At 41.0% G+C, this 72,089-nt stretch overlaps 3 protein-coding genes across 14 annotated transcripts in view; 2 read left to right on the plus strand and 1 right to left on the minus strand.

The window, feature by feature from the left end:
• LOC143039549 (CTD small phosphatase-like protein 2) overlaps positions 1–3,322 on the plus strand; it is a 96,052-nt gene extending 92,730 nt beyond the window's left edge. For all 9 annotated transcript variants that reach the window (XM_076209735.1, XM_076209740.1, XM_076209739.1 and 6 more), the window contains one exon: positions 2,097–3,322. In XM_076209735.1, the coding sequence (XP_076065850.1) occupies positions 2,097–2,255 (159 nt within the window). In that variant the 3' untranslated portion in view covers positions 2,256–3,322. The remainder of the gene's footprint in view (positions 1–2,096) is intronic.
• A 6,014-nt stretch (positions 3,323–9,336) lies between these two features.
• TP53INP (Tumor protein p53 inducible nuclear protein) lies at positions 9,337–45,826 on the minus strand. Of its 4 annotated transcripts, none has more exons than XM_076209745.1 (4): positions 45,008–45,826; positions 14,548–14,751; positions 13,773–13,978; positions 9,337–11,063 (listed from the first exon to the last, which is right to left on the minus strand). In XM_076209745.1, exons 1-4 carry the CDS (start codon positions 45,039–45,041, stop codon positions 10,905–10,907), a joined length of 603 nt encoding a protein of 200 aa, XP_076065860.1. In that variant the 5' UTR covers positions 45,042–45,826; the 3' UTR covers positions 9,337–10,904. The 4 variants fall into 4 exon arrangements, with proteins under 4 accessions (XP_076065860.1, XP_076065858.1, XP_076065861.1 ...); XM_076209743.1 differs by having other exon boundaries at positions 13,773–14,224; positions 45,008–45,810; XM_076209746.1 differs by having other exon boundaries at positions 13,773–13,975; positions 45,008–45,800.
• A 15,010-nt stretch (positions 45,827–60,836) lies between these two features.
• The window catches only part of LOC143039559 (UDP-glycosyltransferase UGT5-like), a 38,242-nt gene continuing 26,989 nt past the window's right edge, over positions 60,837–72,089 (plus strand). Inside the window, exon 1 of the mRNA XM_076209763.1 lies at positions 60,837–61,235. Coding sequence (XP_076065878.1) covers positions 61,101–61,235 — 135 coding nt within the window. The 5' untranslated portion in view covers positions 60,837–61,100. The remainder of the gene's footprint in view (positions 61,236–72,089) is intronic.

Genomic DNA, 72,089 nt, shown 5'->3' on the forward strand with positions numbered 1-72,089 from the left:
CATTGGCTGGAGTTGTCCTGTACACTAAGGAGGTTATTTGAAGGAACTTGGATCAAGAAGTACAGTGGCTGCAACATATTCCTGGAAATAAGGACAGATTAGTGGCAACAATTTATGACATGTTCAGGGGGATGTCTTTGCTGGTTGCCAGGGCAGAACACTTGTATGCCTTCCATCTGTCATGAGGTGGAGGCCTGTGGCGGGTGATTGTACACAGTGCAGGACATTGTGATCTGTGGAGGGGGTTCAAGAATGATGTACCTTGTTTTGGCATAGTTGTTTTATTTGCCTAAAGGTGGTGTGCAGGTATTGATTACCAACCATGGTTGTTTCCTTGAGAGATGTGCCATCTTAGTCCTTTAAGTGAGCATTCAGGTACCAAAGAGTCGTACATCATGGGCTTTGGAGTTGTGCCAGCTGGTAGGTCTTTCAGACCTCCTGGCGATTCTGTTGAATCAAGTGCCAGGCCTCTGTTAGGATTACAAAGGCGGAGCATGCCGACAGGAGACTTTTGGTCCATATCTAGGTTGGATGCGGAAAAAAAAATGATAAATGAATAAATAAAAACAATAATAATGTTTGGTCATTAACCAAAACTGCAGTGGAGTTAAAACACAGAACTATACTTTAGACTAGATCTGGGTTTCCTTTACATATAAAGAAGTGAGGGAGAAAATGGCGAGATTCCTCTCTTCTCCTGCACCTCGCTTAGCGGGGAAGAACAGCTGATCGGACAATAAATAAATAAATCGATAAAAAATTAATAATCAAACAACCTCCCAACACCCTACTACACCTGTCTACTGTGACAACCCCCATCTTCACGGGCTTAAACAAAGCCCGTGGGAGTGACATTTCACCCCCACCCCATAAAAAAAAATAAAAAAAAAAAACAACACCCCGTCCCCAAAAAGGAACCCCTACAAGGGGTCAGGAACATGTAGCAAGGCAGCTTCATTTGATCAGCAATCCCCCTCCTCCCTGCAGTCAAAACATTATTCCTTCACTCCCTCCCAGCTTACTTTTCTCATTTAAGCAGTTCACTAAGCACCTTGTCCTTTCCCTCTAGAACTTAAAAAAAAACTGACGGGCGATTTTCAGTCTTCCATGTATCCCTGCAGATTTTCTATTATGTACATGGGGCTTCATCTCCATTAGAAAGTCTCCTGCATGGGCCATGTTGGTGTTGACAGTGAAGACAGTTAGACAGTGAAGATTGTTAGTCATTAGCCTTACCAGTTTAGGTGCGGGATCTTGTGATCTCCATTGAGTGTGCAAGTGGGTCAAGGTGGGGACAGCTCTAGTGGTGTTAGGAGTAGATCACAAAATAATGCAGCATGGTACTCAGCAGTTTGATGTTGTACTGACTAGGCTGGCAGCTTCCAAGTGGACCAGGGTTGAATGTCGTATTGAGTGCTGGTACCTGTGATAGAAGAGAATGCGGCAGGGAAGTGGTGGCAGGCAGGCAGTCAGTCATGATAATGGTAGTCAGGCGGCTAGCTGTTGGCAGAGCTAGAGTTGGTGCCCCTAACATTGGGCTTGTTAGATGCTAGAAATGTAGGGGACATGGCCTGGCTGAAGGCAAACTCTGGAAAGGTTAGTTAATGTAGTTGTGCCCCCAACAGGTAAATAAACTCGCTGTGGCCGTGAGAGGATTGGGAGGTGGCCAAAGATAGTTACCTTTGTTCCCTAGGCCGTCTGTCCTTCATGACCCCTCACTACAGGATCAGGTCATGAACCTCAACTGTCCTTTGGGAAATGCACAGCACAGCTGGGGGCTGCAGATGTTCCAGGAGACTTGCCAGTGAGGGAACTGTCCCACAATATGCAGGGGCAGAGATGACCATCCTGAAGGATTTAAGAAAAATGGGTGAAGGATGTGTGCATGCCTTAGTTGGCTACATTCCTTACAAGGGGTTTGATGCTATTTGGTATATAGACCGAAAAATTTCCAAAAGTCGCACAGATGTTAGGGGATTATCTAGGTTTTGTGTATGAAGTGCATTTAGACTTGTGCCCTCCTCCCATAGTGGACAGAGCAGAGGGTCTGTTGTACATGTATATACAAATTAATTTGTCTTTCATTTCATTCACAGTTGAATAATGGCATCCCCATTGAGAGTTGGTTTGTTGATAAGGATGACTGCGAGTTGATGAAACTTCTACCCTTCCTGGAGGCCCTCATTAAGCAAGAGGACGTCAGACCCTTCATCAGGGACAAGTACAAACTCCACTCTTACCTTCCACCAGATTAAGGAGCAGCCACAAGAGGGAACTGCATCTACTGAACCATGGGCATGTGAGGAGAATCAGGGTGGGGAGGGAATGGGGTAAACGGGGTTTTAGTGTAGAGAAAATAAACAAGTCCTTGGGTTTTGTAGATGTGAGGTGTTGTTGGGAGGATTGGAGTTGAATGTGAATAGTAGTTAGCTTAGATTTTTTCCAGTACAACTTGTTCACAGAAGATCCCTTGACGGTTCTTGGCTTTACTGGGAGGAATAATTGAACATTGGATCAGGTTTCCATGACATTTTAATTTTTACCTTTAGGATAAGCTGTTATTTCTGTTGTGATTTTTATAATCAAAATTTTGGAAGATTTTTATTAATTGTAATATGGTGATATAGAAGCTGTTGAGTCCTAATTTCTTTGCCAAAAACAAGTTAAAAGATTATTATATTAAGACAGTTAAAGTAGGACCAAAATAAATTAATGCTGTAATATATTTCATCTTGAGTAATGAAATAGGAACGGTGATATGTTGTAGGTGGTGAGCAGAAATTGCAGCCTTAATCACCTTAAAAAAGAAAAAACGAAAAAAAAAAACAGGAATACAAGAGAATTTTAATGCTAGCATTAGTTATCTCTCTAGTAAGTAAGTCTAGATGAATTGTATTCTAATTGTACAGTACTTGTGAAGAAAACCTTAGTCTTATGCATTGAGTTGACTTTTCCACATAACTACTTGCTTGTATGACTTGTTCTGTATACAAAGCAAGAACCGTGCAGGCCTTGTGAGATTTTTATTGCACCTGGCCTGAGCAACCCATCCACTCCAGATAACCAACCCTGCCTGTACATAGTGCAACCATATCATGGCTTGTATGCACCTTATAACTCATTTGTCTCCATCGTCTGTTTCTCCTTTTTATTTCAAAGATTCCAACAGTATTGGTATACCATAATCAGCTAATATTACATCTATTCTAAATGACCCATCTCATGGGTAAATGGATTTGTGCTAATTCTCGATAAACCTGCTCTGCACAATCTTTCTAGTAATTCTACTCCATGTAACCTTTGTAATAAATGCACTCCGTACAACCTAAACTTTTCAACCAGACCAAATTAAATACATTTTAACTGTGAATCTTGGCCTTTTTATGCAGTTAAGTTAACGAGAAGCATTCCACCCATTTTTTTCTAAAGGATACAAATGATTTTATCCCTTTCATCTTCATGCACAACAATAAGTTTACCTGTGTACAGGACTTAAATCCATAGTATTGAAGCCATTCTATGGATCAGGGCCAGTATACACAGACACGTAGTGCTAAGGTGAAATCTTAATGTACAAATCTCTCCCTTCAACTGTCTCCAGTAAATTGATGCAACATGAATAAAATTTGTGAAAAACTTACCCTCACCATCTTGCCACATGAATTTGTATTTCCAGTGGAAAAATATCTAAACATCAAGGATCATTTAGCTACTTTATACATACTTATCCCAAAAGGTAGGTGAAACTAAGGCATGCACCTACCCTTCACGCATTGTCTTTATCTTTGCTCCATGTGAACAAAGGACCATGTCTGTCCCCTGCCCAGTGCCTAGGTCAGAAGCAATGGAACAAGAAACGGCACCTCCGCAGTAAAGCCCGACAGCCAAAGCTGGATTGACCGCAGTACTTTTATATGGCACCCTTCCTACCTCGTCCACACACAAGTCTGAAAAAAATCCTATTAGGACATTATCATCCATTCACAACCACTCCACTTACACTCATCTCTTGCCCTCCCCTCTGCTTAGATATTCCCCTTTTACCCAAGACCACTTTACCCCATCCATTCATCCTATTCTTGGTTTTCCCATCAAGTTTACTCCAACCTCATCCCTCCACACACTTTTTACTAGTCTTTCTTCACCTTTCCTTCCCATATGCCCAAACCATGCCAGAATTCTTTGGTTACCCCTCTCTGCCAATACAAAGGATTACAAAGGTGGAGCATGCTGACAGGACACCTTTTGGTCACAAACAGGTAAATAGTAAATAATAATGAATTGACATAACTAATAATAAATTAAAATAAAAAACAAATGATAAAACAAAAACAAACATGAAATTATAATCATTACAGCATCTTGCTTAGGTGTTTATCTAAATGATTTTTAAAGCCTCGAACTGAACTACATTGCACTACCTGTGCAGGAAGTTTATTCCATTCATTTACTACACAGTTGGCAAAGTTGTTTCTACCTACTTCCAAATTGAATCTATTTCCGGACAGTTTGAGACCATTGTTTCTTGTCTAATTCTCATTCAATGTGAAAATTGTCACTTTTGATGTTGTCAATTCCCTTTAGAATTTTAAAGACCTGTATCAAGTCACCTCTGAGTCTATGCTCTTTTAGGGAAAACAGATTCATATGTTTTAGTCGATTTTCGTATGATTTATTTTTGATATTTGGAATCAGTTTTGTGGCTCGCCATTGTACTTTTACCAGTCTGTCAATGTCTTTAATGAGATTCGGTGACCATACAGAAACAGCATATTCCAAATGTGGACGAACTAACGTTTTATATAGCTTGTTAACGAGTGATGGACTTTTGAAATCAAAAGATTGTACAATCAGTCCTAGAATCTTATTTGCTTTCTCAGAAGTTGAAGCTTAAACCAGCTCACTGTGAATGTACACAAAAGGAGTTTGAGTCACTCACTACTCATTCTCCTGTGTATCTGTGGTCAGTTCTGGAACAGTGGTCATTGTCTACTCAGGTGTAGGAATCTCAAAATAAAAACATTTGGATCAACAGACAGATGCATATGAAACATGTTGAATGAAGGTATGTTAAACAGTGGGTCAAGTGAAGTATAATACACCATGAATTTAAAACTGATCTAGAAAAAGAATTGCCAGTGTTCAATTTCACCACAGAAAACCTTGTTCTCTATCTTATCTCGTTTTTCATTATCCATCCTTATGTAACCCCTACCATACTTCAACATTTCATCTTTGTCACACTGAAATTCATCCTTTCTGACAACTTTAAATTTCAAGGCTGCCCCATAGTGTGTCATGGGTGCAATCCTTTCTTTTTGCCCAAAAACTTGCATAGCCTTGTTTCATAAATATGATCCACACATCCTTTACCTTGCCTAAAACCATGTTCCTTCCTAATCACTCCCTGTTCCACTTGTAATCCTTTTAACCCTCCCATATGCCTTGCCAACTACACTCCAGAGACTGATCCCTCTGAAGCCTCTTTCAATTTTGTTTTGTAATCTTAGTAGATGGGACTGCTTCAGGGATGTTATGTTGCTATGGCTGTTCATTGTGTGCATGGATGGGGTGGTATGGGTAATGGGTAGGGGACTGGAGATCGTTAGAGAGAAAAGTGGGAGGCGAGCCAGTTGTTTCCTGATGACAATGCTTGTGGTTGGGTCAGAGGGGGGATTAAGGGAGTTTGGAAAGGCAAGCAACAGGAGAAAGTTGAAGGTAAGTGTGGGTTAAAGCAAGGCAATGTACAAGGGAAGGGGATGGCAGAAAGTTGGAAGTAAGGAGAGAGGCTGGAAGAATTGGATACCTTTAGGTATTTGGGGTCACTTGTTGCAGGAAAGGGAAGAGTGAAGGTATAGGTAAATTATAGATCGAGAGAAGCAAGTAAATGCCTGGGGAGGTGGGGGGTTAAAAATTGGGATCTGCGAATGGATGCAAAGAGGAGATTGAAAGGGTGAATGTGATGACTGCTTTATATGAGGCATACATGGTATCGAGAGGAAAAGTTCAAGCATTCAAGATGAAATATCTGAAGTATGGTAGGAGTTACTTGGTTGGATAGTGTTAGAAATGAGGTGGTGAGGAACAGGAGTGGAAGACAAAAGTATTGGGATGGTTTGGACATGTAAAAAATTAGTGAAGAAAAATTAGTAAAGTTGTGAAAGAAGTAATTTTTAGGGGATGACCGAGGAAGTGGATTAATTGGGGTGAAGGGGGAAAGGTAAGTGACGGGATAAGCAGAGTGGCTGCTGTGCTAAGGGATGTACTTATGTGAAAGATAATTTGACAGCTGAAAGGTATTTCTGTCTTGTTCTGCACAGGAGGAAGGGGGGTGGGGTCGCCGACCAAGTGAAACTGCCATGCTGTGGATGCAGTACTTCTTGCTACATTGCTTTTGACCCAAAGCAGTGGGCGGGATAAAGGGAGTACCCTTACGTCAGAGCTTTTTATACCCTAGGACTACTAATTTTGCTGAATGCAAATATTTTAACTTTCTCTGGCCTACGAGGATTCTGCCTCGTTTAATTTTGTGTGGACAGTTCCTACTGTATAGCGTTATGAATATTAGGGTAAGGGTAATCAAACTATTGAGGAATTTTAAAGCAGTCACTAATATAAATCAATGTGATCTTACGAGTAATTATTTCAAGTTGAGTGCTTAGGATAATCTCAAGTGGGGCCAACTAATACCCAAATTTTTAAAAGTACCTACACGATAATCGATATTGTAGAAAAGTTTAGGCAATTTTTTATAAGTGCACATGTACGCGATATTGCAATAGAAAGTTGATTTTGTAAATAATACATCAACGTACGTTGTTAATCTTAGAGGTAAGATTTTAGCTGTGCACACCTGCGCGATATAGCAATAGGAAATTGTCCATTTTATAAATTATAATAGATCAACGTAGAGATTATCTTGGCGGAAATCAATAAAAATGTTGCTAAAACCTATTGTCTAACGAACGAAGTTGCGGCGGTTGAATGATACGCCATGTTTTATGGATAGGTGCCGAGGTCGGAAAAATTAAATGGTAAATTTCTATTATAACCTAACCAATATTTATTAAATAGGTACCTCAAATTCTAAAGATCATCCGGGTTGCCGTCGTTGTCGTCACGGATGCTGACTGCCCGATTATTATTTTACCTTGGGCAATTAACAGACGACGACAAAACCTCCGTGTTCTCTCAAAGTCCAAGGAATCCCTATTGTCTTTGTAACGGCGCATATTGACATCACATGGAGTTGGAGAAAACCCGGTCCAAAACGTGAATGCCGTCGTCTGATAGTGACTGGATTGTAGCAAGGTTGTTTTTTAATTCCGCCGAGAAAATCACTACGTTCATGCATTATAATTTACAAAATTAATATTTAATTTGGTATTTTAGTTGTGCACACCTACGCGATATAGCATTAGAAAATTAAACATCAATTCTATAAATTATAATACATGAACGTGAGATTTTCTTGGCTTTTTTTTTTTTTTTCTTTTCTTTCTTTCTACAAACAAACTTACTAACGAACAAAGCCGCTAGGACATGGTACGGACGCCATGCCAGTCCATTCACTATCAGACGACGGTTTTCACGTTGTGGACCGGGTTTTCTCCAACTCCAGGTGACTAATAAGCGCTGTTACAAAGACAATAGGGCTTCCTTGGACTTTGTGAGAGAACACTGGGTTCTGCCGTCTGTAAATTGCCCAAGGTACAACAATAAGGCCGTCAGTATCCGTGACGACGACGACCCGGATGATCCTTGGAATTTGATGTGCCGAATTACTTAACATTGCCTGGGTTAGGTTAGAACAGACTAATTTATCACCCTTTCGATTCTTCGACCTCGGCACCTATAAAAACAAATATAGCGTATCATTCAATCGCCGCGACTTCGTTAGAAAATAGGTTTTAGCAGCTTTTGTTATGAATTTCCGCCAAGAAAATCGCACATTACTTTTATCTATTGTAATTTAGAAAATTAAAAAATTTCTATTGCTTTATCATGAAGTGTGCACAACTAGAATTTTACCTAATTTACAAAATTAACATTTATTCTAGTGCCATACCGCGTAGGTGTGCATTAATTTTGTAGAATATAACACTAGCAAGTTTTATTTGCGGAAATCAATAACAAAATTGCTAAAGATAAATGAACGTTGCCACTAACACTGGAGACTTTCAGTAGATGCGAGGTCGAAGAAACTACGATAAATTAATCTAATCTAGCAAAGTTCTCAATTGTTGATTTCCCCCAAGAAAAACGTACACTACGCTGATGTATTATAATTTACAAGATTAATATTTTATCTTCTAACGCTATATCGTGTAGGTCACCTAAAAAAATTATCGGGCAAATTCTGCCCCTAAGGCATTTGAATTTAACAATCACAGAATGATTCCAACTTGTCAGAAAACTCATTTTGTTGCATATTTAGTTATTTGGTCATGCACTCTGGCAGATACTAATTTGTAAGAGTACGCTTCACAGGCTTATCCAGCCGCGAGTACTTGCCATACCTTAATTTAGTACCGGCGATACCACTGGAGGGGAGTCGGGTATTCAAGCGTAAGGCCGACGGATGAGGTGAAGCAATTGGTCCACATTGCGTTTCTTCGTTCTTGCTTTCGAGTAGTACAAGGCAGCCGTCCCTACTCTCTCCGCTGGCCGACGTTAGCACTCCACGCTCATTCAGACTATTAGATGAGGAACGAACTCATGGTGTTGTTAGTGTAGTGATATTGCCGGTTAGGAAGCGTTCCAGCTCCTACAATCTGTTTCTTTTCAGCTAAGTGTATCGACTGACCCGTGTTTCCTCCTCCTCCTTGCGCTTCGAAGTTTCGGAGTTTCAAGCTTCAGTTTCGAGATTCAAAAATCCATAAGTCGACAATACTTCCCCAATGTACGGAGTTCATCTAACAGTAATTATTAATTGTGTGTATATATATATATTTATATATATATAGTTCCACTGTAATGTCTACTGCCTCACAAATTGAGTAGTCTCAAACTGACTTGTGAAGCAGTCATCCATGAGGAGCTAAGATGAGACAGGAGTAGATATGTGCCTATGACTTGACTAACTCCCTTTGGGCAAGAAAACTCGGCATATAGACAGTACCAAAATCTACAAATGCTCCTCCCTTCATGAAACTCCGCATGATACCCATCTCATCTGATGGGAAGATATGAATTATTATTTATGAATCCAGATTTAAATTTTTTTAAAAGTTGCCTGCTCCTCCACAAATTTCAAGTTGTGCTATTGGACTATTCAGGTTTACCTTATATAGAAATCCTTTTCCTTGGTGCTATAGGTTCAAATGAAATAACAAACACTTTTCCTATTTTTATGATGATTCATCATATTTTTCAAAATCATGAGATGCACATGAACATGAAACAAATTTGTGTTATTAAGTTTAAACACAAAAATAAATAAGACATAATCATGTGGAGAAACTATACATTATTTACAAGGAGTACTAGAGCATAACACCTTGCTTCCATGCATACAAGCTAAGTACTACTTACTAAGGAAAATGTGCTTCAAATATTTTATCATTACTATCTATTTTTGAGTCATGTTTTTTAGTGAGCCAGGCTGTTCATTTCATTTGCATGTATTAATGGCAACAGTGATCTGGATAGCATCACCTGACCTTTTGTTGAAAGTCAGTCTAACCAGGACACTTGATAGTTGGCTCATGGAAGTTATTCCTCTGTGTCCGAAGAGTAATGCGGTCAAACCACAGGTATGGAAAGTAATGGGGATTGGGGTTGGCAGTACTCCATATAACACCTACACTTTTGTTTCCTTGATTACAACACAACTTGCTCCATGATGGATTGGGTTGTCTACTGCACACAAACTTTGGTGGTCCTGATGTGTGAGCAAGCTACACCATCAACGCACGTAACACAACACATCATTCTCTACTCCCTGAGGTGTCTTCATAATCCATTACAACAAACAACAGCTTCCACAAAGCTTACACACTTGATTGGTCAAGCAACTAATCAATCGATACACCTCCCTTTATCATGATAACTATAGCTAACCTAAACACTATGAGCTGGATAATCACACATGTATAGGTATCTGGAAATGATTGTTAAGGGGCCTTGGATACCAGGGTTTGTACTTTAAGCTCCTATAACTTTCTGTGAAGCTTCCAAACCCTGTGAAAGCACACGATATCTAATATAAGATCACCGTTATCAGCAGGCTCATTTTATCAAATAAAACACAGAAAATTCAAACTATAAATCACTTTTTTTTTGTCTTTTTTTCTTTGTCTTTTTTCTATTATCTAACAGTGTTTGTGTATGAGAAAGCCATATACGGCATAGTTTCCTGTCAAAGTCTTTAACTGGCAGTGGACCCCAGCATATATCTATGAATTACATCTTGGAACTATGGTGACTCTAGGTGCTTACACTATAAGAAGACATCAACAATCTTTAGAAATCTCAAACACCAGTTGCAGTAGAATACATCAATCATTCAAACACTCTGAAAGACTTCTTCTTTATTTACATTGTGAGTTCATGCATCACAACTAACTGTATATATAATTGGTGGTCTCTTCCTAAATTATAACAAAAATATATTTTTCCCTAGAGATTCCAGTTGCATGTGAAAAATTTACAACATTCTGAGTGGTTTAATCAACTAGACATAAAATATAATTAAATGGATCTTCAGTTGTCAGAATAATTAAAAAGGTACTTTCGAAATTAGCATACAATAAAATACTCAAGTTTCCTATCAACTTCCATATGCTTGAGTTGCATGTCTGAATGAATCTTTTGCCATTCTATTTTGCAAAGTTAAGTCAGGGTGGGGAAAAGATAACTGCTTCTCCATGGAGATGCTGCTACCTGTCACAGCCATGGTTATATTAGCACTTGCGGTTGTTGATGGCACGTGAGAACTTGCAGGGTGTCAGCATGTTTCTACGCTTGGACCGCTTATTACAAGATGAGTCAACTTCACGAGCTTTATTGGAACGATCAAGCTGTTTCCCCTTCAGCCGACGCTCCTCTCGACGACGCTGGGCCTACAATAAAAAAAAAAATCAATACAGTTATAATAATCATTCTTCCATGTCCAATATACATATTATGGAAAGACATGTACACTGTACACAAGTTTTACAAAAGCATTATAACTACAATCCCCCCAGGTTTTTTTAACTTCATTCTGAAAGATGAATAAAATGTTTCAGATGCTCTTTTCTTCCCTCCTATTTATACCATTCCATCTTTCTCCAAATGCCTTTGAGCCCATACATCCATCCAACACAGCATATCACACAACCACATCAACAAACCCACCACTGACACATTACGCATGGACTACAATCTGATCTCGGAACCAAACCTTCAATATACCCATATAGCAAAAGGGCTCTTATCCCTTAATAAGGGCAGTGGCCTAGTCAAAGCATAACCATATAAAACAATATTACATGATGAACCAAATAATTCAAACCCAGGAAAAACACCTCTAGATATGACCCCAAGAGGAAAAATTTAGACATACAAGTCATTCTAGCACATCCTATAACTGGAAAATATATTAACACAAAATCAACCTAGAAATAGGACACTCTCTTCCAACATGCACACCCCATATGTACATTTTTTTTTAATGAATTAAAACCCTTTATACCATCCCTCCCGTCTTAGCACCTAAGATGAGGGGTTGTGTCAAGGGCATGTAGCTAAACATAGATTCTCTACAGTTGGGCCTACCTCTTTGGCATATTGTCAAGGAGGAAACTGGTAAAAAAAAATATTTGAAACCCAGTTTCTATCCACAGAGCAGCTGAATAGATCATACTAACTATACAGAAGACCAGCAAAAGATGGAAGAGATACATTCAACAAGGTTACAGGAGAAAATGCAATTACTATACACTGAAGATTGTCACACACACACACAAAATAATAATAATAAAATAAATAATAATAACACACAAACTAAATAAAGACATCACAAAACATAACAAGAATAAAGATTAGGGAAAAAAAAAAGAAAAAAGCATGAAGCAGTTCAAGTGAAACTAGGAAAAATCCCAACACCAAAACTGATACCACGAACAAGCACTACTACTCCAGAAATTAGAAAATTATTGAATATATTATTTAAAACTATACAAAGATGACATCTCCCATTCACTAATAATGACAATGAAAATGCAACCAGGAAGTTAAAAAACTCCCTCATTGAGGGACAAGATATGATCTCAAAACATCCATCTAATGCATCTTGGCCCAAACGCAATAATGACCTCAAGTGACCCAAACTACTCTTGATTGTATAATTAAATTCCGATGATCTGGAAAATAGCAAAAAAAAATCCCTATTTTAATAACAACCTACTATTCACATAACCAAGCTGATGGAAAGACTACTCACAGAGACCCATGACCAATCTGCCCACCTCACCAAACCAACATGAATTCAAGGTGGACTGCTTTACTAATACATTCATCACAAAACTCACACAAGTGTTTGAATGTCTCAATGTGAAAGCTTCACCAAAACAGTCATGGTAACAATAGCCATAAGTAAGGCATTTTGTCAAAAGACACATCCTATCAAATAGATCACTCAATTGTTGCATCAAGTGTTGCTATGTGGAAAACCCACAAACCCACAGTAGCTGGCAATGGTCACTGGAACCTCCTACAGATCTTTCTGGGAAGAAACTATGGGGGGGGTTGTCCGTTTTGTATTTACCTTATTGTAGTTTACAGGAAAGTAGCAACACTCATTGGGTCCTGTCTCCTATTCTTTAATTTCCTTACATACCTAGATTCAATTTCATGTAGAGTTCTAACTTAATCTGTATCTTTGATTTCCAATATCATATTTAGATTTGAACTCATGCATTTTTTAAGCTTGGGCTACATTATCTAAGCTATTCCACATATTTATACATCTATATGGAAAACTATATTTCTTCACATCCTTTCGACATGTCTTTCTTAATTTACTTCCATGACCTCTTGAAGCCCCCCCCCATCTTTAATCAGGTCTCTTTTATTAATGCAATCTATCCTCTTTAGTGACCTGAACACTAATCATATCACTTTCTCTTCAATCTTTCAAAGTTGGTAGACCCAGTACTTTTAGTCTTCCCTCATATGGTTTATCTACCTGGCTGGGGACCAGTTTGGTTGCTGCCCTTTGTATTCTCTCAGCCTTACTTATATCCTTCACTGTGTGCTGGGATCATACTACTGATGTATATTCCAGTCTTGGCCACCTTATAAGGTAGGTAGCCATGTCAAGGCACACACCTACTCCTACCCACCACCCCTGCTTCTCCCTCATCTTAGCTCCTAATGGCCTTCAGAAGCAAGAAATATATTACCAAAACTGTTCAGGTCACCATCCAGCACTAAAATAATGCCAACACATAATAGGCCTGATCACAGAGGTGTTAGTAAAGTTCTTATCATATTGGTAGCATGAAACTTTTGCAGTCAATACCCCACATGGGAATCTCCCATCATGTCACCATCCAACAATGGCTCTGGACATTACATACTCCAAATGTACACACACTCACAATATATATATATATATATACACACACACACACACAGACACACACACATACATACATGGGATTTATGAAAAGCAAAGCCAAATTGGTTAGGGCTGCAGGTCTTCTGCAGTAGACTTGAAACAATAGATTGATTTCCCATATAGACATCGTTTATAAATTTATCACCCAGATGCATAATTTGATTACCTTCTGGGCTGGCCTAAGCACATCAATAACTTGGAGAAGTTCGGCAGTTCTCTGTGCAACTCCTGCTGCTCTGGTGTTACCCTCAGCTCCTGCTATCGCCAATGGTTGCTGTTGTTGCTGCTCATCTCTCTCTTCAAGAAGCTCAGCATCATGGTGAACTGACCTCACAGGAGAGGCCGACTGAGACAAGTCTGGTGTGGGAGCTGCTGGGAGAGGACGGGACGAGGTTGTGGTGTGTTGTCTGTACCTAAATCTAGTCCTGGTTGAAGCAGTTGAAGCAGGAATATACACAGACATGCTGGGGTGCTCGATGAGGAGGTTTTCCATGGGCGAGGTGGCAAGTGGAGGCCCCTGAGACTGTGTGAAGCAAGGAGGAGGTGTAACCAGCCAACCCGCCTCTGCTCCTCCTGCCTCCCCTGGGGTAGGTGAAGAGTTCTCGCTGCCACAACATTCTGCCAGACACCACCACCACCATTAGTGATGCTGCTGATGCACCACCACCAATACCACCACCACCACCATCACCATTACAACCACCGCCACCACAACTACAGGCAATGTTTCAGCAACTACTATGCGTGCATTATAATAATTATACTATATGCACTTTAATTTTCCAAGCACTCCTATTTATTTAGAGGTGTGTAAGATTTTCAAACATATTTTCATTTATATTTTCAGATTTCAGAATACTTCAAAACTTATTTGCTACAATTAACAAGAGTATTTCATATATTTTTGTCAATATAAACACAAACAATAAGCTTTACATTACCTTTTCTGTTTACTAGGACCCAATCATTTTCATCATCAGAGATGACAGTGACGTCAGTGATCTGGGGCTGGCTTGGGGAAATAAACGAGTCTGAATCTTCTACAGATTTTGGTACGTCAACATGGATGTCTTCCTCTACAGTCTTGCTCTGGTCTGTGCCCTCACTGCCCCAGAACAGTGACGTCAGATTGGCCAGCATCTTGTCTGAAAAGAAAATATATCCTGTTAGGTCCAGTTCACACCACCCCTCTCTACATATACATCATACATACATATCTTTTGAGTGTCAGTTTCTATTCTCTTTGCAGGGGCAATCTTTATCATTCCCACATCTACAAGGATAGCAGCTTTAGCCCCTTTTAGATGTGGAAGGCCAAAACAAACATTTTACACTAGGACTAACTACGAACTTTCCCATTTGCTATCCTCTTACTCATTGTCTAACCATATCACCTTTGTCAATTATCCTCACAAGTATATGCAGTATACATTTGTGAATTCTCAGTAACAAAATATATGCATGTATGCAGTATGTACATTTATACACCAACACATCCTAAGAACAAACATCTATAAAATTCTTTTATATATTTTCTCATTTTGGACAGTTTTCAGCTAATTTAAGCATGTTTGTTAATTCACCCAATAGCAATACATAACTGATATACATAAAAAGGAAAGTTAAATGTGCCACTAAAAACAATTGTATAAATGGGGGGGGGGGGGGCCACTGGTATACCCTCTCCAATATCCCCAACACGGCGTCACATCCTGGATGCCAATTAAGATGGCTTATCTATACCACAGAAATGTAAGATCAAGTTTATTATCAGAGAAATGGTGCTGGCTGCTGGTGAAGGGGGTACTGGGTATTTTCAGACAAGTGAAATTTGCGACAAGTTTTCATTTATTACATATTCTACCCGCGCCTGTGTATGGTGTACAGGTGAATTTCGTGTCGATTAGTACTGCCTATTCTATTCCAGATTCAGTTTTGTATTGCGTAAAGAATTATTTTTCTTTGCATCAAGTCGGGGGACGGGGCACTAGGACTGGATTCGCATATCGAACCTGCTACATAATTGTAAAAAATCTTAGTGCAGCCACTTTTTTCATTATGCTATGAAATTTGTTACAAATATTATTTTCTGTTCGTAAAAAATATATCTAACTGAAAGGTGAATCCTGATAAAAATGTATATCTGCACACTATATTGTATGTCCGTTGTTGGAGACTACATGCTACAAGATTTTATGGCATTGCACGCCATGAAAAGACCAGCGCAGGTACATTTGGGATTGTGCCTGCTACTGCATGCATGTGGCGCTCTTCCAATAACATCGCGGGTTTTCTGGCGAGTCGCAATTGAAACGACAAAGGGTGATTTTACCACCAATTCTAGGTGTTCTTATCTCAAGATATATATTTTATTGTTCTAAAATATGCAGAACATTAGCTGGACCCACGTCAAGCCAGTGTTTCTTTCCAAGAGCACCATGAAAAAAGACAATGGCAAGGTGGCTGCAGTTCGTCTTTTGCAAGCCAAACGTCCTTCACATATCGCGCAACCCGGCATTCAAATGTCAGACTGGGAAGAGCAAGATATTTCTTCACAAACGACAAGTTAAACATAGAAACTCTGTTCCTCTCCATGCCCAAGTTTCCAGACTAAGTTACATGTATGATTTTTATTTTAATTACTGAAATAATGATACTAATAAAACGTCTCTTAACATGTTTTCATTCGCTCTAAATAACTTAAAATCTATCAACCCCTCTATAATACACATCCGAGACAAATCAGGCAATGTAAAAAATATATATATAATGATAATAATGCAGTTAATCTACCCCCCACCTAACCCCTACTCTTAATCCGCTCAATAAACAGAAATAAAATCACAAATATCATTATTACTCTGCACGCTATTTAATCTAGGATGCAAATGTCAATTCAGTTGCAATTCTACTGGATAGTTCTGACTAATGCTGCCCGAGTCGTTTTCCTTGAAGAACAGTTTTGTTCCGTCCGCCGCGCTGGAAATGCCATCATGGCTGCTTTTAGACTTCCCTTGCGATGCTGATTGGCTAACGACTATTTATTATATCTAGCACGATTTAACAGTGAAGTTTCACAATTAATCACTGGAATATAATGTCCATCGATATAATTAGGTCCACAATATGCTAATATATCGGACTTGGTGATATATGGTTTATTCAGAAATTATCATTGGGAAACCTCTCGTCCCATATATTTTCGTTCACTTCCATTGCAGTGTGCATTGCAATGTGGGAAACGCTATTCAGCCGAAGCGAATACACTCATTCGGAGCACCATATCTTGACTAAGTTTTATGCGGTCAAATAAAAATTCAGTGACCCAACGGACCTTTATTTCTGGAGACTTTTTCCCGAGATGCGGATATAGTAAATAAGAAGCATACAAAGCCTGTGCACTTAATGATTGGTAAGTATACAGGATACAGCTTCAACATGTTCACAAAGTATCTGCCCACAGCTGAATAAAACCACCTGGTGTTACGCAGAACAAAATCTGCTAAGTGTGACACTAAAGCAATTTAAGACTCGATCCATTTGAAAGTGGCAGATGGTCACATCTTGATTGTTTTAACTAGATTATAGTCGTAACTTGCAGACCTTCACACTACTGTGGACAGCCCCATCTAGTGGGGGACTGGTGGGACATCCAAGGGAGGGCTGAAGTTGCCTTTTCTGCCACACTACACAGGATGCCCACCTTCACTTACATGTAGGAGTGTGCATATGGTACGGTGTTGGGTTCCTTTGTGTGTGTGTTGTCTGGACAAGGCATCAGGCGAACCTGACGTGGGTGCAAAAACATGCAATGTGTTTACATAAGCCTTACTGACAGCATGCACTTTTCATGTAAATTCTGAGGATTCGAATTCAGCACGTGAAGTGCGATTTTCCTGTCACCCGAGCCTATAACGTATTAATTATGAAATATACAGGTATAAGGATCCACTCGTATTTGCGATGAAAACTATCAGTTTTACTTCGTTATGCATGGGAAGAAACTTGACACAGGTACAATCAGATGTCGAACATACCAGTTTCCCTGGTTCTGCAAGTTCTGTGATCATATCATACTAGAGTCGATGCCGATTGTTACCGTGCATGTTGCATGTCACCCGTAAAAAGAAGAAATAAACAATACATTGTTACTGACATTGGCATGTGTCCTCCCGCGCATTCATTTTCCCAGTCATGGAGGCAGGCATTGCTGCTACTGTCCTTGGAAGAAATGACGGTATTTTTCTAACAATTGGCCATCCTGCAAGACCTACGCAGCTTCACTTGCCTGTCTTGTGTACAATTGTTGACATTTTGATCTCTTTTTTTTTAGCAACACTTATTAATAATTCATATATAATGTATGATTTGCAAATCTGAATGGAGGTGATAATATTTTATCAGGAGCGTATAAATGTCCTACGACTTTCAACGGCCGAATGAAATCGGTTACCTTTATCTTAAACAAATTGATTAAAATGCTCCTAATTCGGTACCATATTAGTTTTAGTGAGTGATAGAGGTTGCGTTCACCAAAATCGGCTGGAATTACCTCTAGATTCAAACAGCAGAACAGACTGTTCCAATCCCTTTGTATCCAACGCACAGCAGTGGTGCGCCGTTGGAGTCAAAACACTGAGCAAGGCAGCCCAAGGTCCCTTGACCACACTGCCTCCAACGTTGCCTGGCTTCCTCTGCACCAATGCACCTGTATTGCTGCTGCAAGCGGGCCCATATAGAGGTGCACACACACCTTGCAATGTGGTTAACAAACTTTGTGGCAGTGAGGATCACCTTCTAGCAACTTTGGGTGCATGCTTCCTCTATTTACATTTTTTAGAATAGGTAATCAATGGGAATTGTGAATCTCAGTTAAAATATATATTCCTTCAACATTCAACCAGCACCTCACGCAGAAGCTGCAGAGTATTGGAAACATGAGCTCAATCGAGAGATTAGGGTTTATTGGTGTTAGTGATCTTCACTCGGGTGCAACGGTGGATGACTAGCGAGGTTAACCTCTCTGAATCCTCCTTCCACTCCTCTCATCCCTCCTCCACTCCCCTCATCTGAAGGATCAGCTGAAGGCCGAAGCAGGAGAGGGTGGAGTGCGGCAAGTCTCTCACCAAGTCGCCATGGAACGATTAGATGTCTTGCAGTTACTCGCCTTCGGGCCAAGGCAATGCTGTGACTATCTCACCGCACATGCGCACTTCTGACATGATCCTACCCGTTACCCTAAAATCAAAACAACTTGCATTACCAGAGCAAGGTTTTCTTGTTTATTTTTCCCCTGTGCAAGCATCGGCTATGGGTTTATTTTACCAATAGAGACAAGAAAAAAATAGATCCCTTGTTAATTAAGATACCTACGATACCCGGAAGTATGGGCTCAACGGATATCCGATGGGGTTTCTACCCTACCTTCCTTTAGGAAGACCGTGGCAACACGCTTGGAACTCCTCAACGCCGACAGCTGATAGCACGCGGTTTTGCCGAGGACAGGAAACGACATCCTGTCTACCTACACATAAGATGGGATAATATCATACTGGCAACAAACACATTTCAAACGAACAAAGAAACAAGACGCATGCAGCTAACCTGGGAACACAAATTGATGTGAAAGAAGGGTTTCCCAGCTCACATGCCAAGCATCAAACGAAGTTTGAAATGCAGTGCACTCCTTCAACAGTCCGTGTCACCAAAAATAACGAGGCGAGGCAAGGCCTGCAAGCCAACCCACACGCCAGTGTGTGTATATGTATGTATATATACATACATGCATACATATATATATATATATATATATATATATATATATATATATATATATATATATATATATATATATATAGACATTCTGACAGGTTGACGTAAGCGGAGTAGGAAACACAGGAGTCTTAGTCTTGAGTTTCTTTCTAACTCAAGACTAAGACTCCTGTGTTTCCTACTCCGCATATATATATATATATATATATATATATATATATATATATATATATATATATATATATATATATATATATATATATATATATATATATTCTGGCTGCCGTCAAACGAGTTTGTTCAGGTGAGGAAAACCTCCCATTCTTAGAAGAAAAAATAAAAATCACAACAGTTGGACAACGACTGGGAGTAGGGTGGGTGGGTTGAGGCTTAAAGAGGACTTTTTTTTTTCCTCCGCGTCTTGAATGTAAACCAAGGGCAAGGGCACGGTGCCAGAAGACCTGTTTCATCACCATGTCACTATCATGTAATATCAACACGATGCCAGGACGGACGGCCATGGCGGCTGGGTGTGTGGGGTTCTTGGGTGGGTTCTTGGGTAGGCAGACGGCAGAACGCTGGGGCCCCGGGTGGGCGGTGGCGTAGGTTATGCACGCGGAAAGAAGAGTAAAAAAATATATATATTCCTGAACGTCACCTCCGCTAGTGCCAAAGCTTCAGATTTATAAATATTTTTGCGGCCTCATAGGTATTATTATTCAGTTCTTAATTCAATTTCACACACATTGATATATGTATATATATGTATGTGTATATATATATATATATATATATATATATATATATATATATATAGAGAGAGAGAGAGAGAGAGAATTGTTCATTAAGTGTTTTAGAACAACTCTGCATGTAAAGAGGGCTTCGATGGACAGATGGGCCAAGCTGGAGCGAAAAATTATCCGAGGTCTTAACACGATTTCCAGCATTTGGCCGCACATTCTAGGTACACGCGCGCGCACACACACACACGCGGCTCAACGGTGCAGTAGCCCTTTCTCGACTGTTAATCCAGCCATCTGAGTTCGAGTCCCACCCAGGGCTGAAAATTTCAGCATCGCTGTAATGCGAAGCGCCACTCCAACTCTGGTGGGCAAGTTGCGTGCGTGTGTAAGGTCACATCAATGCCTATATAGCCCGGAGCTCTCATCCAGGGGGGTAATTGCTATCGATCACGAGTCTAACGCGTGATCCAAGACCGTGGTGAACCATACACACAAGCTTACATGGCTAGGGAGAAGATTCTTGCAGCGAGCGAGCGAAGGGGGTGACAATGGGCCTGGAGGAAGTGTGTATCAGCAAGTGGGGAACACTGGCAGGCAGGAAAGGTGTCCGATACGGGGCGAGGAAAAGGACAGATGAAGGTCGTCAGATGGGAGGAGAAGGTCTTTGTGCATGTAAGTGATCAAGGTGCAGTGTGATAAGGAACGGGGTTGGGGGTTGCTGCTGCCATGATTGAATATATGGGAGAAAGAGAAGGAGGAGGAGAAAATGAAGGTGGGAGGAGTAGGAGGAAAATTGTACGGCTGCTTAAACACAAGGGATGATAGTTGGTGGCAACATTTCTTAGAAGAATGGGAAGGGCGTGCAGCTTCAAGGCAAATCATCACAGAGGAGGCGATGAGTAACCATGGGGTGTAAATGAGTAAAGGGGGATCGATCCCTGTGACGGTTACGAGGAGGGAGAGGAGGGGAGGGGAGGAGGTGGGGAGAGAGAGGAAAGCAAAGGGGAGATGAAGAGTCAAGTGGTAGGGGAAACGAGTATGGATGTGTAGTCTACAGCCTATGAGAGAGAGAGAGTTACTGCAGTTATTTGTCTTCTTGCGACATTTCATGTTTCGTTTTTCTTAATATTTTCTCATTACCCGTGAACACACGAGTTAGGAGAGGTTCTAGGTTAGTGACCAACTAATAAACGATCACTACAATTCGTGTACGTCGTTAAGAGCGAAACAATTGAACATCAAAGCAACTTACATTTTGAAATGATCTACAACTAACATATGAATGAAGGAGACTGCAAGAGACCATAAGGCCTACACTAGGACATAGTGTAGGCCTTATGGTCTCTTGCAGTCTCCTTCATCCATATGTTCTTCCTCGCGTCTATACTTGGGTGTTGTCTATCCACGGGTAGGGCTTGCGCACCACAAGTAATCAAATCATTTTCATTTGGTTACCAACTAGTTTACACCAAACTTGAATTTAAATAGGAACGATTCATTCTGATCTAAATTTGAAAAAAAAAAAAAAAAAAAAAAAAAAAAAAAAACTGGCCTACTCTACGCAGTTCCATCTTCATTATCATCTATCATCCCCATCCATAAAGTTATCTAATCTTCTCAAACGGCCAACAGTTTTAGCGCTCACTAAGCCTAAGCCTCATAGTCTTCTACAGTCTACACAACATCGAAGATCACTCCCCAGGCCAGACGGCTGCAGCAATGTGAAAATGCAGCCCCGTTGTAGAAGGAGAGGAGACGGGCCGCCCGTGCCAATGCTCACTTATTCATCAAACTAGGGCGAGTAGTCGACGGAATGAGGATGTCCTGCCTGCCTGCCCGCCTGCCTGCTGCCTCTCAGCCTGCATGACGCCCGAGTGGATCGAGGAGCAGGCCACGCAGGTGCGCAGGCCGAGTGATCACACCAGGAAACCGTGAATCCGGTTGCGCATATTTTCAGAAGATTCTGCGCATCCCGCCCCCTCCGGGAAGATCAACGTTCTGGCAAATGCGAGAAATTACTTCGTCCTTCAATCTCGTCCAGGCACCTTTGCCCTTGGTGTTGGGCGAAAAACAGGGTAAAGGTAATACTTGTGATTGGTGAATAGCAGCTGTGGATGATACAGACCTAGATTACACGAGTGTTTGCGTGATTTTGCTGTTCCACTTTATACAATTACACATATCCTGGTCTTTCTAAATGCTCTCCACGGACGCGCTCACAGTCACTGACACAGCTCTGAGCTCACTGCCGTAGGGTGGTGTCTGGCTGTCTCGAAAAGAGGCTGCAGCAGATCCGAGGTGAATACACACACACACACAAAACATTAAAGACAACCTGCGATTGCCAACACTGGAAGAAAGAAGACGACGAGGCGATATGATAGCTGTCTTCATAACTATGAAAGGTGTTCACAGGAGTGATGGGGAAAACCCATTTACATGGGACAACAGAACATCAAGAGCAGATAGAAGAGTGGAAGGCTTTAAGAAATTAAGAAATGCAGTTTTCCTAATATGTTATTTGTAGAATACATTAGAATAGTCCATGCGGACAAAATTATTTATCTAAAACAATAACTGGAGAAATAGAGACGCAACCTTCATTAGTACAGCGCGCGCGCGCACATACGCACACACACGATGTTTCGAACAGTCCGTGGGTAGGAGGGAGTGGGAGAGGGAGTTGGGGGAAGAAGGGGTCTACTCTCCCGACTGACGTAAAACTGACGTCATTCCCTGAGCGGCGTCGAATGGAAATTTGGTCATTTTTCAAATAGCAGAAGGAATCGCCATGATGATGATCATATTCTAAATTCGACTAGTAAACGAGTTCGGCTGACTCTGCAAAAAAGATGAGGAACTTATGTAGCTACTGTATATTTTTTGGGCGACTTGCAAGGTCAACATCTCGTTGCCTGTCCTTGATCACTGCTGCCTGACATTTAGTCTGCCTGCGTTGCATTGCTATTCCCCTCTTACGCACTTGCAACCTTCTTACACTTAACCAAGGTACATGGCGTCTATAGAAACTCGGTCGACATGACGTCACGATGGCCATGCTCAAGGATGAAACCAACGACATGACGTCATGTCGTTTGCTTTCTGACACGGAATGAATTGTATTTATTCACACCTCGTCGACGACTACCTGCCCCCAGGAACTACGAGACCTTCTACTGGTCTAAAAACAACTCGACTGCCTGGGAGCCTACACCTGACTTCTTTCCCCCCTAGGCTACCCAACTTCATAACTTATCTCCCTCTACCGCTGGCATTTCTTGGCTTTGTGCCAAATCTCTTCTCTTCCCTAGGTGCCTCAAAGGAAGTCACCTGGGGTGGGAAAGGTGGGGAGGGGGAGGGAGGGGGGGGGTAACGGTCAAATGGGATGGACCCGAGGGAAAATGGGGAGTAGGGTGGTGGCAGATAATGAGGCAGACGAAGATTGGGATCAGGGAAGGTGTTGGGGGTGGGGGGGGGGGTCGACAAGGTCAGGAATCAACTGCCATCGAGTTCTCTCGACCATCACATTAGACTATTTTCCTCCGATCAATCGGAAGTACCGCATACCTCCAGCACTTTTTCCGCCTTCAAATCACTATGACAATATATTTCATTTTCTCAACAAAAATGACTTAGAATGTCATTTGATATACTGGAGGAAAATCATCTTCCTCCAGCATTCGGATTCCTTCCCGAAAGCTACGGGTGGCAGCAAATTTGCTCCAAAGGTCGGAAGGAAAACAGCTTAGTGCGATAACGGCTCAAGGCTCAAGTAGAAACCCACAGAGACAACACGACCGTAGGCTCTTGGCTCGTCAAAACCTTCCCTCCCTCCCTCCCTTCCACTCCCGCGATGCTCAGAGTCGAAAATTAATGCCCAAAACAAACACGCGTCAGGCATACAACACTCTCACCACGAGCGAGCAAGCGTCTGGCCTTGGTATACATTATGCTGTATACATACATTATGCTGCAGTTAGGCGCGACGAAGGAAATTCTTGAAAAAGGGCCTTGGTTTGAGACCATCCCACTTGTATTCATGCATAGCACGTTGTAAAATTGGCTCCACTTATGAATACTATTAATTACATGCAGTGTGCGTTTGTGTATAATGACATACATGTACATGGCGTCTGTGTAAAAGATGCGACGAAAAACGCTAGAATACACCAGCCCTAGATTTGCCGTGACAACAAAAGTCACGGTTACACTGGCCAGGAAAAACTAATACCCACCTAAAAGAATAATATTCATTTCTATCAAATACCCGAAATTATCCATTTACATTTACATAAGTAAAAATATTCAACATTATACATGGAACTTAAAATACTATTTCAGTATGATGAAGAATAAAATTTTACTGTACATTTACTCTCGTTTTGGGTGTTTCGTCTGAAATTGCAGCTCACACACACACACACACACACACAGGTGCGCACTGATGAAAGTATAAAACAGGTGTTCATACAATAACTAGTAAAAGTTTTGATCCACTCTCGTTCTCACAACGTTAATACATTATTTATTGTCGAGTAAGTGATATATTTTACTATGTTGTATTTAGCTTCCAGGTAATTTTCTTGAATAGATATAAAAAAAAATGTAAGACAAGTAATTCAAATTTTGTGAGGTGGAAAATTGAGGTAAAACTTTTGCTCGTAACTGTACATATCAATATACATTCGTTCAACATACGTATAATTTCCTTTTTTCAAACACCACACTATGATATTACCAGTCAGCCGTCACCCGCAAAGCGAGGTGATAGGCATGATAGCAGTTGGACATCTTCCTTACCATCTTCCATTCTCTTCCACTATAATCAGTGATTATTTCGATATCCACTGCTTCTTAATAATAATAATAAAAACAAGAAGATTGCACCTATAAATAACTTCTTCATAACCATTATTATTATCATTATTGATAGTTGTGTACCCCCGACACACTCAATAGAACAAACAAGACAAAATACAAAAGCAAACAGGAAAAAGGAAAACCTGTAAAGTTTTCATCCTAAGCGATGTTGGCAAGAGTTAAACCAATATAAGCTATTGTCTGAAACTTCCCTTTGCAACACGTAGGAAATTTTGTACACGCCTCGAAAGAAATCATTCTCATAGCCATCTTTCATCGAGTAGGGGCTTTCCCGTTTTTCCTCGACCGAATAAAGTCCGGTGGTAGCTTGGAACAGCTACTGGTAAAATGCAGCTTAAATGTTGAAACTTATTTCCATGCAGGTCAGCTTTTAAAGAAAACAACTCTGACCCGTTTGCATGATTTTATTTTTTGGAAACTTAAATACTTGAGGCCGCGTACAATGAGAGAAAATGTGGGCTAACCGCATCTGGATGCGGTACATGGAGTCGACTAGTACGGGCTTAACTGTTCAGATCCGACAGTGACTGGACCACTCTGAAAACATCCGGATCGGTCCGGATGAGGGGAGGTGGTGTTCGGGCAACAGCCGACAAGTTATCTTTCGAAAACTGAGTCGCAGCATTTGGTGAATATGAAAAAATATTATTCGTGGCAGCATCTGGTGAAAATGAAAAAAATATTCCTATTCGTGGTAGCATTTGGTGAATATGAAAAAGTATTCTTATTCGTGGTAGTATTTGGTGAATATGAAAAAAAATTCATATTCGTGGCAGCATTTGGTAAATAAGAAAAAACAAATTCCTTTCACACGCTAAGATAAAAAATACATCTTCCTTTTCGTCACGAAAATACAAAAGGCAAAACAGAGGCGTATTATCTTGTAAATAAGAAAATAAACACCCTCCCGACTAAGAAAATACCAATGGTAACCGTGTACATACACACACACACACACAAAGAAAAAACTAGACTCCAACAAACTCGCTCAAGTGCACGTTGCCAAAGGCACAAAAACTCCCAACAACCGCGCGCACACATCCTTCCTGATACGAAACAGCTGATAGGATGTAAACATAGCCACACCCACCCCACTCCAACACACAGCTGATTTGGGTGCCCCACTACTCTTCGCATGCGCAGTGTACTTGCACATCACCAGGTACACTTAATCCCAAGACAAGCCAGTGTAAATTACCTTGAAGGACACGTACTGATAATACATATACGGTTCACAAAGAAAAAAGAATCGAAATAGCCTTTTGTTGCCAAGCAGTTCTAAGAAATGCTAATCCTGCACATTCTACATGGTGGCGACCACCCAGCTCACGCAAGCAGCCACTCGGGCGAGATGGCTGTGCGAGAATCTGCTATCACGTGATCAGAGGGTGCTCGAGCTCTCTGCCCGTACTCGCCTCCTACCCCGGGTCCCCCCTCCCCCCCTAGGGGAACATCCCCGCCCTACGGCGACGCGACTATGTCCTTCGAAGACCTCACCATGGTTAATACAATGACCTTCTAGCCCCCGGTGAAGACTCTTACTATATTCACTTCCCATAGTTAATTACAGTCGTTAATATTCTCTCCTAACCTCTCTAGTCTTTAGCATGATACCCACTCCACGACACACCTTGCTAGAATACTGTTACCGAGCGATGGAGTTGCCCTTGTGCATTACCTATGGTGCCCTCTCCTCCATGCTGACGCTTGGCTATTCCATTCATCTCCATGGCATCCATTGCGCAATCCGAACTACCTCACAATTGCTGGGTTGGCGACGCTTTCTCCCCGTCCCCTCGCTTCCATTGATCCAACCAGTCTTGAGCTTCTCTGGCGTTCAAAAACGCAGTGCTTGCTATTCATACATCACGCGCTGCCTTCGTCATCATCGATACCATCAAGGTGTCGCGTTACATTGACTTAACACCATGGTAGTGTTTGTTGTGCAGCGACAGGCCAGTTCACGCCAACAAAGAATCAAACGACATGACGTCACGATGCAAGAAGTCCATAAACTTGACTTCTATATTTACTCCGGCATCTCGCGTGCCTTCTCCTAACATGCATTTCACTGATTTGTTAAGTTACTTGGACCTTGGTTTTGAGAAACTGTCGAGATTACATGCAATGCACTTTTTCGATTTAATGGCCATGTTCGTATTTTCCAAATGTACAAGAGCATACACATACACACAACACTCGTAAGGCCTCCATGTTATAATTATAATGAAATCTGCCTAGTTAATGGTATATCACATTGCCTCACTATCTCCGAAGTAGTACTTAATCTAAATTTTCTGGAAATGGGTTGGGTTTCATAGCTCGTTGATCTCTTAAACATTCATAATTACATAGTACAGGTTTGTTTGGCCTTCCCTACCCCGCCCCATTGGCTAATACCTCTCCCTGCATTTCTACAGCTGCTCCAACCGATCCACCAGCACTAACCGTGGTCCCAGATCTATGGAATAAAATCCTTTGTATTGCCATAGACGGAACCATCGCCTCTAGTAATGAGATGAGCTTCGACCATGACACAGTAACGGTCACTGTCGTCGCGAAAATTTGAATCCAGCTCACGGTCGCACATCCTTCCCGCCCCCGAAACCTCACTGCTCGCAGGATTCCACCCCCAACAACCTCATCTCCCCCATCCAACTTGACCTCCCTCTAGATGCCCCTGATCTCTGTCTTCCTGGTCTCGCTTCTGCATTTGGTCTTAGCCCTTAGTTCGACTGGGCTGGGTCCCTGGTGAAATGTCACAGGGGGAAAAAGTCCAAACATAACCTGTCCCATCTAATCTTTCCTGGCCAAACCTACTTTTTTGACAAATATATTATACTGTACTCTTTTTCTCCTTCAAGTATCCCATTGTAGCCAATACAAAATTATTTTACTGAACTCACTAATGCTGAAGGGTTATAAATATTATTAGTTAAAAATTGCTCTTTGCAACCGCAGGGTTAATATGTTCCCTTTGGTTATTATACATTGGATGGTTTCTAAAGCATGAGCTAACTACTGTAAAGGTGTGTGTGTGTGAGGGGGTTACGATGGCAAGGTTTACAATCACTGATAAAGGATTACAAATCATGAGCACGGTGAAAGGTTCCGAACCCGTGAAATAAAGGATTAACTTGCTATTACCATCGTCGAGCTATGGTACTATAGGGACGGTAACATAAGTGACACTAGACCAGTATTTTGAGGCGACGACAACAACAGAATATGCGGGCGTGATGCGAGAGGAAAAGAAAACGACGATCCAGACGGGATTCGTTATACATGGTTGGTAAGACAGAAAACGAAGATGGAGATCAGACTGACGGGTGGGGGTGATCTGGTTTGAGAAAACAGTGTCTGTTCCGGGGGCTGGTGCGTGGAACATGAAGGTCGGGAAGGAGATGGGGGGGGGGGGGTTAATGGAGGGAAGGCGAGAATAGGGTGTAAAGGGCGGGGGGGGGGGGTTTGAGGTCATTGGACGAGGGGGTGAATGTGTGTCGAGTGGAGGGGAAGTGGGTGCTCTTGTCTGCTCTGCGAGAGGAGAATGACCAAAATGATACACGAACTCATAAATTTACCTTACGAGGACTAGCGAAGTCATTTTTAACTTCCATTCTCTGGAAAGACGCAGAGTGCGGGGGTGATTTAATAGAGGTTTTCAGGTGAATCAAATACTTTAACACGAGTGATGCAAACAAGATCATCATATCAAAACAACACGGCAAGACTCGCAGTAACGGACTTAAATTGGATAATTTTAGATTTAAGAAGGAAATAGGCAAGGACTGGTTTACCAACTGTGGTCAACGAATGGAATATAGTAACCATGTAGTAGTGAGAGCTAAAACTATTGGTTGTTTTAAGAAACAGTCAGACAACTTAATGGATGGGGGTGACAGGTGGTCATGGACATGGAACTGCCTAGTGTAGGCCTTAGGGTCTCTTGAGGTCTCCTTCACTCTTACGTTGTGCGAGTTCTCAAGGGCAGTCGCCAGGAAGTGGGTCGTCGGCGTGGGAGGTTAAGCTAAGGATGTTGGGTCCTACTGTGAGGGGGGACTGTGTATTGCTGAGCTGCCTCTGCCCCCAAGCAGTGAGTGAGGTACAGGGGCGGGTTGTTGGATGGGTCTGGGATAGACGAGAGGATATGCTTTGACCTGGCCACCACCTTACAAAAGGTTAAGAGCATTTTAGCGTATGGAGATGAGGTGGTAACAGTGTCACGTTTAGGCTAGTGTGGAGCTTCATTCAGAACCAAATGTTTCAATCTCTTGGGTCTTCAACCTGTCCATGTACAGTATATTACCCGTTACAAGTTCATTTTCTTAATACATTGTTGTGACAAACAATTGTGGCATTAAACGAAATAATTCATACTATTCTTGTTATCGTATGTATACTTTGTCATTATTCCTATAGTTATAATACTAGTAACCAGACTAACGTCATTATTATCATTATGATCATCACTTAGCTGCAAATCACAGTAAATTTCAGTATAGTAAAAACAATTATTTCCACACCTGCAGTAACTACAATCAATAAAACATGCTAAAATTTCACGTTTAAATTTTTCGAAACTTTGGATTCTAACTTAAAATTCTGCAAAGCTTTTATCAAAAAATCTTTCCCGAGTTATACCCCCACAAGTAACAAAAATTTATTCGTATTTTTTTTTACATTCTTCTTTTGAAATTTTGTATATGTATATATATATATATATATATATATATATATATATATATATATATATATATATATATATATATATATATATATACTTAGACTAAGAAATGGTCCCTTACTTTAAAGACGAAGTTCCTCCTTACTTGCCATAACGGTATCTCATTCGGCTGTGCGCGATCGCTTGTGTACAGTAGTAAGGTTACTGTATACTTCCGTATATACTTCAACAGTGGGCGTATGGGTACTGGCGACCCATGCGAGCGAAGCGAAGGCCAGGGGGTAGGCGGGAACGAACGGTCGCTGTTGCTAAGGCACCAAAAAAATAGTTACCATACCACTGGCAGCCGAGACGTTGCAGCGTCGTAGGCTACAACTACTCTCCTTACCTCAGCGAGGCAAAAATTTTCTTTGGAATTGTGCAAACATTTACCATACAATTCATATTTTTTTAATTCCACGAACTGTCTATTACCGTGGAATCTTAAACCCTGCGATTTTTTGGATGTGTGTAAAAGAATGATAGCCACCAGTAACAACGTGGTAAGTTATTCGCTGTTAAAACATATTTAACGTCAACTAATATCACAAACCTGAATCAACCATCGTTTTGCCAAAGGGACATGTATATTGAGTAGGGTGGGTTATGACACAGCACTTAGGAACTGGGTACGTCTTCAAGGACATTGGTCTGTATACTGTGAAGCAGTCTAAACAAGAACAGGCCAATTCACTTAGGAAACATGACACAATGTCGTCATGGGGAGGGGCACCAGGTGCCTGCCAAGTTGCCTCGGAGGAAGGTGCTGAGATAGCATGACAACGCAAAGTCGCAGTAAGACGACTGTCGTATCCCGTGACGTCATGTCGCAACTCTTGACGTCAACGTCATGTCGTCTGTTGTCTTTCCGAAGTACTTTGCTGCGAAACTTCAAACCCCGGCATTGGGTGTTGAAAAATAAACAAACAAATAAAGGAGACCTGGAGTTTAGACCGTCCCCCCAACGCGAGGTACTTTATTGATTTTGTTCTGGAGCAGCTGGAAGGAGCGGGGGAGCGGACTTGGGAATAACAAGGGCCTCCATCGATCCAGGCGCCTTTTGATCGTAGTTGGCCACCTCACCCCGTCTCCAGTGTTCAACCGGAATCGAATCCATTAAGTCCACAACCTTCTGAGGAGAAGTGTTGCTAAAGATGGAGAAAAGAAAATTAAGAAGAAAAGATAAGATAAACGAGAGATGAAGAGAAAAAGAAAATAAATGTGTGTGTGTGTGTGTGTGAGAGAGAGAGAGAGAGAGAGAGAGAGAGAAGAGATGAAGAGTACAAGAAAAGAAACAAGTGTGTATGACTGTGTATGTGTGTGTGTGTGTGTGTGTGTGTGTGAGAGAGAGAGAGAGAGAGAGAGAGAGAGAGAGAGAGAGAGAGAGAGAGAGAGATTTGAAGAGTAAAAGGAAAAATAAATGTGTGTGTATTTACCTAGTTGTATCTTAAAGGAAGGGAAGCTATGCTCGCGGAATCCCGTCTTTGTATCTCGCAGTGTCTAGTTTGCTCCTAAAATCGAGTGTGCGTGTGTGTGTGAGAGAGATAGAGAGAGAGAGAAAGAGAGAGATTGTGTGTGTGTGAGAGATAGATAGAGAGAGAGATAAAATTGTGGGCAAAGAAGAAGAAAAGAAAGGAAAAAAATAACGAGAGGGGAATGAAAGTGAAAGAGAAAAATTGGGGAGAATTGAAGGTCAAGATTGTTGGCACGGCAACTATCAGCAGCATATGCTACTTCGGCAGCCAGCTGGGCGTCCCCCCCTGGCAACCTGAGCGAAAACACAACAGCATCCCTCTGGGCGCTTGGCAGAATCAAAAAGGTATCTGGAAGGTATGTGGATGCTTACTAACAACTCTGGGTCGTGTGGAACGACGTTTTTTTCACACAAACATAAGGATACCTACCACCAACACCAGGAACAAACAACTGCTAACTTACCTTTACCTTACATAATTAGATATTTTCCCACATCGATGCGGTTGGGATGGGAAAATTCTTCACATTCAACAAGTTCTGGTGGGACTATTTTACCCCCATGGCAACATCAGAAGGTGGTGGGGGAGGTTGATTTAGTGATAAAACAAATAATTACAAAAAATATCAAATCACCTTCCTCGGTATGTGAATATACTTCCCAGAATTATGCTTTTGTCTAAAGCCAAGCTACTTTAATCGACTGAGATATTAACTTTTTCTTGCAGCCCGCCTTGGTATGTACCTATTGGTCTCCTGCCAATTACCTTCAAGATGGATGGTGACCTCACTGGAGTGGGGATGGTCATCCAGCATCTATCCCGAGGGCACTGAAGATCACACCATCCTCCCCCGAAAGGGTCAGGTAAGGTCAACTCCGGTACGTGACCTTACACCCGACTCAGCAAACAGCTGCACTGACCAGCTTAGTGGTCGAAGGTACCTTTCTCATGTACTCTCTCACCCACTCTCTCTCACACACACACACACACAAACACACAATATTACCCACTGATAGGTCATTCGAGCTCTGAGCTCTCATCCGGGAGGTTAATAACTGTCGATCACGAGTCCAACACGTGATCCAAGACCTTGGTGAATCACACACACACATACACACACACACAGGGAGTGCATAAACTATACAAGAATTTAAGATCAAACTGGATGATGAAAGATACAAAAGCGGGTCACTACGGGCACTCTTCCTGTAAAATACAACGAGGTAAATACACACACACACACACACACGAAACAAGGGGGAAAGTAACTGGGAAAGTCTCAAGAGAAAAGGTTGATTGCCGAGTTCAGGTCACGGAAAGTGGTGGGTAAAAACCCGACAGATCTGAATTGGGAGGGGAGGACACCACAAGGTCGTGGGAATAAAGTGAAAAAGACCGGATGTCTGAAGGATACGGACAAAAATCCATGCTGATGCATAAACTGGAATAACCTGGATTATACATAGCCCGTGCTGCCACCACGCACCAATCATAACATGACGTAACAATAGGAAAATGTGGGACAACCCAACAACTGTAGTTCATTTTATGCAAATTACAATTAGGTGAGATAAACACACACGACTCGACGACGCAGTGGTTTGAGTCTCCGGCTGCCATTACGGCCGTCCGGGTTCGAATCCCGCCCAGGGCTGAAATAATTTCAATATCGCTGCGCAGCGGGGTGTTACTCCAACTCTCGTGGGAGGGGAGTTGGGTGTGTGTGCGTGTATGGTCACATCATTACCCATAGATCGGTTATATATGAGCTCTGAGCTCTCTTCCGGGAGGGAAATAGCTGTCGATCACGAGTCCAACACGTGATCGAAGAACATGATGACTCACACACACACACACACACACAAGGTTTGCTGGTGTACTAGATAACGTCGTGATCCAAGCGAGAGGTCCCGGGTTCTATACAGCCGCGCTTCCGTCGGGTTGAGCTTTCACCGATACTCCACGCATTTCCTGCTATGAACTCTCAACCGTAAAGAAAATAACTGTTGATCACATGTCTAACACGTGATCCAAGACCATGATCTCTCTCACACACGAACCCTGGGTACACACAAAGATACTGTAAGTTTCAAACCTAAAGACAGATGGACCTTGTTTTGATCTTTATTCCCTGTAGTGGACCACATTATTGATCAGAACACTCCTTGTAGTCCATCACACGGGTGTTCTCTAGACGCTAAAATCCTGTCTCGTGTTTAATGTGCAACAAAGATTCACGCTTGACAGGTGGTTGGTTCTGATGCAGACTTGGCAGCTAAATCCCCAGCTGGCACATATACAGATGGTGGCCCAACCACCTGCGCATACCAACTGTACTTAGGAAAGATATGCCATAGTTGCATGCGTGCGTGTCGTTTTCAGGCAATAGGAAAAACACTGTACAATAGCCATACAACTGGGGTTGTTAAATATATATATAATTATATATATATATATATATATATATATATAAAGCCAAGTTCATTTCTGCTTGAGGAAGAATTCGTTACCTTAGCAGTGTTTGAGCTTTTCTGGCGCGAAAAAATAAGCATCTTCCTCTCTTTTGCTTATTACATAATACATAATTAGCTACCTACTATACACCGAAAATATGCATTTAATAACAATAATAATGATAATAATAACAATAACAATAAAATAATAAAAACAAACATAACAATAATGTCTTGATAAACCTCTCTAAAAATAAAAAAAAACATATAAAAATGTATAAAAAATAGAGGTGGAGTAAACACAACAAAAAATATGTCCTTCACTTTTTTTCAGAATCAAATTGGGGGTTACAATAAAACGGCGGCACGCAAAACAATCCCTCTCATTTTACGAGCGACTCCGGACAATAGCAAGGCTCTCCACACCGGATCTACTCCTCTCCCTCTGGCAAACTGATGATAAAGCACTCTTGCATTACCAGGAAACATAAAATCTATAAATAACGCAACGGCGTTTGAAGGTTCACGATCTCCTTTCAAGAGGATGTTGGATTCCACTCGTGGGGGCTTTGAGACCTTTTATGTATAGATTTCGAAACTCCGAGTCGATGATGTCTCAATCGTTGCACGGTTAGTGCATCAAATAAGTCCGACGGTGTGTATAAAATAAACATTATTGTAGAAACTCTTGACCACATAAGGATACAAAAATAATGTGAAAAGGATACAAAATTATTGTGATGTGGATACAACGAGACTCAGCGAATTTTCCAATCCACCTGTATGGAACGGTTATCCTACGTCTTTCGTGTCTACCACTAGCTTTATTTCTGCTGGAGAAAGACGCAAAGGATGGGAGGTGTATTGAGTGAACCTTTCCCAAGCTTTCTGGTAGGAGAACCATAACATTGCAATATTTTCTTTAGATTCCATCAACAAAGTGACATACATCAAAAGATCCTGTTCTGATCAACGTAGACGACTCCCAATTAACGGGCGGACTGGATTTCAAATGACCGAAAACGCCCCATCTGCTAAATTACACAACTATAAAAAAATAAACAAATTAAACATTGTACATCAAGTATGCTACCTCGTTTCTAGTTCCAACAACTAATCATATTTTCTGGGAACCAATCGAAAAAGTACAACTCTGTTTGAAAAACGCTGATATTTAATCTTCGCTCTACTCGAGCAGAAAAAGAAATCCCAACCGCATCTTCCTGTTTCGCGCGCTCAAATCTGATATATAAATGCTCATATATAATAATAAAAGAAAAAAAAGAATATCCTAAGCATTTTCTATATACAAAACTGTACTACAACATCAACAACAACAACAAAAAACTACATTTGTACACAAACGGATTTGGTAAGTGTGCGCGCGGGAAAATACATACTCTTCAAAACAGCACCCCATAACTCCCTAATGCTGACTGCAATCCACGGGACGGACACTCCAATAACCCCATCCCACCCCACCACTATTCAAAACCTTGCCAAAGAACCCACGCAACTTCGCATTTGACGCAACACCTCGGATACAAAACACACCAAGTCCAACCTTCGACAACCTCACCACCCACCTGCAAACACAACATACGAACGAACACACCCACACACACATCAGCTGAGTCTCAAGGTCGATGCGTACAGGAAGAGAGTTGGAAGTCGCCTCTCCAACAAAATGACGTTGGAGACTGTTGCACTCACAACTGTGTGTGTGTTTATATATATATATATATATATATATATATATATATATATATATATATATATATATATATATATGTGTGTGTGTGTGTGTGTGTGTGATTCACCTTGGTCTTTGGATCACGTGTTGGACTCGTGATCGACAGCTATTTCCCTCCCGGAAGAGAGCTCAGAGCTCGTATGACCGATCTATGGGTAATGCTATGACCTTACACGCACACACACACCCAACTCCCCGCCCACGAGTTGGAGTAACGACTCGAAGCGGTCTAGGATCACGTGTTGGACTCGTGATCGACAGCTCTTTCCCTCCCAGAAGAGCTCAGAGCTCATATATGAGCAATGCTGTGACCTTACACGCATACACAAACTTCTCACATACGAGAGTTGGAATAACGACTCGCAGCGCAGCGATACTGAAATTATTTCGGCCCTAGGCGGGATTCGAACCCGGACCGCCGTAGCGGCGGACGGGAACTCTACCACCGCGCCATCGAGTCGCGCGCGCAATGACTTATTTTCTTACAAATAAGTTTCATGGGGTCAGTGGGGTTGGAAGAGGGCAACTAAGCTACTTTACAAAAGAAGCTAGCCTGGCATTTCTTTTACCTGGATTCCCTTCCAGGAATCGCTGGAAGCACGATAGCAACCCAACTTTCACCTCTGTGCGGTGTGTGTGTGTGTGTATATATATATATATATATATATGTGTGTGTGTGTTTTCCACATATACTGAATTTTTCCAAATTTCATACTTTCCAAACTCCCACAAATCCTTTTAGTTTACGTTTATCTTATCATGATTAACCCCAAAAATAAATAATAATAAATAAATTAAAATAAAAACTCGAACGTGCATTTACTTGCGTCTCGTTCAGTCACGTAGTGTTTTGTTTTAAATTTGAAAACCCCAAGGTTAACAGTCTGATGCATTTATATTTACATTTTCTTTTCTGTGTCTAAGTGCGTGTGCGTGGGGGGGGGGTTGCTGGCAAGAAGTGTAGGTGTAAGGCAAGTGTGGGTGTAAAAGAAGCTATGAATCATGGTAGCTTCAAGTCACTTTCGTATAATTCCATTTTGTGACAACTATGACGTAACGCCACGAAAACTTAATATGGCAGTTACGACAGTATTCACGACTAAATATAAATTGATGCACAATTAATATGCAATTTGTTCGGTTTGGTTACACGTTTACGTGTATTAAGTTGGTTGGTTTCCTCATTTCACAAGTATGGCTACGCGTTTTAGAAGACTCGATTCCAATGGAATTCCCAACTCGTCACTGGAACATAACGACTTTGTAGTGCATACTTCCGTGGGTGATGGCGTGTTTACTGAAAAGCGTTGCGTAATGTTTTGTCATTGTAGGACATGTTACCCCGTCCTCGAATCCGTCGCCTAGATATTGAATTAACCCCTTTCCAGCACTAAGTTGCATCATGTTAGGGTTTAACAAAAAGAAAAAAAATATATTCACCACGGTATCACGGATATCTTAGATTTTGGGGCAAGAAGGACATCAGCGCATTTTAAACTATATACGAGAAAAAATATATATTTTTGTAAACAATGGCACAATTATACCAAGTGCCTTCTTCATTTATTCAATGTATTTCTACAAGCTGGGCTGATACAATGGACAAAGTACGCAGGCGTGGGCATGTACATAGCAACACTGTACAACCTTGTAATGAATATGGGACAACCAAGGACTTTATTCCGAGATAACATTTGATATCATTCGATTTGATGGAATTTGTACCCAGTAATGAGATCATACTAATCTCCTGCGACTCGCTATTGCTATCCTGAAGCATTTGCTATAAGTGACGCGACATTCAGATGCGCCTAACAGAAAACGATTCCTGCACGAAAGAAAATAATAATAACAATGATAATAATAATACAATATAATGATAATAATAATACGTCAATATAAATAAAAATAAGAAAAACAAAAATTTACCCAACTAGACTGGTTGATTCTCAAACTTATCTATGCTGGCTAACGGGTCTCGGCGATTTCATTCATACGAAAGGGAACTTTAAGCATATAGGTACCATCTGTACAAAACCATTCATCCAAATTTTGCATTTTAGACACTTTATTCTATTTTCAAACGATTTTATTCAGATGTGGAGACCCATCCCCTGCACAGGTTGCGAACCGTTATGCAAGAGGCACCTTCCCATCACTACCTAGTGGAGGACATCTTGAAGTGCCTGGGAGTCATACTGAAGGAAGTCTGATGTTCCACAATTATACACAAAACTCTCTCCCTATCTCTCTTGTACACAAACACACACACAATATATATATATATATATATATATATATATATATATATATAGACACATTTTTATTAACCACAATACACTTTAATTATAAGCCATCAACACTGAGAGACTTGTCACGTCCTAGCACAAGTTCGAGTCTTTGGTTGCACCACGTTTCAATTTCTGCATGTTGGCCTCCTCGAGTCTCTCGATGTTGATGGCTTAGAATTAAAGTGTATTGTGGTTGATAAAAATGTATATCTGTTCACTGGAACCCAGTGTTGTGTGTGTGTGTACACACACACACACACATATATATATATATATATATAAATATACACATATATATGAATATATATATTACATATATATATATATATATACACATTATATGAGAGAAATTCGCTAATAACAGCAACATCAATCTGATAATCTTCATGGCAGTCGCATGCAGGATTCGAACCCACTGCTTTCGGCCACCCGTAAGATCACCTTCACAGAGCCTTAACCCACTACACCAACAGAGACTGTAAAAGCCTTGAAACCTGGAATAGAACTGATTCCCGAGGATAGGAAAGACATACATATATATACATATATACACTAGTAAACTGCTGTGCATGGAATTAATCTTGTACATCCAGTAACGGAATATGCCTTTCCGTAATTCCGATATACTATATTCTGGTTTGGGCATTCCGCAGGAGTGGTAGTGGCGCCCATGCAGAACTATAAAAGAAACTGCAGTGTGGTGCGTGGACGCTGACATGCAAACGCATTAAGTCCCATTCTGGGGAAGTTAGATCGATCGAGGTTAAGCAAACACACAGACCTTCCTAAGGGACATTGCCCTGAGAAGATTTCATGGATTGGGTAGGCTACGGCAATCATGAGCAACAGAATGTGAAATTGTAAACCCTTAACTCACTTGGAATGAAGTTACAAAATACTGCCACGGATTACTTGGATAAGAAAAGTAAAGGCAACGAATAAAATAATAGTACCACTATAACAGCAGTGTCAACTGCATCCGAAATCGATCACTAGCGTTCACACGTAGCAGAGCACATCAAAATCTTCCCCTCACACTCCCCCAAACACGGGCAAAATCCTCCTAACTGTTCCTCAAGATGAAAGTATAATTTCACCACGCTGTACTCGCGATAAACTTTTCAGAATTAAATTTTATCCTACTGAAGACATCAATAGCACTAAGCCTACCCATTCCCTGGAGGTAATATCGACCAGGGAACTAGCGACACCAATGTAAACAGCTACAGTATTCATCGCTCGTCGACCCCGTGTCTAGAAGTGCGACTTATAGGCAATATTTTTCCTGTCTCAGAATTCTAAGTTCTGGAGTTTCAGCAGAGACAATTACTGTGTAGATAACATTCCCATTAACCACTAATATTAAGGAATGATACAAATAAGTACAATGACTCCAATGTACACTATGGTAGGATAATTTTGAATTATAGACCAGTTGCATCATCCTAAGTAAATCTAAACCACTTTTTCTACTACACTAAAACCCTTAGACCTGCAAGAATAAACCAACATTTATTACGAGTTTCACTACAAATAAACTACAATCAAAGTAAGTAATTACTTACATTAAAAAAATAAAAAGTCGATGTGAGAAGAGTACGGATGCTCCCGTTGTGGAGGGCGAATCAATACTGAGTTATTCAGCTTCTAGTTGGTGAGCTCAGCTGGGTGACGCCTGCGCTGCCAGATGTACGACTGCTCGGTAATGTACTTGGCATCTTTATCCTCTCACATAATTGTTTGAAAAATAGCTAAAACGATATGAAAGACTTTGCAAGTCGGCAGTACATTCTCTACCGTATATCACTACACCATAAGTTATGCAGCTGCACCCCTCCAAGGCAGGAACGTAAAATATGGATACTGTAAAATAACAGTACCACAAGCGACCGTTGACAGTTCCCAGCTGATCGCTCCAAGGACTGATCACGTGACCATACATGAACTCCTGACACCTCCCCCTGCTAATTGACAGGTCATTTTACAACTAATTTCCACACTGCACAATCCATGCACTAGTATCTTCATAATAAGTCAGTGATATATTCAACCTAATACATGGCTAAATAAAGCAGAAAATCCTATACTGACAACATATTAGAGCGACTGCGCGATTCACGGACCATAACATGATGTGCCACATTTCCTTTTCCTTATTTTTCTATTCGAAATGATACATACGATTCGTACGTTCCAAATAGTCACGTCTACAAAGGCAGCATTGGGTAATTGGGTTATATAGTTAGCAAAAGATTCCCTGTGACTTAGATGATTTGGCAACGTTGCATGGTTGGTAAACAAAGAAGAGGTGGTGACGATAGTGAGGTTTGAAAATAGCACAGAACCACAGCACCTGCTCCTGCCCGTAGACTACCCGGAATAAACCCAGTTCACATCATATGAACTTAAAACTATCGTTAGTATCTTTTAACATATATGTGAGAACATCCATAATATATAAAACTATTTTCCACAATCGGTACACGTATGACGTCATGTTGTGAAGTACTTGTACCCCTCCCTCATTCATATTGATCCAGAACTTGATATTACATCGTACATCTATATACAAACACGAAAAAAGTCCCGACCTTTCGTTTACACAGAAAGTTTGGCTTAGCGTGTCCACTTTCCACTGTTTACTAGTCTGACTTTTTCGAAAAAGTCTCAATACCACTTTTTGTCCCAAGCCATCTGGAGTTATCCGTAGGAAATTTTGTAAAGAGCGTTATCATGACCTCAACAGGGTCCTAAAAAATTATTGAGGCTCCCCAAGGAATCAGGGCATTATTACTGTTGTTATTATTATTATTATCATTATTTTTATTATTACTATTATTATCATTATTATTATTATTGTTATTTTACTACAATGTTTCCTCTTCCAAAAGGAATGACTTCTTAGATTCTAATATTATCTAGTGCCTTCAGGACGAAAGGCACAAAATCATCAATTCTTGAAGGACAGTGACCAAAGAAGAATCGATGGCCATGCAACTTGGCGACGAATAAGAACAAAGTCTGGTTTTCCGTAGGAGGAAAGTTAGCCATCGGCCATTGCTGAAGATATGAGGCAAAGGGAAAAAAAAGTACAATATAGTATTGGCCTTGTGCCAAACGCAGTATATTTACTGCGTGCGTGCGTGCGTGTGTGTGTGTGTGTGTGTGTGTGTGTGTGTGTGTGTGTGTGTGTTTGTGTGTGTGCGCGCGCGCGTGGGGGAGTTGGCATTTCCTCCTATGTTTGTCATGCCACCGACAGACATTGCACCATCTCAGAAGAAAACTGTTTAATTTTCTCAGAAGTTTTAGCGTTAGCAAGAAATGATACATAAATAAAAATATATATAAATCAGAGCACTTTTGAACACAAACACAGGACACGTGCCATAACTCCAACACCATATTCATTACATTCTGTTACCAGCCAAAGACGGGAAGCATTAGACCGTCTAATAGAAATCATACACAAGTGTGCGTCAAAGATTAGAGCGCCTAATGGAAATTATGAACAGGTGTGCGTACGTAAGATATTCCTCCTTTTACTGGATCACGTGCTTCACTAGTGAGCAACGGCTATTAACCTCCCGTATGAGAGTTCAGAGGTCATATATTGCCCGCTCTATACAAAATGCTCATGTGAGCTTACATACACATACACGTATACACTACCCCAATTATTTGTCCGAGGAAGCGCGTGATATACACAGCTATTTATTCCATTCTGTTTTCCACAATGCATCTTACTGACATTTTTTTCTTTTTACATTCTCCAAATGCTTCTCCACGTTCTTCGATTTACATCGAAACAATTGGGTAACCTTTTAATAAGTATTCTCTACGTTCTTTCACTTCCCAGCCGAATAAAAGTCTAACTTGACGACCATGACATAGACACGCTCCGTCCATTCAGAACGAACTTAATCTTTGATAATTATGTTCAAAATTGCCATCCTATACTACCTGATGGGAATGGAGAAAAAGGTCCGAATTGCAACTTTCTATATCGGGAGTCCGGTAAGACAGGTTAGTATTTAATTTCTTATTCGAGAAGCGTCCAATTTTCCGATTAACCCCAAGGCAATGGAGGATTTTATTTTCCCTCTTATAACAATATTCTTTGGACGCGTCAGCATGGAAAATACTAAACGCGAACGCTCACTTTACGGCATTTAAATGTGTGGATGAAAAAAGAAAATGACGTCGATAATGTTTTTTTGTGCAATATTATGTAGAAGTAAACCAATATATATCTCATTAAGTTTTATGTACAATCTACACATAAGACATAACCTAACGTATCCTTAGCATGAAGAGATGCACTTTATTTAGGCGCTTATTGCTATTATAAGTCGCGGCCTTGTACGGCAACATCGTCTACCGCACCGATATGACGTAGGAGTCTTTGTTCGTTACAAGGTGGGGTTGGAGAGTCGGGCTGGCGTTCAGCGTGTGACGCAACCAAGGACAAGACCCAAACGAAAACGTGACGGTTGAGGCTCTAAGAACTGGTGCATCGCGCTGGCTGTTCAGTTGAGTCTCCCCTCCTAGACTAATAGGTTTTGCGTCCACCGAAACAAAAACACCTCCAGTAGGTCTTGCCTCGACACACACATAAAAACAGTTTTCCTATCCGCTTCCACGAAATTCATTAAGCGAGTCTCGTCGGGTCAACATTCTGAATGCTAAGACAGACCGACCCCGTCTCATTCAAGTTACGAGTTCAACTTGTGCCTTGCACGATCGTGGACGTTCTGAAACATTCTAGCCATTATGCAGATCTATTTTCATTACTGATTATTTAATACACATTTGCTATATGGCATTTATCTTATAGTTACAAAATACATCGGATACTCGGCAGCATACTGCTTGGTGAAAATTGTCAATTCAACTTTGAACCAATAGTTTACATGGTTATTTCTTGCAATATTGCTGTTGCTCAATGTCACCAATACGTTTTATTTGCGCCGTTGCCATGGCAGCTGTGAAAACAAGGTATCTAAGTGAGTTGCAACTTTCTCAAGAATATCAGCGACATCTTTTCTCATATTTGTTGGAGAAAGTTCGTGTCATCCTTCTCTACACTCGTCAATCATTTCGCGAAAGGAACCTTAAATTTTTGTGCAAAAAAGGAAAAATAATTCAATATCGTAATGGGTTTCATATGTTTTCGTTCAGATGACACTTCCTTTACTTTGGTTATTTCCACTTATTCGACAACCCCCCCCCTCCCCAACCCATGACAATGAAGAAACTAAGCTTAGGAGTTAATTCAACCATAAAAGACACTGACTGACCCCAATTACACACTACAATGCATAAAATCGCGCGCGTGCATGTGTGTGTGATTCACCATGGTCTTGGATCACGTGCTGGACTCGTGATCGAGTTTTTTCCCTCCCATATGAGAGCTCATATATGACCGATCTGTGGGTAATGATGTGACCTTACACGCACATACACACACCCAACTCCCCGCCCACGAGAGTTGGAGTAACGGCCCGCAGCGCAACGATACTGAAGTTATTTCAGCCCTGGGTGGAATTTGAACCCGGACCGCCGTGTGTGTGTGTGTGTGTGTGTGTCCCTTCTAGGTCATCATGTTGGGGTCAACAGGCGAGCTGTCTGGGGTCAATGCTTGACACTATTAGAAGCAATTGCTATTATTAGGTTACTGCACAACAGTTTGCTTTCTTATAACAGTCATTCTGGTGCTATGAGATCGATCACATCATCTGAACAGATGCATAAGTAAAATGAAAAAAAATTGTCCCTTCCCCTTCCCTCCAGCCATAGACTACACCATTTCTTACATGATAAATAGCCTCGAACGTGTCCACCTGTTCGAAAGGGGTGGGTACACGTGCCTATATATTCCGTTTTATTCAACAAGACAAAACATTTTAATGTTTTCTTCACTCGTACTTCTAACCAATTAATGAACTAATTTTTCCTATTTCTGTGGATTTCGCTGAAAATAACAACAATAACAATGCATCCTATATAAACATGAATTTAGCACAACGAAAGCAAAACTTCAGTAGATAAAAGAAACTCATGTCAACAGTCGAGCAGACAGCGGCTGCCCACACCCCCGTGTTCCTATTTTGTTTGTTGCACCACCATCCATGTCGTTCAGTTTGAAATTCTAGTCTTCTACTCCAAACCTCGCCTTCAATAGAGCTGGAGTTCCCAAAGCTTATCAAACTGCTATATTTAAATACTTAGTAATATCACACAACTGCCCAACAAACACGAAGGAAATGTATCATATCCCTTGCATTAAACCACCTCAAAGCGGATTCTATTGCAGACAGTCCTCCCTTGGCAACCCAAACTGCCTCAGGCAAAACGAGACGGCCACATCATCAGCTGTATGTACCGTGGACGCCGCCACCGCTACAGTCATGCAACACAAAGAAAGAGATGGTTCGCTAGCCGTGGGCTTCCGCAGGCGTTTAAAAATACCTATGAGTGATAACTTGCATCCCGCAGCGACTTTTTGTCGTCATGCGAACGTCGGCAACACCACAGCAAAGATGCGTCTTCGCATACGGTCTTTCTTTTAAGAAGTCGTTTTGTTTTCGCTTGAGAGGGGAAGCATGACACCGGGGCCATTAGGTTCATGGCGCTTCTTGTTGAAAAATCTTGGTTCACCGGCGGCTACACAACAAACTTTGCCTTTACCACATTCAGTCTTGCATTGCAAAAATAATCACAACATATCAGTCTTGTAGCTTACGCCATCTTTTCTTAAGTCTTCTGGTGTGTTGTGTGCCACGGTACAATCTTGAAAGACTCGCAGCATATCATAAAGCACTAGTAATGAGAAGATTAGCGTCGAAAACATTGATCACAGAGGTCTAGATCAGTGTTTATTTACCTTGGGAGCTATAGCCTCCCCACCCCCCTGCCCCAAGGGACATCAAAATCAATCTGCGTGGGTGCTTGAAAACACTCCTTGAAGTAATTTAGCAACTGTTGGATATTTATTAAGAAGTTAGGGTGCTGGGCTACCTATATTTGACTACTGGGGGTTGCTGAGGTCGGAACGAGATAACAAATGCTCTATGCTCTAGTAAAGAGCAAGATTTTTCCTTGTCGATATTTCCTTATTGATTGTCTGTTCTAAATCACAAAATGTTCTTTGAACGTGATGTCATATAATAAAGAGGCAAGGTATATCTTCTTGAGTAATATTCATAAAGTACCGTGATGAATGATAAGTCAATACACGGTTGTGAACCCTTCACATGTCAACATAACCAAGACACCGCCGGTAATCTGAGGGAAACACACAAATAGCTTACCTTGTTCGGGGAATATGTTGAAGAAACTTCCCATCTTGCCGGTAGAAATAGGGGGAGCTTGTTCGTCCCACACACACTCTTGACGTTAGTGTGCAAACGACCTGCGTCGCGTTACGTCAGAGCACGGTCTGCTTTGGTCTCAGCAGGCAGGCTGGATGGGAGGCGGGGGCTGGCTATGACGCTCAGATCACAAAATGGCAGTACTAGTGTTTACACAGAGCTGCGGGTGATTTTTCAGTCACGAGGTTGGTGAAGGCAGTAAAGCTTCTAGTAACAGGTTCTGACTTGTATCGCCGTGTCGATGGGCCGGCTGGAGATAACAGATCCTGACTCAGCTGACAAGGATACAGTGCTCAACACTGCTTGTCATCGACTATCTTCACTTTGTGATGGTATCCTACGGATTGGATGAACGTTGCAGGATGCCAAAGGGGTTCTGTCGGTACGCCTCTTTAACGTGCAAGAGTTGCCCCCAGGATTTATGGTTTGTTTTGCTTGTATTCTGCTGACTACGCAACTCGAAGTGGCTGGGATATGACGCGGTGGGACCTTTAAATTTGAAGTACAACGGTAAGTTGACTCGTACCCTTCACACAACGATGCTTTAACATTCAGTGAAGCGCGTTAAGGCATTGAAGGGGTGAATGTCTGAGGTGTGGACGGCACAGTGTTCCCACTTGGTCAACTTGACAATCCGCTCTGAAATGATAACTTCCCAGTCTGGAGTGCATAAGGACTATGACGCTCCAACTCCCTTCCCTGCCCTGTGGCGTGAAGCGTGGGCAAGGCAGGGGTGGCGGAGGAGGGGGAGGAGGTTATGGAGTAGGTTGTGGTGGTGGAGGGGGAGGAGGCAACGCCCTAGTGAGGCCAACGTCGTAGTAACCCAGTATCCTCTCGACTCTTCTCTTTTCTCTCTAAAACCACGGGTTGGGCAATGGTGCAGAGACAAATCTGCAACGGAGGGCGTGTTGTATAGTTAGTAAGGAATGCATTGCACGGTTCACTTGACCCGAATCAGCTGCATGCAAAATGCACAATATTCTTTTATGCTATCTCCCTCGACGTACCCACTCTAAGATACATGAACCAACCAGATGTTCACCTTAACAGTGTGTTTGTGTCGGGATAATGAAAGTACAATGCAGCCGCTCGCCGGCCAAGCCTACGGGTTACGAAATCTGCGACGCCATTTACGAAGCCCAGGCGAGTCGGGCTGTTGGCTACTGTCAACACCGACGACCCGGAGGGAAGCAGGAAATCGCAACACAACCAGCCACGCCGTCATCCTCCCCCCACCCCCACCCCCACACCCCTTACACCCATCCATTAGTCTAGATTGCCTATCACTGCTCGCAGGATAAGTACAGTAACTTCCTAATGACGCTAAAATTTCGTGTTCCACGTCACCGTTGGGGAGATGTGACTGGGTTTCTTTGTCCTGCAATGATTGTGTGCTAACATGTTCGAGCACAGTAGTACAAGCAGCCGCAGGATTGTGTCTGTATATCCTCCACCCACATTCCCCCCCCCCCTCCTTCCTTCCTGAACCAGGCCCTGGGACAAGAGGCTGCAGTGTACCAGCGAATATTGTGTCTCAAAAAAAGTACTCACTCTTGGGAATGTTTTGTCTGGACAAGGGTGTTCATCATTTTGAAATTTAAGGAATAGTTAAGTCTTTTCCTCGAAGTCTAGTCTAGTCCCCCACCCTGCGTGTTCGCAGATGTTCAAATGCTGTAACGTAATTGGCTGTGAAGAGGAGTCAATAGTCGTTACAAATAATACAAAATACACTGGGCAAAATACGTGCCACAATATCTCTCTACCCCCCCCTCTCTCTCTCTATCCCTTCCTTTGGCCTCACAGTGCCATTCTCAGTGCTTTTCTGAGATCTATCCTCCTCCCGTTTACTCGGTGCCACATCCATCCTTACAACATCTGGCGTACCCTGTGTGTGTGAGGGGGTTACCTCCCCCGTCTCCTCAGCCTTCTCTACAATAGAAAACGGGCGCCTCACGTGCCAAGGAGTCAACACTCCCCTCCCTTCTCTCACACCTTCACTCCCCTCTAGCCTCCCATTCTAAGGAGAGCCATATTTTCCACCCCCACCCCACCCCACCCCCTCCACTTACACATCTCGTGGCGCAGTTGGTAGACTTCCTGGGTACCACTACGGCGGTCCGGGTTCGATTCCAGCCCAGGGCTGAAGTAATTTCAGTATCGCTGCGCTGCAGGTTGTTACTCCAACTCTCGTGGGCGGGGAGTTTTGGGGGGTGCGTGTAAGGTCACAGCACTACCCATAGATCGGTCATATATGATCTCTGAGCTCTCTTCCGGGAGGGAAATAGCTGTCGATCACGAGTCCAACACGTGATCCAAGACCATGGTGAATCACACACACACACACACACACACACGAATGGTGTTTCAATCCATACTCAGAGAAATGACGAAAATCCTCAGAGAACCCATCCTAGATTGGAATATGCAGCAACAGTATGATTTTTACACAAACAGAAATCAAGCTAGATCGAAAAAAAATGTCCTCAGCCTGGCATAAAGACCGTATAGGGAAATCTAAGGAAAATTGAAAGAATGGAGATGGAGAGAGGTGACATGATTGCGGTATTGAGATCAAATAAGGGCGTGGACAACAGAAGCGACAGGCAATATCTTCAGGATGGGGAGAGCGGCACGAGGCGCCGGGGAAAAGTGAAAAGGGACAATGTGTCAGAGGGATATCAAGAGACACGGCTTTCCCTACAGATGCGTCAACTGGTGAGGCAACCTATGGGAGGAAATAGTTAAATAAAAAAAAAAACGTAAACGAAGTTAAAGCTAAGCTTGACTGATGGAGACAGAGAGGGACATGGGGCGTGCATCTGTTCCTGTTCCTGTTCCTGATCCTGATCTCCCCATGGCCAAAACATTGAGAGCACCACAGCACATAGGACCCAATCTAGAGAATGTAGTGTTACTATGGAACCCAATCCTGACAAAGAATAGAGACAAGCTCGATAAGGTCCAACAAAGCACAACAAACGGCGTCCCAGGGGTACAAGGGCTGACAGAGGAAGAGATAAGGGGGAAATTGAACAAGGGTTTGAAGAACAAGGAGCCATGATGACCTTGTATGTCAAGAGGAAACAGGTCACAAGGAGAAGACTATAAACACGTCAGCGGTGAGAACGAGAGAACAAAGGCTGAAACTCTAGAAGCCCAGAGGAAAAAAGGATCTAAACAAAAAACAACTTTGGGAATAAAACAAATGAAGGTCGGAATCCATTACCACCGGAAATGATACAGCACAGGCCTAAACCTCAAAGAATGTCAACAAAATCGAAGACTACAGAGTGGAATAGAGAGATGACGAAAAGATTAAAGGGCGGGGGGAGAAGACACATAACTTGGCACTGCATAGATGGATGCGTGTCCGTGAACACATAACGATTACAAAGCTATGAAGGGGCAATGACACCCCGAGCACTTGGAGCGGAGGACATAACCACAGTTTCTGTTATGAATCAACGCAAATAAAAGGAAGGGATATGTTGCAATAGACTTGCCCCTGTAAAACTTGGTTAGGTAAGCACACACACACACACACACACACACACACACACACACACACACACACACACACACACACACACACACACACACACACACACGGAGACAAGTTGGGTTTGTCTCCTTTCACGTGTAGCCCCTGTTCACCTAGCAGCGAGTAGGTACGGGACGTTAGTCAAGGAGTTGTGACCTTGCATTCCCGGTGTGTGGAGTGTGAGTGGTCTCAGACCTACCCAGAGATCTGCTAATAATGAGCTCTGAGCTCACTGCCGTAGGGTGGTGTCTGGCTGTCTCGAAAAGAGGCTGCAGCAGATCCGAGGTGAATACACACACACACACACACACACACACACACACACACACACACACACACACACACACACACACACACACACACTTTCGTGCATTTAAAATGGTTTTACCAATGGAGACACAGAAACGTGACCCCAAAACATAACTCTTATGCTGCACAATGCAATTTGGCAAATTTGATTAGGAAAACACAATTAGGTAAACAAACAAACGCACGTGCGCACCACGACAAGGCATCACATCGAGCGAAACGCGAGAGGACAAGAGAAGACTGACGCACGTCGTTTGTGAAAGTCAAGACGACGCAGCCAGCATGGGAAAGTTGCTACCCTTGTCCTTGTCTAACAACAAGGGAACACGTGCTGAGGGGAGGGGGAAGGGGGGAGATGATCCAGCTGGTTGGAACCGGAGTGAGGGAGGGGGGGAGGGGGTAAAGTTCTGGAATTGGACCCTGCACGTGTCTTCATGCACCACCTGGCGAGACAAGTCAAATGCAATCACGTCCTGGCGGGTACAATCGATATCCCAACCAGGAACAAGGAATAAACTTCCTTGTGTGCTGGTATGTAAAATGGTATGTCATGATATATTTGAACTTTTCACTTCCTCTACATCGACACCCGACTCTGAAGTGGCGTAATCTTTGTTGTTGTTTTTATATTTTCTTTCTGAGGGCGGCCCTCTGTAATCATATTATTTCTGTATTATTATTGTCATTGTCATTGACATTGTCATTGTCAGTGTCATTGTCATTGCCATTGCCATTGCCATTACCATTACCATTACCATTACCATTACCATTACCATTACCATCACCATCACCATCACCACCAGCACCATTACCATCACCATCACCATTACCATTACCATTACCATCACCATCACCATCACCATCACCATCACCATCACCATCACTACCATTTTCTTGTTATTATCCTGGCATTTTGGCGCTTTTTGGTATATGTAAAATAAAAAGTGAAAATTCCAATTTTATTCTGACTGGCAAAGGGGTATTTTAATCACTTTTGCAGCACACACATATCAGATGCGAGCATGAAAGACATACATTTATGTCCGTGTCTGTTAACAACGCTATCAGCAACAGCGGGCGTGAAACAGACAATTGACGAACACAAAAGTAACTTCTTGCACTTACATGTTCAGTAGAACTTTCACAATTTCCTGTTTACTCATAGAGTATTGTATTGCTGTTTGTTCTACCGAGTCAAGAGCCTTTCCTTAATCCACGAAACGTAAGCACAAAGGAATCTCGTGGATTCCTCGATCCTAAAGCCTGTGTTCCCTAAGTGGTTTTTATATATAAGTTTACTAGGTCTATCTGTAATAATTTTGAAAAAAAAATCTTGAAAAACTTTGTATACATTTGATAAACTAAAGGGTCGATAACTGCTAAAATCTGTATTATCTTTTTTTGAGCAGTAAAATAACTCTGACAATGCACAGTCAAGAACACTTTCTTTACTTTTTTACTGAGAATATATTCGAACTAATTTACAATATTTTTTTCCAATGTCTTTTTGGAAAAAATGTCGATATGTCATAATTATCCTCTAGGTGTTTTTTCTCGTTTAATAAATTTCAGATCGGGCGTCATTTCTAGCACATTACTAACGACTGCAGATGAATTTATTGACTGAACTGTAGTATTTGAGCAGTAAAACTCTTGGTAAAATTCTTCTACTCTTTTCAACATTTTCTCTTTGAATTTGATGTCTCAATTTATGTTTTTTAATGAAATCAGCAATGGCCTCCTTACAGCTACTCTGCGCTCGGCTCGTTTAGTGCTTTTACCTTTTCGGATAGTTTCCTCAGTATGATTCATGTTTCTCTTCTTTTCCTCCGATTTCTGCCTTTTACAGACAACTTGTCCAGCTCACCTTTTAATTAATTCCTCTAAGTTTTAATCTACATAGTCATTCTTCTCATTACACCACGAACTACTCTGGAATATTTGGTGTATTTTCTACATTTGTACTCCCTACTTTCTCCACCGATTTCCTGATAACATTCAACAAATTTCAGCTCATAATCTCGATGTTGCTTTATTTTTTTTAGTTTTAAATCCGTTTATAGTTTCTATCTGAAGAAGCTTTTCTATTCTATTTCCACAGAACATTCTCCCGTTAAAGGCGAGTTTATTTTCTTCAAATCTTAAGTTGAGAAGAGCTGGTCAAGCTACCGTTACTACTTATCATTCTATATACGATATAATTAATAATCATCTTACCAACCACATTAACGTTTCCATCTTAATTTCTTGGAAACACAATCGAGATTAGCGAGGAGCTCGACGGAAACTGAGTTCTTTGTTAAACCCCGGTCACACCAAGCTCAAGACCTGTTTCCGAACACCACCTTGGACGGTGGTGGAACTTTTGTTTCTCTCCTGGTTCGCGCCAGGTGGCTGTTTCATATTCATCTTCATGACGGTGAGGAGGGGGGAGATTCATTCCAATTGCGGCATCGTCTTGAATTCTTCTTATAAACAGAGGAACAGCACAAATCAGCTTGGTTACCGGTGGTCGTAAACAGGTCGTATGCTTAGTGTGACTGGGCCCTTAGTCTCGATCGTGTTTGCAAAGAATTAAAAGGGAAAAGATGATGTGGTTGATAAGATGAAAACCCATGTACTGGAGACCATTCAGTGTGTGTTATGAATACTAATTTCATATGTTCATTACTAATGTTTTCATCATTACTAGCATTATCGTCATCGTCACCAACAATGGCGCCACTGCATGAAGCCCCCAACCACATGATACTTTCTTGAAGTTTCTTCCTCCTCCTCCTTCCTTCCTCCTCTTTCTCCTTCTCCTCCTACTCTTTCCTTCCTCCTCTTTCTCCTCCTCCTCCTACTCCTTCCTTCCTCCTCCTCCTCATAGACTTTCCACTCTTTCCTCCTCTCCCTCCTACCCCTTCCTTCCTTCTCCTCCTCCTACACTTTTCACTGCTTCCTCCCCTTTCTCCTCCTCCTCCTTCCTTCCACTCTTTCTCCTCCTCCTTCTCCTGATACACTTTCCATTCCTTCCTCCCTTTTTTCTACTCCTTTCCTTTCCCCCCTTTCTCCTTCTCCTCCTCAGACTCCCTCCACTCCTCCCTCCATCTCTTTCCTCAGTTGCAGGATTCGACAGGCCAAAACGGAGTCTGCAAGTTCTGGACTCTCTTGTCCAGAGCCTTATTCTTCCTCCTCCTCCTTCTCTTCTTCCTCCTCCTTCTCTTCCTCCTTCTCTTCCTCCTCCTCCTTCTCTTCCTCCTCCTCCTTCTCTTCCTCCTCCTCCTTCTCTTCCTCCTCCTCCTTCTCTTCCTCCTCCTCCTCCTCCTCCTCCTCCTCTTCCTCCTTCTCCTCCTCCTCCTCTTCCTAACTTCCTCCACTTCCGCTCTTACGACTCTGCTTACCTTGGACAGGTGGAAAACAAAGGCCACGGTGGACTTGAGTGACTAGGATCTTTGTTTTCCTTTCATGACTCACACGTACACACACACACACACACACACACACACACACACACACACACACACACACACACACACACACGCCCACAAATGTGCACACACACACACACACACACACACACACACACTCACAGACACAGTTTTAATTCTAAGCTATGATAATTACAGTAGGAGGCAATATTCCACGAGCGTTGCTCCTTTTTTGTACACTGCAATTAAGTAAACACACACACACACACACACACACAGAGTAATAATTAGAGACAAATTCTCAAACTAGGAAGAAGTGATAAGTGGTGTCCCGCAGGGATCAGTACTGGCCCCGATCATGTTTGCCATATACATAAATGACATGGACGAAGGAGTAGAGTGTTACATGAATTTCTTTGTAGATGACGCAAAAATACTAAAGGAAGTAAAAACGGAGGAAGACTGCAAATCATTACAATAAGACTTGGATAAGATCTCGAAATGGACTCAAAAATGGGAAGTAAAATTCAATATCAAGAAATGTAGTATAATGGAATTTGGAAAAATTAAAAACAGAATATCGAAAGACTACAAAATTGGTGAAGAGGTCAAAAAAGTAAATTCGGAGAAATATCTTGGAGTGATAATCATCAAGGACATGACACCGGATAAATATATTAATAAAATGGTCGGAGAAACCTACAATTTACTGAGGTCAATAAAGTGGCATTTGCTTATTCGGATGAGGAAATTATAAAAAAAAATCTAACTACACTAATAAGACCAAAACTTGAGTACGCAGCAACACTATGGACACCCAGTGCCAAAAAGAGTATAAGAAAATAGAAAGAATACAAAGAGCAACAACAAAACTAGCACCAACTCTTTCCGAAATGACATATGAGCAAAGACTGTCCAAATTAGAATTACCAACTCTGGAACAAAGAAGGGAAAGAGGAGACTTACTATCTATAGAATAATGAAAGGAATGGAAATCTTAGATGAAAATGACTTATTGAAATGGGACAATGGAAAAACGAGAGGACACGAAAATAAAAAAAGATAATTACAGAAAAGATCTGGAAAAAAAAAACAGCTTCCCACACAGAGTGATAGATACTTGGAACAAATTAGACAAAGAAACAGTGTGTGCAAACACTATTCAAGATTTTAAGAAAAAACTTGATGCTGAAACATACAAAGACGGGTCTCACGAGCATAGCTCCCTTCCCGTATAATACAAATAGGTAAATAGAACTAGGTAAATACACACGCACGCACACGCACACACATATATGATAACCGGAGAATACGAGACAGGACCCTACGAGTGTTGTTCCTTACTGTATAATACAATTAGATAATCACACACAGAAAGGGGGACTGCTCGTCTCCGACGTACCATCATAAGTTCATGTATGTACACACACAAATATATATATATATATATATATATATATATATATTCACTATACTTGATCAATATATATATATGAAATAAAAATACAACAATAATAGCTCACGTCATCGTACGTCTTGTTCGGTGCGATAATCGCTCAACGATGATCGTTCATGTCCCAACGATGATCATTAAACGATTGTCTAGAGCACCAATTCTTTTTTTTTTCGAATGATGGGGCTGTTTTGCTTCGAGCTGCAAAGTACGAGACTGATAAACATTTTAACCGAACCTATATCCAACGCGCTTACCCAGATAGGATGCCAGTTAGTAGGATGCGTGTCATCCGTTTTATTTATTGTTGTGAATACCCCCAATGATAGCGGAATCTTGACAATATTTCGGTAACTTACAGTGTACCGAGTGGATTTTTTGTTGTTTTAGCTGCTTTTATGTTGTTTTATTCGTTGCATCCTTCTCTCGTGGTAAAGGGATGGTAGTCGTCCGTACCAGTTATTGCATTTACTATTATTACTGTCCCCAAACCATTGTACTAATTTCCATGAATTCCCACCGCACCGCAAAGGCAATATAATAATAATACTCTCAATACATTCAAATTCAAAATATATACATTATAAACAAATAAATTAAAAACAAAATGAATAAATATTAGATGTTTAGGAAACTTTATTTAGTATAATACGACCATTCTTAGTGAAAATGTTTGAAACATCACCAATAAATATATCTTGTGTAACGGCAGCTAAATACGCACCTGTCGACTTGTGTAAACGACTATACACGTGACAACGACAACAACAACAACGACAACGACTACAAGGGACTACAGCCCGCACGTGACGTAGTCTGCTGCGACGTAATATTGTCGTATCGATAAAGCGTAACTTTCGCCAAGATGGTGTCGACGCTTGGCGGTTCAAAGTGGGTAAACAAAAATATGTACTCAAATATACTCTATGCACGAGTAGTTTATTAATTTATTTTGTTATTGTTCTCTTCTTGGGAAGGTAAATCCCAGTAATCGATGAGATTTTTTGTTATTATGCCATAAAGATTTTATTCAAGAGAGTACATTATTTTTATTTGAACATAAAAAAATCCTACAATTATGTTAACTTCTGGTTTCTAATTCTCATTTTCTAATTAGCTATAAAAACTGAAATGATAAAAAATTATATTCATTAAAGTCTGGAAATTACAAAACAAAACTAATTACCATAATTCAAGAAATCGTCGCCTCGTTTAGAAACAGGATTATTAAAAGAGAGTAGGATATGCGTAATCGCCATACAAGTTAGCGGAAGGAAACGTACCTACACTTGGCGCGTAGTTTCTAGACTTGCTGACGTCTTAACCCATTTCTTTCAAATTTCCCCTTCAACATCGCTCTATCCCCGTCATCTTAGGTTCCCTTAACGCAGCTACCCTTATCTAACGATCTTATCTTCCCCAATCAACCTTTGTGCTGTTTCGTGACGTAAAATAACCTATTTTATTCCCCTAAAACTTCCTAGCTGTTGTCGAGCGCTATGACGTCATGTCGTCTTGGGGTTACGTATGGGCGTAAACACTCCGCATCAACTCTTACGCCTCCTCCTGCACTCGCTCACATTTTACGTAACATACCGAACATTCCATAGCCTCATCTGGCCTCACACGATCTGATTCAGCCTCACGTGACTACAGCTAGTCACAGAATCCGTTACACTGTACTTCGGTCTTACGACAGAATTTACTTTACCTAAACAATGCGAATATATTTGTAGTCTTGAGTTAGGTCCATGGACAGGTCAGCCGGCATGCAATCATCGTGACGTCATGTCGCTTGTCAGATGTGGCGACAAGAACCGAACCGTACTGGACAGTAAAGAATTACAACAAATCATCCCAGAAAAGAAAATGGGACTAGTCATCCTAATTCTATTATATCTATTCACTTAAAACTAGGATTTTTCTATGCACGTGGATATACACAAAATATATAATGATTGAAGTGATATTAATTAATTTCTACCAATACACACATGTAGTTCTATTTCAAATTGCATCAGATAATTTCATTCAGTTTTGCTGAACACCAGGCGATTTAAATCAGCTTTGTGGTACGACGTACCTCAGTAACCATGGACTTTATTCCCTACACCCCCTCCCCACCTCCCCCTCCACGAAAAACAACGGAGATCTGAAGATCTGATAAGAGGCAGCGATAACAGATAAACAAGAGAGTTCAACGCGCGCGTGTGTGAATCAATCTAAATAACACCTTATCTACATTAGAGAGAAAAAACAAAACGACATGACGTCATGTTATGATGTCATAAGGACCTGCGACAGTCGAATGACCAAACATTGACTAATTCTCAGCATCGAAATTCGAAATAACCTAACTGGCACCTCGCGCGTTTCCTCATGACGTCATGTCGTTAATTTACTTATCAAAGAGAAATTATTTATTCTTTTATTTTGGGATCGACGCCATTAAGAAATGTCACCATGGTTTTCCCAGAATATATGTATGTGCACATGCATATGTATGTATGTGTGTGTGTATGCATGTATGTATGTATTATGTATGTATATGTATGTATGCATGTATGTGTCATAATGTTAATGTCTGTATATTAACAACTGTAATTAAACTACTTTACACCTATATAGTGGTACTATTCTTAACCACTAATTCAGCGACTCGAGTCTGAATCCCGCTCAGAGCTGAAAAATTCAGCATCGCTCGCTGCAAGCCGGCACTCCACCTCTGGTGGGCAAGGAGTTTGTGTGTGTGTGTGTGTGTGTGTGTGTGTGTGTGTGTGTGTGTGTGTGTGTGTGTGTGTGTGTGTGTGTGTGTGCAAGCCGGCAATCCAACTCTGGTGGGCAAGGAGTTTTTTTTTGTGTGTGTATGTGTGCGTGTATGTGTGTGTGTAAGGTCACATAATTACCCTTAGATTGGGTCATATATGACCTCTGATCTCTCATCCGGGAGGGTAGTAGATACTGATCTTAAATTCAACACGTGATCCAAGACCGTGATGAATCACACAAACACACACACACACACACACTCACACACACACACACGCACGCACGCATGCATGCACGAGTCAATCACGGATCGATCACAAATCCAACACGTGGTACAAGACCGTGGTGAATCTTTATCTTTCTCTCTTTCTCTCTCTCTCTCTCTCTCTCTCTTACACACACACACACACACACACACACACACACACACACACACACACACACACACACACACACACACTATGCACACACACACACACAAACACAAGAAACAAAAAAGTAGAAAATGAGAAGAACCTGGGAGTCACTATTATGAATAATATGTCCCCTGAGAAACATATAAAAAAAAAATTTTGAGAAACTTATGATTCAATAACAACAATCAAAGTGGCATTTACATACCTGGACGAAGAAATGATGAAGAAAATACTAGTTACTTTGATATGACCAAGATTGGAATATGCAGCGACGACGTGGTCACCAAGTACAAAAAAATGTATAATAAAACTTGAAAGAATACAAAGAGCAATTACAAAATTGGCACCAACACTCTCAGAACTATCATATAAAGAGAGACTAGTAAAATTTGAGCTACAGACATTAGAGCAAAGAAGAGAGAGAGGAGACTTGATAACTATGTATAGAATCATGAAAGGCATAGAAACTATTGATAGAGAGGATCTAATAAAATGGGATAGTAGAAATACAAGAGGACACGGAAAGAAAATCAAGAAAGACATTTATAGAAGAGATCTGAAAAAGAACAGCTTTCCCCACAGAGTAATAGACATTTGGAACAAATTGGATGAGAAAGTGGTGTGTGCAAAAACAATTCATGAATTTAAAAACAGTCTAGATGAAATGAGATATGAAGACGGGATACCACAAGTATAGCTCCCCTTCCCGTAAAATACAACTAGTAAATACACACACACACATCATACGCACGCACGCACGCACGAACGCATGCACGAGTCAATCACGGGTTGATCACAACTCCAACACGTGGTACAAGACCGTGGTGAATCTTTATCTCTCTCTCTCTCTCTCTCACTCACACACACACACACACACACACACGCATATGAAAAAGTTATAAAAAGTAGATGGATTAAACATCTGAACAATATCTTCAGTGGCGGCGCCAGGGGTTGGGGGGGCTTTAGTCCCCCAACAAAAGTGGCCAGCCCCCCCATTAGCCCCCCCAACTGAAATGAGCAAATTGAAAATTTAAAACACTCATTGAAATAATTTTATTAAGTGGAATTTTTAATTGCCAGGGCTAAAGATTTGTCAGCCATCAGTGCTAGCCCAACCATTAACCCCCTCCCCTTCTGAAATGAGGATAATATATTACAAAGGATTACAAAGGCGGAGCATGCCGACAGGAGACCTTTTGATCCATATCTAGGTCGGATGCACAAAAAAAAAAGAAAAAAAAGAAAAAAAAATCATATTCATAATAAAATAATAAATAAAAACTATAATAATGTAAATAACAAATAAAATACATAAATAAATGCATAGGTATAGTTAAAATGATAAACAAACGGGTAAATAATAAATTGACATATAACTAATGATAAATGAAAATCAGACAGACAAATGATAACAAAACAAAAACAAATAATATAAGATAAATTATAATCATTACAGCATCTTACTTAGGTATTTTTCTAAATGATTCTTAAAGCTTCGAACTGAACTACATTGCACTACCTGTGCAGGAAGTTCATTCCATTCATTAACTACACGGTTGGCAAAGTTGTTTCTACCTACTTCCAAATTGAATCTATTTCCGGACAGTTTGAGACCATTGTTTCTTGTCTGATTCTCATTCAATGTGAAAATTTGGTCACTTTTGATGTTGTCAATTCCCTTTAGAATCTTAAAGACCTGTATCAAGTCACCTCTGAGTCTACGTTTTTTAGGGAAAGCAGATTCATGTGCTTTAGTCGATTTTCGTATGATTTATTTTTGATATTTGGAATCAGTTTTGTGGCTCGCCGTTGTACTTTTTCCAGTCTATCAATGTCTTTAATGAGATTCGGTGACCATACGGAAACAGCATATTCCAAATGTGGACGAACTAACGATTTATAGCTTGTTAATGAGTGATGGGCTTTTGAAATCAAAAGATCGCGCAATCAGTCCCAGAATCTTATTTGCTTTCTCAGAGGCTGAAATACATTGCTTGGATGACTTGAGGTCGTTACTGATAATTACGCCGAGATCTTTTTCACTATCCACTTTTGTTAACGAATTTCCAAATAACTTGTAATCGTACTTACTGTTATTTTTACCTATGTGCATTACCTTGCATTTACTTGTGTTAAATTTCATTAGTCACTTCTCAGACCATTGCTGTAATTTAGCTAAATCTTCTTGAATATCTAATTGGTTTGAGTGATCATTTGCCACTCCGCACAGTTTTGTATCATCAGCAAATTTGGAAACAGTAGATTTTAGTCCATGGTCTATATCATTTATATATACTATGAATAGAAGTGGCCCAAGAACGGAACCCTGAGGAACTCCACTTGCAACACTTTTCCATCCAGAAGTTTTTCCATTTAAAACAACTCTCTGTTTTCGACCATTCAACCAATTACTAGTCCAACCTAATAGGCTACCACTTATTCCATGCAAAGCTAGTTTAGTAAGTAGTCTTTCGTGTGGGACGGTATCAAAAGCTTTTGCAAAGTCTAGATATATTATGTGTATTATCATATTACTATTAGCCCCCCCAAAAAAATTTGCTCAGCCCCCCTTAGCCTCCCCAACTAAAAATTCCTGGCGCCGCCGCTGAATATCTTAAATTCGAGACGATTCGAATTTAGTCATAGTTTATCAATGTAACTACTTATATTCATAAATGTCACTGTCCAAGTTTTCGCACTTGACAACAGTCGTCTTCCATCACCCGCGTTTACCAATAAATATCTGACAATCCGTTACCAGTTTCACGATTGTCAGTTTTTAGGCATTGTCAGAAATAGAAAATATATATATTTAATGTTTTCAAAACACACATCAAATTGAAATATATTATTTCAGATTATGATAAAATAAACGAATTAGATTTTTCTGTATTTACAAAAAATGCACAAAATCAGACAGGTGTAAAAGGAGTGACCACTATTATTTTTTCCTCCTGTGAAATGCAATAGGAGTTACAGTTTAATCCTATCATTCTATCTTACCTTTGTATTAGACTAAAAATATTACGTCCATCTGATAAATAATTCTAGAATTGATATCATATTTATACATTTCTTATGTGATTATGATGAAAATTATATTATCAGTTACATATGCAAATTATATTTGATACAAATTTTGTGCAATGCTCCTAAACCTTTCAGTACTTCGTACAATTCCTGTCTATCATTTCACTGGAAAAAGTACAATTTTAGGACCACACTATACTATTGGTGTTCTTTTTTACACGTTGATTTAAACTGAATATGAAATTATACATGCTAGACTCGTTTATAAGATGAAAAAGAAGAAAAAAGTGGCATTGTCCCCAAAGGACTTTATATATCGGAATTTCTCCCATTACACTTTCAAACACGTATTTTTTCAGCAATATTTTGACGTAGTAGCATTCATTCCATGTGACATGACGGTACTATTAAATTATGTTAAGTTCAGTTATGGAAGTGGTTACGAAATCAAGGAACAGTTTAGAAAGAATTCACAGTTTTCGACAAACAGCACTCGAACGCCTGCTATATATCACATGATTTTCAATCTAGCTTGAAATCTGAATATAAACATCGGTCAAAGTATGATACTGGTTTATATTCTATATACCAGGTTTATATTCTATATTCAGTATATTGAAACTAATGCTATTTTGAGCTTATAACTATGAATTAACCCATTAATAGGTGACCCTGAAACACAGTTTGAAATAAAAGAAAACAAAAAGAAAAATATTGTTCACATGCCCGTGTAATGCACTCTGATCTAAATCTGGTGCGCATATAACAGGCGTAGCTAGATTATCACGATAACCCCATTTTCCTGTATCATGCACAGAGGAGGATGTCAAGTACCCAGCGTCTGTTGTGTAAACAAAGTGAGACTAAAATAGATTTTACGCATTTGTCTGCTATGAAGGACAGTTGATATTTTTCCACTGCATTTTGTCAACATGTTTGTTTTGTAACGGCTGAGAACAAACCAGATAAATATTCACGTATATCATGGGGCTTTTACAGACTGCAGCCTGATTTGTAAGATTATTTTAATTGCTGCTTCCCGACTGGCGAAAGCAGAAATAAAAACGGAGGTCAATCTTCGCATTCTGGCACACCTTGAATGCTTACATCTCATTGGTCGCTATTAACACTGCGCATACTCGTTACCCGTCGTGATTGGCTGATTTTCGTGAGAACCAATGTTTGCGTTTTCATATGTTGTCATAATTCTTTGCATACCTGGAAAATACGAAAGGTGAGGTAATCTTTTTGTAACATGTTGCAGTATTATGTTTAGTTCATTTAATGAGGATGGTGAGGAAGATAGCGATTGTGTAAATTGTCCAAAGAAAACGAGATCACTGCCAACCTAAAAAGTCTCCGCAGTGAAGACGCGTTCATTGGCTCCATGACTGTTTGACTATGGAGTATTATCGTCATTAATTATAGTTATCATAATCATCATAACCACCACCCCCATTATATTATGGATGCTAAGAGAAGATTACATGAAAGTGTGATTGTGCCTACGACAATGTATGGGGCGGAGACTTATAGTCTAAGAAATGTAGGAATGATAAATTTAAATGTGTTTGAGATGAAGTGTTTGAGAAGCATGGCAGGGGTTACAAGGTAGGATAAGAGTGAGATATGACGAGGTGAGGGGGAGAGTGGGGCTGGAAAAGGAGATGGTAGATAGGGCTGAGGAAAGAGCATTGGGATGTTTTGGACACGCAGAAAGAAAAAATAACAAAAAAGGTGTGGAAAGCAGATGCAAGTAGAGTGAATTAAGGAGACGACTGAGGATGAGATGGATGGATGGGGTGAAAAGGCCTTTGAGTAATAGGGGAATGTCTGTTGAGCAAGGAAGGGAGAAGGCGGGGGATCGAGCTGAGTGGAGGATGGTGGAGTATGGAAGGCATGTTGACGCAGCAGCCCGAAGGGATTTCTCCCCGTCTTCTCTATTTTCCGCATGAGCGGACGAAGGTCGCCGTATGAACGGAGTGGCCTTGCTGTGCATGTGCTGTGTCTTGCTGCATTGCTTCTGACCGAGCAGTGGGCGGGAGACAGGGATGACCCATCATCATCCACGAGGAGCTAAGAGGGAAACAAGGATGGTGGATGAGAGTGGAATGGGTGGCTACCTCTCTGATAGGGGGGAGGAAACCCTTGGTATACAGATAGATAAATCATGGCTACTATAATTGTGATCAGTTTGATTTCTATTTCTGTTTATTATCACTATCATTATCAGTATTTCTTTCATTATTATTATTATTAATTATTATTATTATTATTATTATTATTATCATCATCATCTTCACCATCATTGCCGACAGTTCTCCTTTGCTTTTATCCTCTTAGCTGCATGGTCGATCCCGTAGCATGAACTGACGACAAATGCAGAGCACAAATCATGATGACGTAGTCTCTACTGTCTTGTGTTATTCACCTTACAGCACGCATAAATATACACTGCTCGACGGCGCAGTGGTAGTGTTCGTAACCGCTAATCCAGCTGACCAAGTTCGAATCACACCCAGGGTTGAAATAATTCCAGTATCGCTGCACTGCGAGTCGTTACTCCAACTCTCGTGGGCAAGGAGTTGTGTAAAGCCACGGTTTTACCTAGATCGGTCGTATATCATCATCGAGGTCTCATTCGGGAGGGTAATAGATGTCGATCACGAGTCCAACACGTGATCCAAGACCATGGTGATCCACACACACACACGCACGCACGCATACTACAGGAGAGAACGAAGAAACAAGAGATATATCACAACACAGGAAGACTGTAGAGATGTCACCTTATCTAACTGTGGCTACCTGAACAGGAGTCAAGCTAATACATCAGCGACAAGAACTAGAGAACACATCGCTATAGAATGTGTATTTAGAACAAGAATGAGATGGATGGATTGAAGGAAGGAATGTCAGTTGAACAAGTGAGAAGGCAAGGAATAGTTGCGAATGGAGAACGGTTGTAAATAGAATATAAAATTGACGGTATTCATAAAGTTGTTTACCAGTCTCGTAGGTGTAATTCTTATCTATATTACCGGATAGATCTTATAATTCTGAGTATTTTGAACCCCATTAATAAGTACCGCAAATTAATAGTAACGTTGGTAGCGATTTTTAAACATACAGCGTTTTTTTTTGGGGGGGGGGCAGAGGGTGCAAAGTAGCACATCTGCACATCAAAGAGACGGTGTGGATGAAGTGGCCTAGGATACGAGGCAAATTCCTCTCAGTATTTGGCCAAATATATATTCATCAACGCCCACAAAGAGGAAACACTCGCCCACGCTTTCTTCCCCCAAAGAGGCACGGCTCTGCCCCCCACCCCCCAACTCCCACTCCGCTGGGTGACCAGCGACGTCCGTTACGTGCAAAACCTCCAACCAACGTTTTCGAGCGACGTGGAAGCTGGCGACGAACACAGGTAATTTTTTTTTCCTTGATAAGCATCCTTATTACTAGGCTAGGTTGGGGTAGGTGCGATTGTGCTATTCACCACAGCCCCAGCAATAAATAAACAAGTAAATAAACAAATAATAATGCTTATTATTATAATTATTATCATCATTAATAATAATGATAGTGATAAAATAAAATAAATACAAAATATATCTACTGATGATACTATTAAGTGGTGGTACTTATCTATCAGAGGTGACTTGATACAGGTCTAAGATTTTAAAGGGAATTGACAACATCAAAAGTGACCAAATTTTCACATTAAATGAGAATCAGACAAGAAACAATGGTCTCAAACTGTACAGAAATAGATTCAATTTGGAAGTAGGTAGAAACAACTTTGCCAACCGTGTAGTTAATGAATGGAATAAACTTCCTGCACAGGTAGTGCAATGTAGTTCAGTTCAAAGCTTTAAGAATAATTTAGATAAATACCTAAGTAAGATGCTGTAATGATTATAATTTGTTATATTATTTGTTTTTTGTTTTGTTATAATTTGTCTGTCTGATTTTCATTTATTATTAGTTATATGCCAATTTATAATCATTTACTATTTACCTGTGTTTGTTATTCAACTATACCTATGCATTTATTTATGTATTTTATTTGTTATTTTTACATTATTATAGTTTTAATTTATTATCAATATGTATATATATATATATATATATATATATATATATATATATATGTTTACGTATTTTTTTTTTTTTTTTTTTTGCAACCGACCTACATATGGATCAAAAGGTCTCCTGTCTGCATTGCTCCGCCTTTGCAATCCTTTGTAAATACAACGATAAGAGCTATCCAATAATGTAGATAAGAATTGCATTTGGGAGTACAAACAAACAACTTCATATTTACCAAATTGACACGGCCAGACTGGTTTCTCCTTGCCTTCTTTATTTTCGAGTGGAAGACGAAGAGGGAGGATCGCCGTTAACATGAAACGGCTGTCCCTGCTGTGGATGTGCTGTGTCTTGCTGCACTGCTTCTGCAGGGGGCAGGGATGACCCTTCATCCAAGAGGAGCCAAGATGAGAGGGGAATGGATGAATGTGGGATGGGTGGGTGTACATCTCAACTGGATACCACTTTCATTCTGGGGCTTAGAAGCCAATGAGCACAGAGAAAAGGGATTACATGAAGAATCGTCACCCCAGGCTTCGACAGGGTGACAATTCTCCATGTGGGCCATCATCCTGGGTTTACGATTCTTCGATTGTACACGTTGATGACAATCATAACCTTCATTCAACGTAACCTAACCTAACAAACTTGACCTATCCTAACCTAATCTTTATTCCACTGTTGATATGTATTCGGCGTATGGGGTGACGATTCTTCAGGTGGGATCTCATGGGGTGACGATTCTTTAGGTGGCCGTTCTGGGGTGAGAATTCTTCATGTGCCCAGAGAAAATATAAATAAAATTGTACAGCGAAAGAAATGCAATTTGTAAAACGATCTTGCAGAAAGGAAGGGTTGACTAGGAATCGGCTTACTCCGGCATTTGCAATTTCTTTTTGGGGTGTGATAATGTCGAGTTAATTCACTCGTTTATTTCCCGACGTTATCACCCGATGACCCAAGTAAATATCTACAGGTGCACGTACGAGTGGTATATAACGTTTGGACACTTGCCAGTAAAGACCAGGTGGCTTGACATGAATGAACTCTTCGCAGCAGAATCGTGGAATAAGTGTAGCACTGCACACTAGCGAAGGAAGAGAAAGCACCAGAGGCGTTTTATGTCTAAAGTAAACTCTCCTTAAGGGCACTTAGCTTAGTCGCTTCCCTCGTCAGTTTTCACCAATTTCTGGGGGCAACCCGATACCATTAACGGTTTGCTCCGTGTGACGCTATTTTGGGCTTTCTATCGCTTCTTTCTATTTTCTACCTGTGTATTTATTTGCTGCAATTGATCGGGCGAGCCTCTAGCGTTCTCAAGACTTAGCCAAATTTAAAGACTTCAGCTCTAAGGTTTCTCTTACTATTACTATCCGGTAGTTAAGTGGTTCGAGTCTTGTAGTCCTATTCGTTACATTGTATTTATCTTAAATTAGATTATAATCAGGCATTAACAGTTGGCAAGGAAAGGTGTGGGTCAAGAATAGGACGTTTTGATCCGTGACAATGACGTTTTCAGAGTCAAGTTTCAAGCCATTTTGTTAAGATTTCGACCAATTCTCTTTTAATTCAGATTCACAAAATTTACTAGGCTAACAAGTTTGGCGTGGACAAAATATTCGCCACCTTTTGCAATATTTTCCTTTATGTTGCCGGCGAGAAGTGCGTGGGTACACGCAGCGAGTCCAGGGGGCAGGGTGACGCCAAGGGCTGTTTGGGTGTTCGGGCCAGCCTCATTCACCCCCGGCCAATGTGGCGGCCTTGGCTTCGACCTAGCAACGGCGACCCTGACATTGTGAGGAGTCTAATTTCGAATTTTCACATTGAGGACCGAGTGAATGCCCAGCAACACAAAGTAAACACTGAGAGCATAACCATAGCCGCTTTACACGAGGTGCAAGTTATTTAGATAATACCTAGACATTAATCTTCCACTACACAGGAAATATCGTTTTAGTGCAGGGTCTATGCTGCCCTTGGCATTAGCACCTGGCTTAACATCTGTGCCCATGCCGTATTATTAGCTTTGCTTTGTTGCTGTGTGCCAAAGATGTAGGCTACAGTGTCACTTGGGCAAGTTCTTGGCGGCAGACATTAGTTCCTTGTTGATGATCCGAGTGAAGTCCTTAGAAATCTAGGGTTCTAATGTTAATTTTGGATCACTTAGTCATAGTCAGCAATAATGGAAAGTTCCATTACGAAATTAGTTTACCAGAACCAAGACATTGGTTATCGATTTTGTACAAACATCTTTACCTTGTAGGATGCATTTCCAAGAGGTATGATAGTTGAAGGAATCTAGTTACTTTCGCTGCAGAGCTTTAGGGACAAGCCAATGAGTAGCTAAGGCCTCTTAATTTTTATTTAGAGTTCACCAGTATATTTGTCTGCGGTAGTACCGAGGGATACCGCGGTAGTTTTTAACTGGGTAAACTGGGTAATAGACTAGCCTATGCGATGGTCTATAACGAGGGTGGTAAGGTAGTCTGTAGCGAGTAGAATAGCCGTGGTGGCTGGGATGATAGAGACGGTATCCGATTCTCCCGTATCGCCCGTAGACTTTTTTATAGAGACCTCTCCTTCTCTGAAGACCTTCCGTTGAAGTTAAGAAGACGAGAAGGATGACGAGAGCAACCAGGATTTTTGCTACCTAAATAGAACGGAAGCATTAGAAACAAAGTACAACATTTTAAGATTTCGGGAATGATTAAGTATTCTAGACTAACCTTCATGGTCCCAGCCATGTTGCAGTTGTACTGCTAACTCTACGTAAGTACTTGCAACCAACGAATCCTTTGAGTACAGACTTAGCTGATCTTCTACTTTCAGCTGTTGTTTCTGCACTACCTCACAACTTGTCGTCCTATTCGAAAACACCTCGCTTGCGCCTGAAATCGACACCAAACTCGAACGCATAGACATTTGTTGAGGTCGTCGCAGATCAAAACAACTGCATGGAGAACTGGCAGTTTGAACGGAAAGCAACGGTGGTAACAGTCAAACTTTTCGAATTCGTGAAAAAGATTATTCAGCATTCTTTTATGAAAAATTATAAATAAAAGATATAGATATGATAAATAGATAGGTAAACGAATGACTAAGTACCTAAATGAACAAATAAACAAATAAGAAAGGAAATTATTATTATTTAATAAGCATCTGGTTCATAGTTATATACTTGTTCTGTTGGAAGAGTCAAATTCATACTTGGCTAATAACCATTAACATTAGATGCCATTTACACATTTATCAATCCATAACACACACAATCTCTCAAAGTTAAACTCAATAACTAACAATGGTGGTGGTGTGGGTGGATCTCTATACAACGCAGTCTTATGCTCTGTATTTTTTTTACTTTTAAATATCAACTGTTTTCATAATATAGACAAATTTTACTTTTATTCTCTATTTATCCCGTTCCCCTCTTCATTCGTTCCATAAATAAGATGACCGTCATTTAAGAATCATATGTAACTAGTACAAAATGATAAAAATAATATCAGTAATATATCAGAATCACACAAGTCCGTCAATTTGCCTATTTATAATACATACGTATACCAAGAGCTTTTTTCCCCTTTTAAGGGAGGTAGCCAAAGTCAAAGGCATAAATTCACTCCCGCCCATTTTATTACCACATACTCCACTCCCAATGCAGCAAGGCACAGCATACCCACAGCAAGGTTGCTTCATTTAATCAGTCTTTCTCATATATACCAAAGTAATATTCGACCTCATTTAAAAGTCGACCCCCTAATTTGTGGCCAGTAAATCCAGATATTTTCGCATATCTCCAATAAAAATCGACCCTAGATTTTTTTGTCATAAAACACGTGCAGCCAAGTATAGCATATCACTTGTATAATTTGAACTACATTTTCTACTAGCAAAAGTGTAGATCCGTTGATTAGTTAATAAATCCAGAGAGAGCAGGAAAAACAAAGAAAAGAAAAGAAAATAGTTACACACACCTGGACCGCAATGTTGCCATTCTCGGAGATTTTGCCTATGCAACAGAATTTCTCCAGTCATAATATATTTATTTTTGCCTATTTTATATTATTTTCCATATAGTTTATACTGACTATTTCTTATTTTGTAATCACTGAAAATTATTCCAATAATTTGCCGTACGTAACATCGGTAGTTTAATTTTTCGCGTTTAGTGTGGGATAATCGAATGGCCAATTTGAACGGCCATTGTAAATGTAAACAATTAAACTCGTGTGTACTGTTGCTATATCTTTATCATATAATTTCTTTCCTTTAAATCCATAAACGTTTTATTAATTGATTCTTATTACTATGCCTTTTTTGTTTGTATTTTTGAGTCCCGGTATGTCCAGCTAAAACGAAAATGCTAACTTGATACTGATGTTATCACGTGCCAAGTATGTGCTTTAAATTTATTATTCAGAGTCCATTTTGGAAAATACTGGTACGTACTCATACACTTGCAGTGTGGCTGTGAAAGAACAAGGCTAAACTTTACAAGAGCAAACCGGCCATGATAATGATTCATCAGTGATTTTTCTTATCAGGACGTGTATTTTGATGTATACAGTCATACTAAATCACCATCAACCTTCTTATTTTGTTATGCAATTATTTGTACACAAATTAGGAGTCTGCCAATTAAAATTTCGACCTAGATTGGACATGAATTTCGTCCCTGAAAAATAGCATCCACATGAAAGTCGACTTCTTAATTCAACCCTAAAAATGGACCGAAAGACTCGACCATTATTTGGGTATATACGGTATTTTCATTTAGGTTCAAGATCATTTTCGTTGCTGCCATTTGTGTTCTCTCTTGTGATCACATCGCTGTAGCATATTACATTACTATTTTTGCATCATGCCCAGTTAGAAATGGGTCCTACGACTTCTGATATTTGCGAACTGATCCTCGCCATGTAATTTCTAAAATACCTGTTCGATACGGGTAGAACTACCATTTCAAGCAAAATATGGTATGTATAAGAAAGAAATCCTCACCAATTTTAGTCCGTCTCACTTCTAACAGCGCATCCAAATCGTCCATGGTACCCCCCATGAAAGAGATTGATTTAACAACAAAACCACGGGAGTCTGACTTGACTGAGCTTTTCTTTCTCTTTTAATTTACCAGTCATAAGTATATAATCACATGTTTCTAAACTTCACCCATATATGCGGCTCCCAAGCAAGTGTATGTTATTACTATTACTGTTGCACGGTGGAAATTGATGAGAAACAAATGTGTGATATTCTCCATGAATGGAACAGGGGAGTGTTCTAGTGTACCGAAATATTTCGGAAACATTTGGTGATGTCATGTCCACATGGTCATGAAAATCTCGTCACACACTAGCTGAAGGCATGAACTTTCAAATGGCATATCATTTATATCTTGTCAGGGGAAAAAAGCCTTTGGTAAATGTATGTATGTTTTGGAGTTATAGAGTGAGAAATGTTTGTTTACATTTTGCGAATGCATTGGGAGAAGCCGGGCGGGGATCGTGGACGACGGCGTTGTAAGGGAACTCATGCACTTTCTCAATTATTCGACAAGCTCAAAAGGAAAACACAAGTATGTTATTTTTTTTTAAACCTGTAATTAGGAAGCGTATATATTTCCAGTTCTGAAATTATTTCCACTAAAGTATATGATATATTATGTCTATGACATTTTCCCTCTCAATATGGGAGGTAGCCAAATCAAAGGCACGTACCTACTCTCACCCATTTCATTCTCCTCCACCACCCTTTCACCCCACTCTATCCACCTCTTTTACTAATCTTTCATCATTCTTTCCATGCCGTGTCGGCATGCCAAAGGGCACCACACCAGGCGCCCGCAACCCCACACCTTCCCCAGGGAAGGCCTGGCACCTTTCGCCCGGTGTCTGACGGCTCCAATCGCCCTCCGCCACCTATCAGCATCCGTATCGTTTATGCTCCCTGACACAGGTGCAGGCATCACGCGTATAGGCACTCGGCACCTAAGCATGTTGGGGATATCCAGAGCCAGCTTACAGCCGCCGCTCTCGGCGCCGACATACCCCGCAACGGGACGCTTTCGGGCTACCTTGAGGCCCCCCGGAGACAGGGACTGCACCGCCGTGCCGGCATAGGGGTTCACGAGGGGGTCCAAACACCCCTCCTCTCCTTCGGCCGCTCTCGGGAGTTGGCCATAGTCCCGCCCGACTTCCCGGAGCCTATCCTGGCGGTGACATAAGCGAACAGGTGCGCCGAGATAACACTACCCATTGGCAAACTCCCTGGCCGCCGCTCGTGACTCCTTCCTACGGGATTTTAGCGACGTGCTGGTCTCCAAGGATGACCCCCGCACCGCCCCCTAGGAAAGATGGTGGGTTCCCCCCCCCCATGATAATCCACCTGAAAGCCGACGCAGTGCCCCTCACCGCCCACGCGCCCAGGCCCCGGTACCGTTTGTATTTCAGGATTAAGTGAAGAACTTGAATCAATGGTGCAGCAGGGTATCATCACGCTTGTCGGTGAGGCGAGCTCTGTCGCCAAGTTTACGTTGATGACGGACTCCCCGTCCTCACGTCAGTTGTGTCGTTACCGGCAACTAGTGGTGGGCAGGTACCGGTAACAACCTTAACGATACACCGGTAAAAATTCTGGTACCGTTAAGGTTCCGGTAACCGATAAGCTATACCGTAACACTCAGAGAGCGGTAAGCGCGTCTCGGCTTGGTGGTACAAACGGGACCAGTGTCCCGCTAATTTACCGTTAAACTTTTACCATTAAGTGAGTCTGTACTGTTAAAGTTTCGGCAAGCGCGTCTCGGTTTGGTGGTACTGACGTGACCAGTGTCCCGCTAATTTACCGGTAAACTTTTACCATTAAGCGAGTATGTACCGCTAAGGTCTCGGTAAATTTTTACCATTAAGCGTTGCCGGTAAAATATTTACCGTTAAGACTGTCCCGCGCCATGTTAACTAGTTCCCATTTAAAACTGTTTTTTTCGGCACTTTCTTTAATTTCTATATATATATATATATATATATATGCACAAATTTCATAAGTCACACGTGAATCACAAATATGCACAGTCCACTAGGAAGAGGAAAAACATAAGGAGTCCGAGCGCTTTTGTGATATATTCACGTTATCAAGGAGTACAGAAAAGTGATAATGTGAATATATCACGAAAGCGCTCGGACTCCGTGTGTTTTTCCTCTTCCTAGTGGATTCTGCATATATATATATATATATATATATATGTATATGTATATAAAAAACTGTAATAAGCATACGAAACTATATTAATTCCGCGTGTCGCCAAACGGAAAAGACCCATATATATATATATATACTTTTTTCCTTTACATTTTGCCTATAGCACCGGTAGGGATGTGGGGTAGGTTGGTGCTTCCCTCGCCCATTCGTGATGCAGGCAGGATTTTTATAGTAACGACATTACAAAACTTGAGTTGTGACTTCACACCATAGTAGGGTGAATTTTGTTCAAAGATTTAAGTCATAAAGGCGACTCGAACTTGGGACGTCACTACTGCCTCACGAGTCTTTTACCGGTAATCCCGGTAATGGCATTGTTTTTTTTTTTTTTTTTTTACCGGTCCCAGTCCTATACAATGCTGTTGGCACAATCACTCCTTTATATGTCTTTACATCTATTCCTAGAGGCCTATTTCTCATAACACTTTTTAATCCCCTAAGGTATTTACTTGTCTCTCTCAATCTACAATGTACCTTCACTCCCTTTCCTGTCACATTCAACCCCAAATACCCAAAGCTATCCACTTCCTCCAGCCTCTCTCCTTTTAGACTTCCAACTCACTGCCATCCTCTACCCTTGTACATCTCATCACCTTGCTTTTACCCACATTTACCTTCAACTTTTTTCTATTGCACACCTTTCTAAACTCTAATTCCTTCAATCCCTGTGACCCTGCCACAAGCACTGTGTCGTCAGCAAACAACTGGCTCACCGCCTGTGTTTCTCCTTTTTCTTTAACCA

This window comes from Oratosquilla oratoria, chromosome 26, assembly GCF_046742065.1.
Source record: "Oratosquilla oratoria isolate Oo_2021 chromosome 26, ASM4674206v1, whole genome shotgun sequence".
NCBI lineage: Eukaryota > Metazoa > Arthropoda > Malacostraca > Stomatopoda > Squillidae > Oratosquilla > Oratosquilla oratoria.

Coding starts and splice junctions, on each gene's coding strand:
- TP53INP (XM_076209743.1), bottom strand. CDS start 45,041: ATGGGAAGTTTCTTCAACATATTCCCCGAACAAG. Junction 14,752..45,007: donor CAACATATTCCCCGAACAAG/GTAAGCTATTTG, acceptor TTTTCTTTTCAG/ACAAGATGCTGGCCAATCTG. Junction 11,064..13,772: donor TGCTTAGGCCAGCCCAGAAG/GTAATCAAATTA, acceptor TTTTTATTGTAG/GCCCAGCGTCGTCGAGAGGA.